The following is a 72,089-nucleotide window of genomic DNA, read 5'->3' as shown; positions in this document are numbered from 1 at the left end:
AGTACAGACCAATCAATGAATATGTCATGCGAAGAGGGGATGCTACTGTGAAAGGCATGACCCTTGAGATGCACCAATGCTGCCTAGTACTGTGATGCTTCTTCCTTTTGAGGTCTTCACACGTGAAATCAGCAAGGAGGACAGTACTATGGGCCAAGCTATCCCATTGTTGCAAATGCTAGAGCAACAGCTGAAGGAGGTGTCTGAAGCATACAAACATGTACAGGAAAAAAGAAGCATATGAGTTGGTGGAGAGCTTAGCCTGTCGCTTAGCTGACAATATAAGGGTGCAAAATAATATTTTGTCACAAGAACATTACATTTGTGCCACAATTCTGGATCCACGGGCAAAATGGGCACTGAAAAGTAAGACATTAATTTCTTTTTCAGAAATAGATGTTGCCCCGTACAAAACATGGATAGCTGAGTCAGCCAGTAAGTTGGAAAATGAACGGCTGCTAATTGAAAGCCCGCTAGATAAACCCACAACAAGTACTGCAGCAGGGCATCCGGTGTTAAGTTCAACTTCGGAGCCTGAGGGCAGTGCCTTTGGCTCAGGACACTCACCAACACTATTGACAAGAGCAAGAACTGGATCATTAGGCCCAGTAAAATTCTTAAGCAATTGATATTTACAACAAGGCATTGGTAGGTCCAGTAGTGATGCAAAGACAAAGGAGCCCAAAAAAATTGTCGTGGATGGACCAGGTCTATCTGGACAATCCAACAGAGGTGTACATTGATCAAAACCCATTGCGTTATTGGTATGGGAAAAGGGGCCAATGGCCACTGCTCAGCAGGCTGGCGATAAACTATCTGGCTTGCCCTGTCACAAGTGTCTCTTCTGAACGTGTTTTCAGTACTGCTGATTCCATTGTAACAGTGAGAAGGACCAGTCTCTCACCCAAAAACGTGGAGAGGTTAACCATGATCAAAATGAATCAGCACTTTATACCAACAAATTACACAATACATGAATCAAGGGAGGAAGATGAGGACAGCTGCACAGGTGACGGAAGTAGTGTGTTAGATGATGATTACCTACTTCTGGTTGAACCCCTAGAGTTTGTGGACAAGCTATACTTCCTGACAATTAGGCTTACACTTCTTACTGTCTTCCTTCCGTATTTTCTTTTTTTTTGTGTCTGTCTTTATGGTTAGAAACTTCGAATCACAACAAATCCATCACCACCGTGTTCTAGTCTTTTTATTGCCATATACGAGTTTTAACTGTCTGCATTTCAAAGTCCACTCCTCCGAATCCTGCTCCTGCATCCTCCTGAATCTCCCTAAATCCATTGCCCTCAAGCCATATGATGATCGGATGATGCAAAATAGAAGAAAAAAGAAAATCTTTCCTAGTCCCTCCAAAAGAAGTGGAACATGATGATGACTACTATAGCTATCCTCCTTTCTGAGCTGAGAGAGACTGCCCATTTAACTGAAGATGAAAAGGAACAGGTAATGAATGATGCCATGCATAGGGTGCTGACCGAGTGATTTTGTTGTTGTTTGTTGTGCATGAAGTTACATCATTGTGTACTATATGTATTCTACACACTAAAAGTAATTCAAGGCCCCTGCGGCCCGACCCGCGCTGCTACTTACTGAACATATGGGAAGCTACGGACTTAACCCATCGACAGCAGGATTGGGTAATGTTGGGCCTGATGGTCGCGAAACGCAATGTGGCTAAACTGTGGGGATCACCTGTACTACCCAAACTGAGAGAATGGTGCAACGACATGGGTGGCGGCGTCTTGAAGGGACATCGAGGAAGAGCTTTGGTTTCGGTTTCGGTGTATTTCCAAGCCTGCTGCCCGTTTCTGCATCTTTAAAAGCACATTTTGAAAACGGAAAGAAGATCGCGTCTATAATGATGCTCCTGGCATGCTAGCTTCCCGGCACCCAGCCCCCGGACTCCTGGTGAGACGGAGCAGGAGCAGGAGCAGTGGCTGCGGCGGGGTGAACGGGTGAAAAGTGCAGCAAGGAGGGCTGGAGACAAGCATCACCTGTGACAGCGCTGAATAGAAACGAGGAAAGAAGCAGGCAAAAAGGATATATTGAACTTACCCAGAATGTGCCAGAAAGCAGGAAATACCGTAAGGAAAGCGGAGGGGGTCGCACGTTACACCTGTGGTCCCTGGCAGCGCTGGGTCCCTGACGCTGTGGTTTTTCCAGCCACCGAGTAGTTTCCATCACTCGGCTGCGGACTGGGGAGAACTACAGCTCCCTGCCTGCCTTGCAGCAGAACATCACCCACTTCCGGCGAAGCGCGCCCGAAGGCACAGAAAAGCAGGCGGGCGGAGCTGGGCTGAGCCCGGGCAGAGCAGGAGGTGGCAGGGCAGGGCCACGAGCCCTGGACTAATCTCTATGTGAACGGACTATCAGGACTACACCACGGTATAGTGGGACGTCATGATATAAGATCCCGCACTTTGGACAAATTTTATTTTTGGACAGTTCATGTGTAAATATCGGATGTGTATAATTCTTTTTTAATATAGATACCCTTTAAAAAGTAATACTTATCAGCATGTCTAAAAACAAGACACCCCAGGTTCCTGTTGCAGTAACTATGGACAACTACCTCATAAAAGCTGTTAGTAAAATAAATAACGAAAGGAGGTTGTCCCTGGGTCTTAACAAATCACCCCCACCTTCATCCCCATGTACAACCATTGATATTACTGACGGGGAGGTGTTTAATCATCCGATTATTTTGGATATAACTCCGGATGGTTTGGTGATGCAGCAACAAGATATCCCCCTAAATGAACATGTTGCTTTGCAAGATATCAGCATCCAGCAACCTACTACTCCAGATACCCCTGTTACTCCTGTTGTTAGAGCTGTCAGGGCTTGTAGAAAAGTACTACCTAAGCGGGGGTGTTCTCGAATATCTCGTAAAAAGGCAGTAGTCCCCTCGAGCGACCCTATTAAAACAGGTGCAGATAGGGTCAGTGAGGATAGTGTGCAATTAGACACTACCCAGTTTAACCTTTTAGCTAGTTTATTAGAAACTAAAATAGATGGGATTATTAAACCCTTGGTAGATAAACTTAATATAATGGCCCTAGAGGTCAAGAGACTGGGAGACCTTGTAACTAAGTTGTCATGCCCTGGCACAGCTCCATTGTTCGCCCAGGTAGCTGCCTCTAACCCCACGACTGGGCAAGGTAGCAGCAGCAGGCTGGTGACCTTACAAGCTACCGGTTCTAACTTGGTAGCTCGGCCAGATAGGGTTATACCACTTGGAGAGGGCCTGCCTATTGATCCAAAGCAAGTAGTAGGCCCCGTTACCCAGGGGACTGCAACTGAGGCAACCAAGGGCAAGGAGAGAGAGGAGAGTTGGACTGAGGTAAGACGCAAGCGTTTTATTAACTTACCACCAGAATGCGCGCCCTATGTGGTTGTATTAACTAATGTACCTGAGGCAGTAAATGATACCATTCAAGAATCACATGAATCCTTAAAAAATAAGACGGTGTCTTGGTTAAACAGGCAGTGTGGTTTTCCCACTGAATATTCTGACCAAATTTTAACTACGGGGAGGGTCAATTGGATTGGAAGTTCAAGGAAGAGCAGTAAAGGTGACTGTGTTATAGTTAATTTTAAGCACCCTCAACATGCAGCCACTGTTCTCCTAAGGGCGGCCTCTCTGCCTGTGTCTGACCATAATGTGGGCGTACGTTCTCTTGCATTCTTTTACTGTAACCTTAATACCTCCTCACAGGCTAGTACTAGTATTAGGAACAGTCTATTTTCACCGGCACATGGGTCTGCACTTGTGACACCAATGTACAATCGATTTCATGCACTCAGCTTACTAGATTGTAATGATTGACTCTCCGTGCCTTATTTATCGTTTGCTCAGGGAGAATATGATAATGGGGAAGAACTAGGGAAAAACGATAACCCTGTTCCTATTTGCCCGGAGTCAATAATCTGCCTAGAGCACGAGGCCGCAGATTGCATAAATGAAATCCAGGACAACAGGGGTGTCAGTAACACTGTTGAAGTTTGTGGCCTGGTTGATTGTATGAGAAGGGAGATCAACTATGGTGGTCCCAGCTTGAAGGGAATTACACTTGCTAGTTGGAATGTGGCAGGGATTAGGTCAATGGAGAGGGATCCAGCCTGGATTGATTTTGTTAACAAGTATGATATCCTGTGCATCCAGGAAACATGGAGCAGGGAAGAGATTAGCTATGAGGGCTTTGAGTCCTATAACCTACCTGCCTATGGTTCAGGCCCAGGGCGAGCTAAAGGGGGTCTTGTGGTTTTAATATCTATTTCACGCCCTATCGTGGTGAAAAAACACCTGCAAATGGGTGTCCACGGGCAGATCCTTTGGCTTGTCGAGACTGGGGCTTGAAATATTATATTGATTAATTATTATAATAATATTTTTGACAATACCAGGTCTAAAGTGGTACACGATTTAGCTGATGCCCTTGAAAATCTATGCTCAGATCCTAAGGTCGTTTTCGACTTTATATGGGTCGGTGACTTCAATATTAAGTTATGCGAACATTCGTCATTGGGGATTTGCGGGGTTTCAACTAACGACGGCTGGGATGCTCCGCATTTTAGTCATGGCAGCTACGGAGAAGAACTGCATAAATTGATGAGCCGTTATGATTTGGAAATTCTGGAACCCTGTAAAGATGAACATGGTCTAACTGTCCCTACATTTAAGAGCGGTTTAGGTGGCTCTGTCATTGATCATGTGATTATATCCTCCAATGTATTTTTCTGTTGCGCCACCCCAAAAATAGTTGTCTGTAATACTAGTGATCATAATTGTATTACAATTGAAACCACTTTCTGGGCAGATAAGTCAGTTATAGTGGGACCTACTGTTTCTAATTTGGAACCCCATAGGATTAATGGTGTCAGACTGAGATGGTCAGGGGAAAAAGCGGGGGATTTATCTAGCTGTATTATTAAGGGGAGTCTTGCAGAAATTGACTCAATTTTAGCAAATGTTAATGATCATGAGAAGGTACTGACGTGTTTTAAAAGTATTAACCTAGCTATCAGTAGGAAATTTACCGGGAAAGCCAAGTCTTTATTGAGGAAGCATCCAGGATGGTTTAGTCACCACTGTACAGTCTCTTTAACTTCCTTGAAGCTGGCATTATCGGTTAAACCTAGGGATTCTGTTTTAATTGCCAAATCAAGACTGGAATATAAATGCGCTCTTACCGAGAGGAAGAGGGAACTCCAATTGCAGGCATGGGATTCACTAAATTTAGCTACTGAAACATCGAATTCCACCCTGTTCTGGGCAACAATTAATTCCCCATTTCTTAAAGCGGATGACATCCCAGAATTAACCTCTACCGTGTCTAGTGAGGGGTGGATAACTCACTTTTCTAACATTTTTGACACAAATAGAACAGTGGTGGTGGAGCCCAAGGAGTGGGATGTGGTGCCTCTTGACATCACCCCCAAGGAAGTAGAATATTGTATTACACTTAGTAAAGAAGGCAAAGCCCAGGGCCCCGATGGGGTACCCATCGATGTTTATAAGACCGAACCTAAATTGTGGGGACCCCTGTTAGCATCTGTTTTTAACGCTGCTGTCTGTAGTGATGTACCTGTTACCTGGGGACAATCAATTATTGTCCCCATTTATAAAAAAGGTAGTAGGTCTGAGGCCAAAAATTATCGCCCTATATCCCTCCTTGACTCGTCGGTCAAAATTATGAGTCGGGTCATGCTAGTAAGATTGGAGGAATGGGCTGAGCAGGAGGGTATTCTGGCTAATAGCCAATATGGCTTCAGAAGGGGTAGGGGTACTCTCGATCAGTGCATCAATTTGGATCTGCTGATCGGGAAGTACACCGAGGCAAAACAGGGCTCCCTATACCTCTGCTTTGCAGATCTGAGCAGCGCTTTCGATCTGGTGGACCATCCCACCCTATGGACCACCCTGCTCAATCTAGGTGCCCCTGAGGGTATAGTATTCTTTTTGGCTAGATTATACGACAACCTACAGACCTGTGTTCGTTTTGGTAAAGGGGGGGAATGTACCCCGAACTTTGAGGTTAAGCGGGGAATTAGACAGGGCTGTGTCTTGGCCCCACTTCTTTTCATTTTATTTATTAATGGGATTGATAATGTTTTAAAGAAGGTTGTGGCTGATGCCCCTCAGATCCATGGCGACCCTACCCCAGTGTTATTATATGCTGATGACGCTGTTTTACTATCAAGAACGCCTATAGGATTACAGCGCCTAATGGATAGTTTTTCAGCCTTTATTAAAGAAAGGAAACTGGTGATTAATAAAGGGAAAACTGTAATAATGACCTGTGGGAAAAAAAAGAAGTGTCCAAATGCCTTTTTTATTGACAAGGAAAAAGTCCAACATGTGGACAAATTTTGCTATTTGGGAATCACCTTTGCAAATGACAGGAAATGGTCCAGTGAATTCACCAATATCCGGAATAAAATGGCCAGGAATGCCAACGGTGTTTTTAGATTTGCCTCGAAAGTGGGGGAGAGGCGCACCTTAGACATGCTTAAAATTTATCAGGCTAGGTGTGTGTCTATCGCATTATATGGTGCAGGCATATGGGGCTATACCCGGCATGATAGCTTGCAAATCGAAGAAAATTATTTTTTTAAAAAGCTTCTATGCCTACCTGTTTCAACCTCTAATGAATTGACCCACCAAGAGCTTAATATCCACTTTTTAGGTGATTTGTTATCTTTGAGGCCTTTGATGGTTTGGCGCTCCATCTGGCTCAAGGAAGAGAAGGCCTTTAACAGATCTGTCATCGAGGATTGCCTTTTAATGGACAAATTTCTGGCGATCCCATGGATCAAATATGTTGTTGTCTGTTTTTCGGAAATTTATGGTGTTAATATTGTTAATGACCCATCTGCAGCATCCAACATTACTAAGTCTGATATGAAAAATACCTTTCTTGGATTTGCAGATAGAAAGCGTAAATTGGCCTCTGGATCATTATCTACTGTACTGTTTTACAATTCATTTGTTACAGGCGAAGCGTTTCCATTATATCTTCTGATGGTAACTAGACAGTCACACAAGTTTGTACTTACAAGGTTACGGTTCGGGATGGCACATTATTTAGTGGCCCATCCCCAGATTAAGAAACATCCGATAGGGCCATGTATGTGTTACTCTATATCTACACAAAGCACTCAGCACTTTCTCTTGTTCTGTGAACTGTACAGGGAACAGCGTACCATGTTTTTGAAACCCATGTTTAATAAATATGGTGTACGTACAGTTAAGGAAGCCATGGGCCTAATTTTAAATTTACAATCAGCAGATATTTGTTTTTATACTGCAACGCTTTTAAACAAATGCATTTATACCAGGAAAAATATGATTTTTTAATGTACCATAATCATGGATTTTGTCTTTTTATACTTCTTGTATTTTTATCCTTTTTAATCATGATGTATTTACTGTTTTATTTGTGCTTTCATGGTCATTCATTTGTACCGAATAAAAGCCTCATGAACTGAACTGAACTGGATGACGCAATGGTGGCTGAGAGGGCAGTGTTTGTCCAGAGGGGTTGCCCAAAGAAATGGGGTCTGATCTGGGGGGCATGGAACAGGTATAGGGGAAACATTTGTGAACCACCGAGAGAGGACTCAGATGAGTGTTTGTCGGATTGAGAATTAAAACTATCCTGTGGCGGTGGGTGGTGACAAGCTCTGCAGCTTTGGAGAACTCCCGACCAATACAAGAGAGGGAGGAACTGGGAACGGTTCCGGAATGCGTCACTAATATTAACGATAATATGATTGTGGCTATATGTCTATTTACCCTCTGGGATCGCTTTGTGTTGTTCTACTGCTGTGCCCTTGTTTTAAAGGAATGTTTGGTTCTACAGTTAAAAAGCAGACCTTCGTAATTTCAGACAATGATAACAGCTCAGTTAAGCACACTAGGAATATTTGCCGCCGGGCCCCAGGGATGCCGGCGAAATGGCTGTGTAACTCTTTACATTGTAAATTTAACACTGAAATGTTCGCGGCCGGCCCCAGAGGTTGTAGGCCTTAAGCTGTGTCCTGACGTTAATGTGCAATAAAGGTCTTATAAAAAAAAAAAAAAAAAGTAATTCAAGGCAATTTTTCCCTTCTTGTATTTTAATAACAAATTTGTACTTCTACTGCAGGCCGATACATTGCATTTTGAATATAGAAAGGGGACTCAATCCGTACACTGCACACTGAGTAGGACAACACCATGATGATGATGGCGAGAGAGACAGCCCCTTCACTTAAGATGAGAAGGAACAGGTAATGAATGGCATGCATTGGACACCAACTCTGAGTGGTTGGTGTTTGTGTTGTTGTTGTTTGTTGTGCATGAAGTGAAGTCAAAGTGTACTAGTTTTTACTCTACACACTAACGGTGACTCAAGTCAATATTTACACTCTTGTTGTTTAACAAGAACATTGTACTTATTACTGTAGGCCGATCCATTGCATTTTTTTCATATGGAATCTGGACTCACTCAGTACACTGCAGACTGAGTTAAACAACACCATCATGATGACCACGGTTACATAGTATCGTCGCAGACACTCAGTACAAGGATCGAAGATGATTGATGAATAAGTCAGGGCGTTTCATGAGTGACATCAAAGGTAAACAAGTCAACAACAACAACAGCAGACCTAAATGTCTGTGTAGCACTGGAGTTGAGTGTAGCGGTGGTATGTCTGGGGTGCATTGATTTAGTCCCTTAAATTGTAATATGCTATATTGCTGGACATGTGCTTTGCCCAACTCTTTCAAAAAATGTACGCTAAATGGACGATGTGCAAAGGGTGCTGTCACCGTGGGCCTGGAATGTCCTGTTGTTGTTGTAGGTTAATGCTGGAAACAGACTAGAGTAGACATGATGCATCCATGCCACCTCTGAAAGTGTTCTTGTTGCACGACACCATAACTTGTGCAATTTTTTTGACTTGGTTTCTCAATTTCCCTTTTGTTTTTCCATCTTTAATTACAGGCCGTGCCTTACCCTGTGCTATACTTGGGAAAACAATGCACACTTACCTTACCAATGAATATACATCTGCCAGGCAGGCAGTGGCCATCTAAGACTGATGGACGGAGAGGCATCCATGGAAGGGAGGACCAAAGGAATGCCGAGATGAAACTCCCCATGTTGACCAGGATAACATAGTAACATATAATTATGTTTGCTCTCTGTTTATAATGCATCCCTACAGATATTTAAACATTTTCTTTGCTATCTTTAAAATTAAGCCCGGTACATCTGAACGCAAACTGTATGTAATCTGGTCCGCCTTATCATCATCGTGCATGCATTTCCTTTTTCTCCCTTACAGATTGATATGGATATGGTAGTCTACAACGATTGTGTTGTTTGTTGTTTGTCCATGCGTACTGTTTTTCTTTGTCAATCCTTTCCCCAAACCCCCCTTCCCAACCATTCAACAAACCTTAACCCTCTTCCCCCGGGCTGTGTGACTTATTGAGGTGTGATTAAATTAAATGCACACCGATAATTTATTATACGCTTGCTGGGGTGGATGTGGCAAAAGCAACAGTAATTAAATTGCAAGGCAGGGCGAGGATCTTCTTCTGCTTGCCCACCCATGAGCAGTATATTTGTGAGGTAATTTTTTTACCAAAGGAACCTAATACATCAGCATTAATTGCAGGCATCAATTGGATTTGTTGTCATCCTCCTACACAGCACTAGCGGTTACGCTTGTGTCCAGTGTACTGTAGGCCTAGCCGAGTGACTCGACACAACTAGAGTTTGTAACTCTGTGTACTGGGCCATCCCCCCACCATTATGTTTTGTTGTATTTTTGCATATTATTGTTTGGCAGTAAGTTCTGTACTGCACTTCATTCTACTACTCCTCAAAGAGTCTCTCTCAGGCGACTGACTCTCTCATTTTCTTTTTTTGCAAATGCTACTGCCAGTGTCTTCTACTACTACTACTACTACTACTACCACCACAACCATGGCATGTTAGTAAAGAAAACCATCATCACACATCAAGCAAAGGTAAGAGAAGTTTGGGTGAGGCATAATTAATAATGGACATGTTTTCATTAATTCCATTTCACACACCCCTTTGAGTCCAGTTGCAGAATGCATAGACTAGGATAGACTGATAGTACTAGTAGGACAAGTAACTCAGTGAGGGGTGCGGCATCTATCTGTTTGTGTCTTACAAAGTCAGCCAATTATTTAAGTCAAACACTGACTGTGGCCCTGCACCAGCAAGGAAACAGTATGATATAAAACAGTAACCTCACCCACAAAACATTAACAGCAACGTATGTAAAGTATAAATATATAATGTAATCCCCTAACAAAAATAAACTATGTAAAAAAATCCCACAACACCTTACCCACCCCTCTCCCTAACCCCAATCAATGTCCGTAACTAAAAAGTCCAAACTAATGTCCAATTGTCCAAAGAAACCCCAACGCCCGATTCTCACCCACCAAAAGAATAAATAAAAAAAGAACAATGAACAGGGTCCTATGCACGGCGGGCTCAACTCTCCTGGAGGACACGTACTTGCTCCTCTAGTCGGGCAACACAGCGCTTCAAAGTTTGGCAGTGGCATCCACGGGGGCAGCAGTGATGTTAAAGGAGGGGCGGCGGCGGGTGGCTGCCAGACGGTGGGGGCTGGGGCCCAGGGCATTGGAGGAGGCTGCAACTGCTCCTGCCTCCTCCTCCTCCTCTGTCAGAACCACCGGCCAACGGTATTCCCGCTGTATGGCCTCCAGCTTCTGGCTACCAATTCCTTCCTGTCCGGTTTCCCCTTGGAAGGAGTAGCTATATATCAAGAAGAAAAATAAGACTATTGTAAAATATACTCTAAGCAAAGCAGTAAGCCAAGTTAATTCTACACATAGTGGCATGGTAGCACTAGCCAGCACAGTACATAACATTTGTGGTATGTATCTATCTTCCCACTTCCTTGGCCTTTAACATTTGTGGGAGTTTCAGGCATTCAACCAACCATGCATCTGATTCCTATCAGCCACCTATGCATGTATGTATCCTTCTCTGCCAGTCATAAATATTAAATCTTCCATCCACCCTTCTTTCCCTTTTTGTTCAACCCATCCATCAAGGTCATCTGATCTGACTTTTAGTCTTCTCCATAAAACATTCACAGCTGAGTTGAAATCAGATAGAAGAGGCCATTGGTTACTCAACACTTCTGCCGCTAATACTTTTACTAATGCTCAACAGTACAGTATACAGTACACCCTTACAGTGAGTGTAATGTCAATAAGTAAGAATTAGGAATCTAACTTACCACCGCTCGCCACTGCTGCTGGCTCACCCCCTGCAGCTCCTCCTACAACTGCCGCATCCTCTCCTCCATTAGCAGCCGCGTCGCCTGGCCCGGCACTGGTGGTCGGTAGTGCACCTGTAAAAATATTACCCATTTTTTAGATGTCATATACACCTCCCCCTATTTGTCACTAGCAAGATTGAAAAATGAGTTAATAGTAATACATACATATACAACATACATCACTAGTACAGATCATGTAGTAGAGTAGACACTAGTAGTTATATAGTCCCTAGGGTAATTCTAGTCTTTGCTCAGTTAGCCCAAGCCATGCAACCATTTTACCTTTGTGCCTTTCATTTTTGCACATGTTACGTCACAGCTTGTTGTATAAGACGCCTTTGAGCCCACATGAGTTCATACTGCTACTGTCTAAGTGCTGCGTACAAGGTCAAACAAAACAAGTCACCTTGTTATGGGGTTCTGGTGTTAGTCCATATTGCTTATCCATAAAAATGCTACACTTTTTGGCACGACTGAGAAATGCTTGCAATATACTAACGCGCACCATTTTTCTCATCAGAGCTTATGATGTAACCAGTACTAGGTTTTTCTTGGTGAGGGGTCTCCAGAATTCGCTCAGAGATCTTCATTTATAATTTTATATAAAATATATTCCTACCAAGGGGATGGTGGCGCTTCCATCGCTGTTCAGTTATCATGATTTCGCATTTTTTGTCTTCGTTCTATGGACTTGTAGTTATTGTCAGTGTAACTAAGTGTAACTATGTTTTGCTGTTGGTGCTGCATTATAGAACAACCTACAGATCTTGTCAGTTGAAATTAAACCTTTTGAACATACATAGACTCGGTGGTATTTGGTGTGGACTTACACGAGTGAGTGAGCAAAAGGAAGGGTGTGCATGTGCATTGCTTCCACGACTGAGAGGTCGGGAGTGTTATGTTCTGGGTTGTCTGCTCATTGGGTATCTTGAGGGGGGGTTCGGAGAGCTAATAGGTATGAAACACTACTATAACTAGTCGGGCAGGGGATTGTGGTGGGTTCTGATTGAAGTGTGAGGAAGGTCCAACCGTCCATCACCAACGTCCTATTTTCTTGTGCAAAGTTCTGTATGTGCAAAATCCCTACAACGGTAGTAGTATGTCCTATCCTGTCAAAATAGTAAAATCTGGTTGGGCTTTTTGTTGGTGGGAATTGTTGAAAAGCCTCAAGATTAAGAAAGCCTCAAGATTAAGAAGACTAGAAGTAGTAGAAGAGGACAACCCATAGGACTGGACTCAATGACTAGAGCTACTGGTGAATCTGAGTTTTATTTAAAACCTTTTAAATAAAGAGCAGCCAACTGGGCATGCTTAGCTACAGACAGACTAATAGTAGTAGTACAGAGAGTCAGAGCAGAGGCAATTAGAGGCAGGGATAACAAGAAGTTAGAAACAGATACTCTAGGTCAAAGGATAAATGTTGTTAAAAAATAGCATTAGGAAAAGGAAACAATAGTCCGGAAAAATACGGTGCAGTAAAAGTTAGGGAATAAGATTTATTAATATTAAAAACAGGAAGACTTACTGGAGCCAGCAGAAGAGCCCTCGTCCTGGTCCTCCTGTCCCTGGTGTTCAACTGCTCCCACCTACTCCGACTCCGTCTTCTTGCCCCTGGGTGCTGATCATGAAAGATATAGGAAAGAAAACAAACATTGATGATTAGTGTGAAACAAATAAAATATGTTTAAAAGATGGTCAAAAAACATTTATGTAAACAACAATTGCAATAAAATTGACCTATCTAATCTGGTTGACAAGTAGTATTGGGGATTCGCGGACCGACTAGTTATTATTTATCAACACTGATCCAGTGTTCCATTCTGATTCCAGAATACTAACTAGACCTAAGTACCACCTGACCTAGCCCACCTATTCCAGGCGTGCCAATTGTTCATTAACTATGCATTTCCACTTCCGCTTTTAGTCCTCAAAAATGCATAGATGGAGGACTCATGCCTACATTTTTGCATACACCAAATTGTTGGTTGGTTGCTGCTGATGTTCTGCTAGTGCTAAGCCTATTACCATTCACTGAACAATCTACAAAAGGTTATACTAAGGACTGGGGTAAACACTAGCAGCACTCAGCAGCACGTGACGTAACAGAGCATCATGCAGACCACTAAAAAATTACAAACTCATACTAATAAGTAACTAAACCTAAGTATCAATCCACCACGATCTCATAGTGACAGGACAAAGGAAGGACTAGAGTCACTCTAGCATTACCTAACTTAAGTTCTCTAAAATAAACTCTTACATAATCACGCTAAGCGAGCGCAGACGCAAAGTTGCAAACAAGTAAGATTAGTTGCGCAGAGCACCTGTGTCATAACAATCACAGAAGACTTTTAAACGTAATTTACCTGCAATGTAGAGACATTGGCACTTTCTTACCAGAAGCCAGCTTTTGGGAAAATTGATCCTCTGGAATTTAGACGGGCTTTGGAATCTTGTAGGTCCATCCTGTCAGGGGAACTTGAGGAGTGTCTGTCGGGGTTTTCTGGCTGGGTGTCTCACGCTGCTGATTACGTGGCCTCCCTTTGTCCGCCAATCCGGCTAGAGATTCGCCCTCTAAACCATGGTTTAACTCGGCCTTTAAAGATGAAAAGCATGATTGTAAGATTCTTGAGTGGGCCTGATGCAGGAGCGGTTATTGCCTTACAGCTAAGCGGAAGTTCAGAGCCATGCAAAAAGCATATTACAAAGCCATTGCATTGGTTAAAGGGCAATTCTTTGCAACCCGCATCGAATCTGCCAGTACCAATTCCAAAGACATTTTTGCCATAGTGCAGAGCTTCACGTCTCCACTGGGCCAATCGAGTGTGACTCCATCTTCACCTGCCTGGTGTAACACGCTCTCCTGCTTCTTTAGGGATAAGATTCAGGCTATCCAGGCGACATTTCCTTCTGGTGATGGTAGCAGTGAGGGTTCTTTGGCGGTGCAACCTGTTGCTTCTGCCCGCTCTCTGTCAGCATTCAGATCAGTTGACCCCTTGGAATCTCTTAAATTTCTCATGGGGCTTAAGTCTGGCTTGCCTTTGGACTCATGTTCGGCCAGGCTTCTGGCAACAGTGGCAGAGAGTGTGAACACAGAAGTGAGCTCTATTATCAATATGTCTCTCCAGACAGCTGTTGCTCCTCAGGTTTGGAAGCAGGCGAAGATCCTGCCACTCCTTAAAAAACCTTCTTTGGATCCCCTCAATCCAGGGAACTATTGGCCTATCTCCCTACTCCCGGCTATACCCAAGGTATGTGAGAAGGTGGTCAATAAAAAGCTCAGATAGTATGTGGAGAGAGACTGTCTTAGTAGAGGTATCGGAGGCCATTCGGGAGTGCCTTGTCGCCAGCGGGAGAGCGGCATTAATTTTGCTGGTTCTCTCGGGGGAGTTCGATACGGTCCCACATGCACTTCTTTTGGCCCGACAAGCAGGGATTGGTGTGTCGGGAGCCATCAGGGGCTGCCTTAGGTCTTTTCTGGAGGAGCGTGTTGAGCAGATTTGGCTCCCTCCGTTCTCCTCCTCCCCTCAGTTTGTAACTACCGGAGCCCCGCAGGGTACCTCCCTTAGCCCTCTCCTCTTTAATATCGATGTCACTCCTTTGATATATCTGGCAGAGGAGCTTGGGGATAAGGTGATGTCCTATGCGGACGATTCCCAGCTGCTCTTTACCTGGGATAAAATAACAGACTCTGTTTCAGTGGCGCAACAGTGCTTAGCCTTCATTTTTAAATGGTTGGCAGACGCACAGCTAAAGTGTAATGAACAGAAGTCCGAGATCTTGTTATTTGGTAAATTCCTCTCTAATTTCCGAGAGCAGCTGTGGCCGCCTGACTCTCCATTCCCCTCAACCACAGGAAAGCCTGTAAAAAACTGGGTGTATGGTTCGATGCGAGTCTCTCTTTCTCGACACATATTAAGAAGTTGTCCGGCTGCTGTTTTGGCCTTCTTCAGACTCTCAGGAACTTTTTCCCGCTTCTTCGGCAGGCGGCGAGAGAAACAGTTACGTGTGCTCTGATCTTGTCACGACTAGATTACAGCAATGCCCTCTATGCTGGCATTCCTGGCTACCTGCTGAAAAGGCTATAGGTGGTTCAGAATACGGTGGTCAGACTGCTATTGGGCATTTCGGCGAGGAACAGCATGCAGCATCAATTGTGTTCTCTCCACTGGCTCCCCAAGGTGGACAGAGTTACATTTAAATCTTTGGTTTTGGCCCATAGTGCTCTCCACGGGTGTGGCCCCCTCTATCTTCAGAGACTCTTTTCAGTCTGTATCCCTTCGCGAGCTCTTCGATCCATGTCCCTTCGGTTTTGCCCAGGTCTCTCATTTCAAGTATCAGAGGCTAGGGGGCAGCTCTTTTGCTGTGAAGGCCAGCGTGGTCTGGAATGCCCTCTCCCTTGCGGTCTATCCAGGACCCAGTTGTGTTCATAAGGTAATTGAAGACTCACTTCTTTGCTTGATAGTCTCCCTCATTACCCCTCTAGCATCGCGCGGGGACACTCATGAGTATCCGAGCGCGTTACATATGGATGTAACATAACATAACATAACATAACATAACAATGTAAGCAGCAGCATTCTAGCTGGTTGGAAATATATTTGCAATATATAACACAGAGCAGAAGAACAGACACAAAGTATTAATAATTAAATAGATATTCACCAATCCCTGGGACCTCCACTCCTAGCAGGACCAGCAGGTTCTGCTCCTGGTCCAGGATATCAGACCGCCGGTGCGCCAACTGGTTATGGGTGCGCCGGACACCACTGCATCAAAACACTGCTCGGCGCACCTTTCCCCACCGCTGCCGACGCTCCCAGACCCTGTACTTGGACCCAGATCTGTGACTGGGGGTGAATGTTTTGCCATTGTGCAACATTCCGTCCATCATCTTGTGTGTTTTGCTGTTCACCCTATGTGGGAAGGGTATGCCCATACATGGGTCCAGTGCTCACTACACCACTGAAGTCAAGCTATCCTGGCTGATGAAGGCTTATAGCTCAACACTAAATTGCACAACTGTGGTCTCAAACATATGTGTGTAACAGATGTGCTCAGTTGCCTCTCTCATAACCGATGTGATGCTACAAATATGACTGGGGGAGACATCCCTTAAGGATAAGAACCCTCACTCACCCACGGGTGACATGCTTCATCATATGGGTCCTCCTTACCAGTGTAGAAATCCTAGTCAACACTGGGAGCTGCTACTCCGGTGTTTAAGGGAGGAGCTCAGAGATGTTTTTTTGACAAAATGTGAGAGAGAATAGGTGTAGTGAGGTATGCAGCGCTGTATGAAGGATAGGTAAGTGAATATTAAAACTATCTAAGTTGATACACTATAGTCCTTTATTAGTGTGTTCCACTTGACAGGGTTAAAAGTAACAGCACAGTGGTATAAAAAATAGAACCACTGTCACTTGATGGTCAACATGTTTCAGCCTATCGATCCAAGTGGTATCATCGGCTTTCTTCAGGACCAGATGGAAAATAGTGTGAAACTGCTGCTGCGAAAATATGTGACAACAAAATACAGAATAAAGTGAATTTATATACTCCACCGGTATTCCTGTCTTATATTTGTTGATCAGGTCATACCCAGGTATCTAAAGAAACAAGTAGCAAGACAGGGGGAAACAAGGGAAAAAACATATACACATTGTTTAGTTTACATATGTATCGAAACAGCAAAATAAGGTGATGTGTCATTGATTTGCTGGTGTATTGATTATTAACACTCAATAAGACTTACCCTCACTAGTAGGAAAATCCTGCATCACCTCTACCTGGCTGGCTGCTCTGGGAGGAGGCCCCGCGCTATGGGGAAGAAATTATAAAAATATATATGTGTGTGTATATATATAGATCTGCAGATGTCAAGGAAAGTACATCTTACAAAAACTTCCAAAATTAAGCACTACAGTGAAGAGAAAAGTCACAAAGTTACTCCTATGTGCACTTGGTACTGTCTCATAATGTATATTAGATTGCAAGGGATTCAGTTTAGAGTTTAAAAGCTGAAAGGAATGTTATTAGCTATATCAGAATTTTTACCCGAGTAAAGAGCCCTTACTGCAATTACAATACTTTCCAAAGCCTACAACATGGTGGATGTAGCAGACATAAGGGATTAGCGTTACAGCAGTCTTACCTGTCCGTCGGTACCTTGTTGCTCAGTAGAGCTAGCCCCGGGAGGTACCGATCGGCAGGAAGACTCGATGTATAAATAGCGCATTCGTAATAGCTGGCAGCTGTGTAAACGGGGTCCTGCCAGCTAAAAGACGTCTTCTGCATTGCCTAAACCGGACCTGCGCAAGCGCGGAGGACGAGTGATCCGGACCCGCGCATGCGCATTGAAAGAAGGCGGACTCTGGTCTCTAGTACCATTTGCGTGGACGTCGAGGAGCGCTATTGATAAACTCGCGCATGCGCTGTATGTCAAAACACAGAAGCGCCGTGAATAGGTAATTTTAACGCTTTAACCTAGTCTAGAGTTATGCTAGGCTTGGCATATATCAAAGGGAAGAACTTGACAGGGAGACCTGGAGAAGTCCCCAATTCAGAAAAGAACTTATACTGTTTGGTTTATACTGTGTACTTTTACGTACTGCCTAAAATACATAAAGCCACTAGACCACCACCAGGACGACCGATTGTTTCTGGTATCGGATCGGTTCTTGAACCGCTCTCTACGTTTGTGGACTCATTTCTTCGACCATTGGTTTCATTAATGCCTACTTTCATTCAAGACACCAAACATTTCCTCACTGACATTCAAGAGCTACCATTTGATGAGGAAAAAGATTGGATGGTGTCTTTTGATGTGGAATCTCTGTATACATGCATCCCACAAGAACAGACTTTAACCACCATCAAATCGATGTTGCAAAACCAGGTTTGGGATAGCATAACACCGATAGACTTTGTGATGTTCTGTGCCAGGAAGGTGCTCAAAGAAAACTTTTTTAAGTTTGAAGACCAGCTGTACCTACAGATATCAGGTACTTGTATGGGGAGTGTTTGTGCCCCTAGTCTGGCCAATCTATATGTCCACAAAGTTGAACAAGAGATCGTACTAACACCAAACAATCCGTTTGTCAATCATCTATGTACCTGGAAAAGGTACATAGATGACATTTTTGTCATCTGGCGAGGTAATGAAGACACTCTCAAATTATTTCATGAATGTATAAATCAGCAGGATGACTTTCTAAGATTCACATTGGAATGCTCAAGATCTAGTCTTCCATTTCTAGATTTGCTAATTAAACCGAGTAACGGTGTCCTGGTTACAGAGTTATATAGAAAACCCACCTCATGCAACTCTCTCTTACCCTTCCAAAGCTACCATCCATGAGCTCTTTGTGAAAATTTGCCATTCGGGCAGTTTTTACGTATAAGACGCAACTGTACCGAACTGGCTGAATATGAGAAGCATGCCAGGGCACTGACACTCGATCTAAAAGAAAAGAAATATCCCACATATCTGATTCGAAACTCAAACAAAAGAGCAGCTAACAATAACAGAGATGCGTTGTTAGAGAGGAGCGCTCCCAAGGAAACAAACGAGCATATCACGTTTGTTAATACCTTTTCTAGCTTTTCCAACTCAGTAAAGAAGAGCATTAATAAACATTGGGGTATCTTAAATCTGGCTAACAACACCCTTCCACGTCCTCTGTTTGCTTACAAACGCAGCCCTAATCTTCGTGATAAATTGGTTCATACTCGTCCGCATAGTACTAAGCCCAATCAGCCACAGACTACACTGTGGAATCTACCGCCGGTAGTGGGTCATTTTCCATGTGGTACTTGCTCAGTGTGTCCACAACCAGAAAGAACTCTTGAAATTGACATAGGTACATCAAGACCCTGGAAAATATTAAAGCACATGAACTGCAATAGTGATCGTTTAATTTACTTGGTTTGGTGCCCCTGCTCACTCCGTTATGTGGGTATGACCACTAGGAGGATTAAGATTCGCATCCAAGAGCATAAAAGCACTATTAGATGTGGTAAACGGTCAACTAAACTGACCAACCATTATATAAATAAAGGACATCAGGACACTGACTTACATTGGGTGGTTTTGGATAAGCCTTGGATACCCCCACATTTGACAGACCCTACAAAATTCCTACTTCGTAGAGAGCAACAGTGGGTGTATTGACTAAAAACAGACACCCTAGGTCTGAATGATGATATACCATGGGTGTCTATATAAGGATATGACTGGTTGGATGCTTTGAGCTACCCTTTAACTACATCAATGGGGTGGATCCATTTAAGAGAGAGAGATCTGTAGACTACCTTCTCTTTGATAACATCTATACAATATCACATAGACATACATTAAAACTCACTCTTTAACGGTAGAGACCACCTTTCATAGTCTAGCATGCTCTGTAGTTTATATCCCCCAGACACCTCATACATCAAATAGGTTAATGATTCACCCATTAGGTATGACGTGAGACAAACAAACATTTTTTGATCGACACTTGATTGACCTTTACAAATAAGTTTTGTTATAACACGATCGTTATTACACACATTAGAGTATTATACACAAAGCTGAATGTGTATTTGTCTATACAAGAGGCATGAGGGTGTTTCTTCACACAGTATAAACCAAACAGTATACGTTCTTTTCTGAATTGGGGACTTCTCCAGGTCTCCCTGTCAAGTTCTTCCCTTTGATATATGCCAAGCCTAGCATAACTCTAGACTAGGTTAAAGCGTTAAAATACCTATTCACGGCGCTTCTGTGTTTTGACATACAGCGCATGCGCGAGTTTATCAATAGCGCTCCTCGACTCCCGCGCAAATGGTACTAGAGACCAGAGTCCGCCTTCTTTCAATGCGCATGCGCGGGTCCGGATCACTCGTCCTCTGCGCTTGCGCAGGTCCGATTTAGGCAATGCAGAAGACGTCTTTTAGCAGGCAGGACCCCGTTTACACAGCTGCCAGCTATTACGAATGCGCTATTTATACATCGAGTATTCCTGCCGATCGGTACCTCCCGGGGCTAGCTCTACCGAGCAACGAGGTACCGACGGACAGGTAAGACTGCTGTAACGCTAATCCCTTATGTCTGCTACATCCACCATGTTGTAGGCTTTGGAAAGTATTGTAATTGCAGTAAGGGCTCTTTACTCGGGTAAAAATTCTGATATAGCTAATAACATTCCTTTCAGCTTTTAAACTCTAAACTGAATTCCTTGCAATCTAATATACATTATGAGACAGTACCAAGTGCACATAGGAGTAACTTTGTGACTTTTCTCTTCACTGTAGTGCTTAATTTTGGACGTTTTTGTAAGATGTACTTTCCTTGACATCTGCAGATCTATATATATACACACACATATATATTTTTATAATTTCTTCCCCATAGCGCGGGGCCTCCTCCCAGAGCAGCCAGCCAGGTAGAGGTGAGGCAGGATTTTCCTACTAGTGAGGGTAAGTCTTATTGAGTGTTAATAATCAATACACCAGCAAATCAATGACACATCACCTTATTTTGCTGTTCCAATACATATGTAAACTAAACAATGTGTATATGTTTTTCCCTTGTTTCCCCCTGCCTTGCTACTTGTTTCTTTAGATACCTGGGTATGACCTGATCAACAAATATAAGACAGGAATACCGGTGGAGTATATAAATTCACTTTATTCTGTATTTTGTTGTCACACATTTTCGCAGCAGCAGTTTCACACTATTTTCCATCTGGTCCTGAAGAAAGCCGATGATACCGCTTGGATCGATAGGCTGAAACATGTTGACCATCAAGTGACAGTGGTTCTATTTTTTATACCACTGTGCTGTTACTTTTAACCCTGTCAAGTGGAACACAATAATAAAGGACTATAGTGTATCCACTTAGATAGTTTTAATATCCACTTACCTATCCTTCATACAGCGCTGCATACCTCACTACACCTATTCTCTCACATATGGGATTACCATCTTTTTGTCAAAAAAACATCTCTGAGCTCCTCCCTTAAACACCGGAGTAGCAGCTCCCAGTGTTGACTAGGATTTCTACACTGGTAAGGAGGACCCATATGATGAAGCATGTCACCCGTGGGTGAGTGAGGGTTCTTATCCTTAAGGGATGTCTCCCCCAGTCATATTTGTAGCATCACATCGGTTATGAGAGAGGCAACTGAGCACATCTGTTACACACATATGTTTGAGTCCACAGTTGTGCAATTTAGTGTTGAGCTTATAGTTGGGAACGCACACTGAGTGGTCTATACATATCCCTACAGACCCCCAATCTACGGTAGTTTTTTCATAACTTAGTACGGCCTTCAGCCGTGGGTCTTTATCATTATTATTTGGTCACCATTTGATCGAATACTTCCTTCTTTTTGCGCTTAGTTCAGGAGAGGTTTTTCATTGTCCCTTTATGTTAAGCACTGGTACTTAGCACTGAATTCTAGACATGGCAGAGAGACTTGGTCTGTCCTTTGACGAGGAAATGACACGAGAGATACTGAGCACCCCCAGTATTTTAGACATAACTCCAACTACAGTTTCTAAAGCTAATGATGACTGGTCAAAACTGACTCTTCTAAAGAAATCTCACTCTAGGACTGAAATACATGGGCTAATTATGATTGAATATTTTAGGGCCAACTGTGCACCATCTGGTCTAATAGTCACTAATGCTCCACATCTCTTCTTAAATGATAAAACCTTCCTACGTGACTGGTCTCTCATTGCATGGAAATGCACTAGAGACTGGTTAATACTGATTATAACAACTGCAAAGACAGCAGCAGATCTAATCCTTGTTGAAATCCAAACACTTGAGGCGAGCATTAAACAAGCCATTGTGAGCCTAGTTTACAAAAAACAAGCAGACAAAAAACAAGCAGAGGAAACTTGTAAATAACAAATTGAAGACATTAACAAAGATAACGGTGAATTTAGAGAGTCTATCCTAGCCACCAAAATTGCGAAATTCAAAAAGGATCTGGACAAATTCGTGATGGACAAAGTATATCCTTACACCAGCGATGAATATGTCCCACCGCAATTTAATCGTAGAGGAGGAAGACAGGGGTCAAATTACTCAACGTCATCTAGTGAAGATGACCAGACTATGGATGATAATACGACCTACGGAGCCCAAACTGGCAGGCCATCCAATCGTTGAGGAAGAGGAAGAGGCTCTAGAAGAGGTAACAACTTTGGACAAGGATTTAACCCGTGGTGGCAACCTCCACCATTTGGCTTCCCACCTGGTAATCATCCACAAACCCAGTTCATTCCTTATCCTCCTTACACTCAAATGATGCCACCGCAGCCTTTTTTAGGGTTTGGTCCCAACAATCAATTAGGCAGAAGAAGAGGACAAAAAAACAGAGTGAATTGGAACTCACCAGTGTCCACAACGATGACAGCTCAATCGTCAGGAACAGCATCGACGAGCGGCACGAACAAATAATTGTTAATCTGAGCTCGTATGAGCCAAACGATGTAGAGTTGCAAATACTAAAGAAAGGGTTGGGTTTTGTACCAACATTCAAAGGAGACGCCTTCCAAACACGTCAAGAATTAGCGTTCTTCTTTAGGAAAATACGACTCAATGCCTTTTTTAAGGACAAAGAACAAGATGATACTAACAACTCTAACACCGGATTACGCCCAAAATCAACATTCAATCCACCTATGCACCTGATTCCAGCACGGATTGTGGCCTTTGAAGAGGCGGTATTATATGATTTCGACACCATCACGACCAGTAATCGGAACCAGTTTCAAAACCTTTCCAGGATGGAGAAAAATGCCCTCAACAATCTGGCTAACAACCAAGACCTTGTCATAAAACCCGCAGACAAGGGTGGCACGGTAGTCCTCTTGAATAAAGAAACATACAGAGAGGAATGTTTACGTCAACTCAACGATCCTAAATCGTATCAAAAGTTATCTATGGATCCAGCAAAACGATTGACCAACGAAATTACCACTAAAGTGGAAGAGGCTAAGGAGAACAAATGGATAACAGAACATGAGGCACAGTACCTATCTGTCACGGCCCCTATCACCCCGTACTTTTACGTACTGCCTAAAATACATAAAGCCACTAGACCACCACCAGGACGACCGATCGTTTCTGGTATTGGATCGGTACTTGAACCGCTCTCTACGTTTGTGGACTCATTTCTTCGACCATTGGTTTCATTAATGCCTACTTTCATTCAAGACACCAAACATTTCCTCACTGAGATTCAAGAGCTACCATTTGATGAGGAAAAGATTGGATGGTGTCTTTTGATGTGGAATCTCTGTATACATGCACCCCACAAGAACAGACTTTAACCACCATCAAATCGATGTTGCAAAACCAGGTTTGGGATAGCATAACACCGATAGACTTTGTGATGTTCTGTGCCAGGAAGGTGCTCAAAGAAAACTTTTTTAAGTTTGAAGACCAGCTGTACCTACAGATATCCGGTACTTGTATGGGGAGTGTTTGTGCCCCTAGTCTGGCCAATCTATATGTCCACAAAGTTGAACAAGAGATCTTACTAACACCAAACAATCCGTTTGTCAATCATCTATGTACCTGGAAAAGGTACATAGATGACATTTTTGTCATCTGGCGAGGTAATGAAGACACTCTCAAATTATTTCATGAATGTATAAATCAGCAGGATGACTTTCTAAGATTCACATTGGAATGCTCAAGATCTAGTCTTCCATTTCTAGATTTGTTAATTAAACCGAGTAACGGTGTCCTGGTTACAGAGTTATATAGAAAACCCACCTCATGCAACTCTCTCTTACCCTTCCAAAGCTACCATCCACGAGCTCTTCGTGAAAATTTGCCATTCGAGCAGTTTTTACGTGTAAGACGCAACTGTACCGAACTGGCTGAATATGAGAAGCATGCCAGGGACTGACACTCGATCTAAAAGAAAAGAAATATCCCACATATCTGATTCGAAACTCAAAGAAGAGAGCAGCTAACAATAACAGAGATGCGTTGTTAGAGAGGAGCGCTCCCAAGGAAACAAACGAGCGTATCACGTTTGTTAATACCTTTTCTAGCTTTTCCAACTCAGTAAAGAAGAGCATTAATAAACATTGGGGTATCTTAAATCTGGCTAACAACACCCTTCCACGTCCTCTGTTTGCTTACAAACGCAGCCCTAATCTTCGTGATAAATTGGTTCATACTCGTCCGCATAGTACTAAGCCCAATCAGCCACAGACTACACTGTGGAATCTGCCACCGGTAGTGTTTCATTTTCCATGTGGTACCTGCTCAGTGTGTCCACAGACCGAAAGAACTCTTGAAATTGACATAGGTACATCAAGACCCTGGAAAATATGAAAGCACACGAACTGCAATAGTGACCGTTTAATTTACTTGGTTTGGTGCCCCTGCTCACTCCGTTATGTGGGTATGACCACTAGGAGGATTAAGATTCGCATCCAAGAGCATAAAAGCACTATCAGATGCGGTAAACGGTCAACTAAACTGACCAACCATTTCATGGATAAAGGACATCAGGACACTGACTTACATTGGGTGGTTTTGGATAAGCCTTGGATACCCCCACATTTGACAGACCCTACAAAATTCCTACTTCGTAGAGAGCAACAGTGGGTGTATAGACTAAAAACAGACACCCTAGGTCTGAATGATGATATACCATGGGTGTCTATATAAGGATATGACTGGTTGGATGCTTTGAGCTACCCTTTAACTACATCAATGGGGTGGATCCATTTAAGTGAGAGAGATCTGTAGACTACCTTCTCTTTGATAACATCTATACAATATCACATAGACATACATTAAAACTCACTCTTTAACGGTAGAGACCACCCTTCATAGTCTAGCATGCTCTGTAGTTTATATCCCCCAGACACCTCATACATCAAATAGGTTAATGATTCACCCATTAGGTATGACGTGAGACAAACAAACATTTTTTGATCGACACTTGATTGACCTTTACAAATAAGTTTTGTTATAACACGATCGTTATTACACACATTAGAGTATTATACACAAAGCTGAATGTGTATTTGTCTATACAAGAGGCATGAGGGTGTTTTTTCACACAGTATAAACCAAACAGTATAAGTTATTTTCTGAATTGGGGACTGCTCCAGGTCTCCCTGTCAAGTTCTTCCCTTTGATATATGCCCAGCCTAGCATAACTCTAGACTAGGTTAAAGCGTTAAAATTACCTATTCACGGCGCTTCTGTGTTTTGACATTCAGCGCATGCGCGAGTTTATCAATAGCGCTCCTCGACGCCCGCGCAAATGGTACTAGAGACCAGAGTTCGCTTTCTTTCAATGCGCATGCGCGGGTCCGGATCACTCGTCCTCCGCGCTTGCGCAGGTCCGATTTAGGCAATGCAGAAGACGTCTTTTAGCTGGCAGGACCCCGTTTACACAGCTGCCAGCTATTACGAATGCGCTATTTATACATCGAGTCTTCCAGCCGATCGGTACCTCCCGGGGCTAGCTCTACCAAGCAACGAGGTACCGACGGACAGGTAAGACTGCTGTAACGCTAATCCCTTATGTCTGCTACATCCACCATGTTGTAGGCTTTGGAAAGTATTGTAATTGCAGTAAGGGTTCTTTACTCGGGTAAAAATTCTGATATAGCTAATAACATTCCTTTCAGCTTTTAAATTCTAAACTGAATCCCTTGCAATCTAATATACATTATGAGACAGTACCAAGTGCACATAGGAGAAACTTTGTGACTTTTCTCTTCACTGTAGTGCTTAATTTTGGAAGTTTTTGTTAGATGTACTTTCCTTGACATCTGCAGATCTATATATATACACACACATATATATTTTTATAATTTCTTCCCCATATCGCGGTTATTCTCTCCTAGAAAATATTTTGACAGGCAAAGTCAAACGTAGTAACACATTGACATTATACTTTTCTATATCAGATTGCCTATAAAGTCAAGTTGGCCGATTCCTAATTTCTGAACCTTACCTAAGCCCTATTGCAAATTTCCTAAACAAAATTTGGAAATACTAATGCACTCCAATAAATAATTGTTGCTTCACAAATATCACCCCCTTTGGTGGTCCGACTCAGGTAGATTCTCTATTCAATGCATAGATGCATATTTTGGAAATTACAACACTGGAAAACTGCTTAGGACTGTACAAGACACAGAGAATGCTATCTCACTGATATCATTTCACTATTATTAACAAGCACCACTATTATAGTGACAGGAGAACAGAGGAGTCAGCATAACTTTCTAATAAATCAGCCCAAGCGAGCACTTACAGCAATAAGCAGAATAACGCAGCACCGAGCACCTGACTCACCAAATTGGATCACATAATATTTGTAATGTTAGGTTACATGAACTTAACTTACCTCCCAGTGTGAACTACATGTTATCTATACTAATATAATAAAGAGAGAGCCCAAACCTTTGAGGCGGGTAATCTCAGGAACCACAGCACCAATCACAACACCCAATACAGCGTTGGAAAGGGCAGTTGCAGCAGAAGGACATAGGCTATGCAGACGCCCACTACATACATTTAAAAGGTAAAAGAACCGTGCCAGCAAAGTAGTCCCTTGTGGGCGCGTCTGCGTTGTGCTGTGGGCGTGTGCTGGGGGCATGACAAACGCTGGGGGCGTGTGGTACGTTCCGCCCTTCATGCCATGTCTCATATCGTGAGCTGTGGGCGTGTTCTGGGGGCGTGGGCGTGTGTGGGGCGCGGGATTACGGAAAGCGAGCGTTGTGCCCAATATTTCATTGTTTTTTCTTCCCAGGTTCTGTACATTCCAGCTTCGGGTGTCCACCCTGCTCCCTTTAAATACCCCTGCACCCCATAATCATAACCCACCCGTACTCCTTAAAATACCCCAACACCCTTAAACACTAACCCATCTTAACCCTATAAATGTACTCTGTACCCCAAAACCCAAACCCTATCCCTAAACCCTAAAAATACCCCTGTACCCCAAATCCCAAACCTAGCCCTGAACCCTAAAAATACCCCTGTACCCCAAAACCCAAACCTACCCCTGAACCCTAAAATACCCCTGTACCCCAAAACCCAAACCTAGCCCTGAACGCTTAAAATACCCCTGTACCCCAAAACCCAAACCTACCCCTGAACCCTAAAAATATCCCTGTACCCCAAAACCCAAACCTAGCCCTGAACCATAAAAATAACCCTGTACCCCAAAACCCAAACCTACCCCTGTACCCTAAAATACTCCTGTACCCCAAAACCCAAACCTAGCCCTGAACCCTAAAAATACCCCTGTACCCCAAAACCCAAACCTAGCCCTGAACCCTTAAAATACTCCTGTACCCCAAAACCCAAACCTACCCCTGAACCCTAAAAATACCACTATACCCCAAAACCCAAACCTAGCCCTGAACCCTAAAAATACCCCTCTACCCCAAAACCCATACCTATCCCTAAACCCTAAAACTACCCCTGTACCCCATAACCCAAAACTATATCTGAACACTTAAAATTACCAAATACCCCAAAACATATACCTCAGTACCCCAAAACATATACCCCTATACCCATACTTACCATATCCAAACATTAAAAAAAAAATGCTTTTACCATTCATGCATTTACAACGAATTTCATTGTAAATGTATGCGTGGTAAAAGCATATCAAATGTAATGCCATGCGTTATAATGGCATTGCGGAGTCATGGTACTTTCGTAATGAAAGTATGCGGAGTGATGGTATGCGGAAAGAAAGTTGCGGAATAATGGGTGTTTACCCTCCCCCGGTAAGTACATTGGTGGCACGGCGGCCCACATCCCCAGCAACATACTCATATTTTTTCACCACCGATTTGAAAAATGCACAGGTCTCTCTCATTGATGGCCAGCACCGACATATACTTTTAGACACACCTCCCGCCACAAGTTTTAGAATTGCGAATTATAGAGCTGGGGAGCTACGTTCGAATATCGGCATCAGCTCAACATCCTGTGATTCCAGGCAAATCGCTTTGTCTCCCCGTGCCTACCACAAATGAATGTGTTCTTCTGTAATGTAAATGGTGCTCATGCCATGTTGTCAAGTCTGCGCTATATAATATTGCAAGGAAAAATAAATAGGGAAACTCGAGTTCACACACTACTGAACGCGCACTCTTAAGTGCATCAGCACTGCACTGTGAGTCGGAGCGTTTCACAGGCCTGTCATAGATAATAAATGCTATCAAAACGAAATCCTACAAAACAATATACTACTGGCCGGCAGCAATTACATACCCGGACAACGTCGGGACGGGCTGCCAGTTTAAAAAATAAACTAACACTATAGGATAGGACACAGCAAAATTATAAAAATAAGTAACTAGAACTCACCAAGCCCCGCAATCTGGACAACCAGCAAGTCAAGCAGTTTCCTCTCCCAGTACAGGTTTTCGGCCCAGCAGCGCATTAGCTGCTGCTTGTTGCACTGAACCCAGTATGTGGGCTAATGCACCAGCGCACCCTCCCCACAGTAGATGCTCTCACAGGCCAAACCCACTCCTAGGCCAGCTGCCTGTGGCCAGCATGGCGGGGAGGTGGCAAGATACAAACAAGTAAGTGAGCTGACCTCCTCGCTAAAAATGGCACGCAGCTGCACCCCCAGGCAGCACTAGCAGAGTGTGTGGTTTGCTGCATCCCCTGCACATGGTGTTGTCTCTCCAACACTCCGCCATGGCACAGAGTGGAATATAAAACAAAGAGAATGCTGGGGGCATGACAAACGCTGGGGGCGTGTGGTACGTTCCGCCCTTCATGCCATGTCTCATATCGTGAGCTGTGGGCGTGTTCTGGGGGCGTGGGCGTGTGTGGGGCGCGGGATTACGGAAAGCGAGCGTTGTGCCCAATATTTCATTGTTTTTTCTTCCCAGGTTCTGTACATTCCAGCTTCGGGTGTCCACCCTGCTCCCTTTAAATACCCCTGCACCCCATAATCATAACCCACCCGTACTCCTTAAAATACCCCAACACCCTTAAACACTAACCCATCTTAACCCTATAAATGTACTCTGTACCCCAAAACCCAAACCCTATCCCTAAACCCTAAAAATACCCCTGTACCCCAAATCCCAAACCTAGCCCTGAACCCTAAAAATACCCCTGTACCCCAAAACCCAAACCTACCCCTGAACCCTAAAATACCCCTGTACCCCAAAACCCAAACCTAGCCCTGAACGCTTAAAATACCCCTGTACCCCAAAACCCAAACCTACCCCTGAACCCTAAAATATCCCTGTACCCCAAAACCCAAACCTAGCCCTGAACCATAAAAATAACCCTGTACCCCAAAACCCAAACCTACCCCTGTACCCTAAAATACTCCTGTACCCCAAAACCCAAACCTAGCCCTGAACCCTAAAAATACCCCTGTACCCCAAAACCCAAACCTAGCCCTGAACCCTTAAAATACTCCTGTACCCCAAAACCCAAACCTACCCCTGAACCCTAAAAATACCACTATACCCCAAAACCCAAACCTAGCCCTGAACCCTAAAAATACCCCTCTACCCCAAAACCCATACCTATCCCTAAACCCTAAAACTACCCCTGTACCCCATAACCCAAAACTATATCTGAACACTTAAAATTACCAAATACCCCAAAACATATACCTCAGTACCCCAAAACATATACCCCTATACCCATACTTACCATATCCAAACATTAAAAAAAAAATGCTTTTACCATTCATGCATTTACAACGAATTTCATTGTAAATGTATGCGTGGTAAAAGCATATCAAATGTAATGCCATGCGTTATAATGGCATTGCGGAGTCATGGTACTTTCGTAATGAAAGTATGCGGAGTGATGGTATGCGGAAAGAAAGTTGCGGAATAATGGGTGTTTACCCTCCCCCGGTAAGTACATTGGTGGCACGGCGGCCCACATCCCCAGCAACATACTCATATTTTTTCACCACCGATTTGAAAAATGCACAGGTCTCTCTCATTGATGGCCAGCACCGACATATACTTTTAGACACACCTCCCGCCACAAGTTTTAGAATTGCGAATTTTAGAGCTGGGGAGCTACGTTCGAATATCGGCATCAGCTCAACATCCTGTGATTCCAGGCAAATCGCTTTGTCTCCCCGTGCCTACCACAAATGAATGTGTTCTTCTGTAATGTAAATGGTGCTCATGCCATGTTGTCAAGTCTGCGCTATATAATATTGCAAGGAAAAATAAATAGGGAAACTCGAGTTCACACACTACTGAACGCGCACTCTTAAGTGCATCAGCACTGCACTGTGAGTCGGAGCGTTTCACAGGCCTGTCATAGATAATAAATGCTATCAAAACGAAATCCTACAAAACAATATACTACTGGCCGGCAGCAATTACATACCCGGACAACGTCGGGACGGGCTGCCAGTTTAAAAAATAAACTAACACTATAGGATAGGACACAGCAAAATTATAAAAATAAGTAACTAGAACTCACCAAGCCCCGCAATCTGGACAACCAGCAAGTCAAGCAGTTTCCTCTCCCAGTACAGGTTTTCGGCCCAGCAGCGCATTAGCTGCTGCTTGTTGCACTGAACCCAGTATGTGGGCTAATGCACCAGCGCACCCTCCCCACAGTAGATGCTCTCACAGGCCAAACCCACTCCTAGGCCAGCTGCCTGTGGCCAGCATGGCGGGGAGGTGGCAAGATACAAACAAGTAAGTGAGCTGACCTCCTCGCTAAAAATGGCACGCAGCTGCACCCCCAGGCAGCACTAGCAGAGTGTGTGGTTTGCTGCATCCCCTGCACATGGTGTTGTCTCTCCAACACTCCGCCATGGCACAGAGTGGAATATAAAACAAAGAGAATGCTGGGATGAAGAGAAGGAAAAGAAATTAGGAAGTTAGGGGAAAATAGGCAAAAACTTATAAAAAGGGAGAAAAAAGTCACAGAAAGTCAAAAAACAGGCAAAAAAGTAAAATACACCAACACAAATACACACACCTTGGAAATAAATGTAAAACAGAGGAGGTTTACTTGGATAAAGTAAGGATAGCAAAGATATAGATTAAAAAGTAAGCCTAGAACCATGCACAGAATAGGAAAAACAAAATGGCTGAAAAGCGGGCGTCCCTTGGTGCCCTTTCATGCGCGCATTGAAACGCAGAGCGTGCCACTCACACCAACCAGCACAAATGGATGGCCAAGCACAACTCGGCCTGCTAGCGGAGAGTTAGGGTGGAGTTTGTGGAGTGTTTTTTTCACCTCACTCCAAGAACTCCACTCACGGCTAATGTGGAGTAGAGGAGTCTTCCAGTGAGAAGGAGGACCAAATTGCCATTAGGGAAAATAGGCCACATAGTCCACAGATGGGTGGCTGAGATCAACAGGTGGCAAAGCAAAAGGAGGACTGTACCAGTTGGGAAGTACACTGGCATGGTCAAAAGCACAGGTAAATTAGGAAACTGGCCACGTGGCACAGAGAAATGGTACAGGACAGTTTTGTTTTGAAAAGAAGGGACATCCACATCTTCATCCTCTGATGTCTGTGGTGCCTCCTGTGAGTGGGGTGTTGTAGATGCCGGTGGCGACTAAGGCACACACATCAGGGGCTGAAGATGGGGATCCCCTGTCATCAGCTGCATTTCTCAGACCCAACAAGTAAGGCAGCACAGCAATAAGACGGGCCTGTTGGTTTGCACGCACAGCAATGATGTCAAATTGTAAGGCACCCAGTATAGCTATGCACGAGTTCTGCTTCTACTCCATGGACTCCAGGATGTTGTGGGTCACCCCCAGATGGTTGACAACCTCACTGGTGCCAATTTGGCAGGGCAGATGTTCGTACCTCTGCCTCATGACAACAGCGATGTCAGTCAGGGACTGTTACAAGACATGGAGCAGGGGGTAGGTGTCTCTTATGGCCTCCAAGTTGTCTTTATTAGAACGGAAGCACTTACGGACCCCCTCGAAGGTACCTGCCGTGGTCTCTATCCCCGTCCGCATCGCATCTATCAGCTAACACTGGAATCCTACTGCACAACATTGGAATTCAACTAGGAAGTCCTCGGAGTCCAGGGCTGAGGGTGGGCTGGCTGGTGGTATCTGTTAGGCGATAGGTAGATCCTCTGGAGACTCAACAATGCTGTTGGCCCTTCTTGCAACCTGAGATGTTGTCGGAATAGAGTACAGGTTTTGCTAGATGGTGCATTGGTCGAGGAATGACAGCCTTTCATCCTTAGTAGGATCCTCATCCAGGAAATACAGCTGGTCAGGAGTAGTTAGTACATTCTCTGCAATGAAATAGATATTTGTTGTTGCTGGTATATGTTAGATGGTGACATGAGTAATCTGGTTTATATTCTGACTTCCTACTCAATCCCTGTCAGGTTAACATTGATGCTTAGGACATCTGTTCCTCTTAAGTTTAGAAGACATTTTGCAGTGTAGTTGCCTTTCAGATGGCAATATCTCTGCATGTTCACGGAGCCACTGTGTGACAGGGCTAACCTCTCATGTCAGGAGACATGTTGCAATACAGTTACACATATCACTGTCCCTGCCATTCCTGCATGTGTGATGTGAGGTACAGTCCACTTTTGCCTTGGTGAATGTCCTTCTTTTTCATGATGTCTAGACTGATAGGGGCCAATTCACAGAACTAACCTGACACAAAAGCCAAACTTACTACTTTTGGTATTCACAAAAGGCACTTACAATTTTTGGTGTTCACAAAATGCACTTATGACTCCCAATGTTACATCCGCACTCGGGCCCGTATTGCCACACCCAGATCGTTCTCTCCGGCTAGGGCCGTACTCTCCAGCTAGAGCTGTAATTTTTGGCTGGGGCCTGATAAAGTGTAATCAATGGCCCGGATTGCAAATTTTACAAAAAGGAACATTAGGAATGTGTGATAAATGTTAGAGGAGGTCATGAAAAACAGTTTGGGCATGGAAAAGGGTACGGCCAGGCTCTACATCATAACCCAGAAAAGTTTGCTCATGTTCTTTTTTGTAAAAATTGCTATTCGGTTCATTGATTACACTTTATCCGGCCCCAGCCAGACATTACGTCTCGAGCCGGAGAGTACAGTCCTAGCCGAAGAGTATGGTCCGGGTGTGGAGAGTACGGTCCGGGTGCAGAGAGTACGGTCTGTGTGCGGAAATTCGAGCCCGAGTGCGGACGTGAAGTTTGGAGTCATAAGTGCATTGTGTGAATTCCAACATTTGTAAGTGCCTTCTGTGAATACCAAAAGTGGTAAGTTTAGGATTTTGTCTCAGATTAGTTCTGTGAATCGGCCCCACTGTGTTTTGCCGTATTGACATCACTGATGTTCACATTGTGACTAGTTCCCAGGGTGCCTGCATTCCATGTAACTACTACTCAGCCCACATTTCATGTGAAGGTGAAGTGGGTTTGGTCATGTATTTGGTTGATCCTGACTAGATGTGCTGTCTTGCAACACTGCAGGAATGTGTTAGGGCATGTGGTGTCTATGGCTTTCCTATTTGGGTATACTTATGTGACTTCTTAAGAAACACAGTTGGCTCCATATTTGTGGACAGTGGGCACTGTGTAGCACCTCTGAGGTGATGGGCCCAGTCACACTAGGTAGATTGCCAACACTGACAGTTCATCCTATACTGCGACAGATCCTCTGACTTTGACATATGTGGCATGGAGAGACATTTAGCCTTCTGACTCCCTCTTGCCACATGCTAAATCTTTATCCAGGCCCACATCACAAGTAGGATGTGCTTGCACAATGGACTCTTCTCTGTCATCCCTTCGTAGCTGCAACACAAGTGTGAAACTATCAGACACAGCAGTGCATGTGTCTTGGTCAGGCTACCTTGCAGTAAAATATCCATTCTCACGTCCTTGCTATGCAATGTCTCGTCATTCAGACACAGTGACAGCTTGACATGCTCAGCCAGCGCTTACAATAGACTGCACTAAAAGGGCCACACCAGGGCCACACACTATCTTTTGTTTCAACGCCCATGGTCCACTAGTGTGCATTCACCTCCACACCCAGTCTGATTTTGGTTATGACAGAAGTTTGGCAGCTCCCTACACTAGAAGTTGACACCTCCATGCTCTCACCCTCTGCCTTGGGACTGCTGCATGCTATGTAGTTTCAAACATTTTACTGTACATTTGTCTCTCAGCATGTATTAATCTTTCACATGCCTCACACCTGTCCCCCACTCAGGTGTGCACTTTCTCCTCTGACAACCCATTGCATTCCATTGGTTTATAACCCAGATTAGCGTGCATTGGCCCAAGTTAGCCACAGTAGCAACATGGTGCAAGGTGGCCTGCACTGTACCGGTCAGGTTGGGCAGGTTTTGTGTGTCCATGTCTGATGTGCAGTTCCATTCCAGGCTTCATTTATTTGTTTTAGACGCAGAGCAGCTCCGCAAGCAACTTAATTGTGCTACCCTAAGTCTAGAGAAGAGGGCATGAATGTGCAGTATTGATGATATACTGCACATTCCTGTCCTTTCTGTTTGCTGCAGCACACAAAATGGTGCCTAATGCTAACACGGGCACAATTGTACCATTGTGCAAGAGTTTTTGCCTTGTTGGCAGGATTGTTTTTGTGCAGGGAGGGACATCTTCCTGCACAAAAGCACTTCATGGAGGCATTTCCCTCTTTCTATTTTTGCTGCAGAAAGCAGCACAAACGTAAAGAGGAAAATCGAGGAGAAATAAAGATATTTCTCCTCATTACGCCTCACTTTAGGTCTAAAGTAATGATAAATCTGGAAATGTACCAAAATCCATGGGTAGCTGCATGGGAAGACCCATGCTCCACTCATGGAACACCTCACTAGGGCAGAGTAACTGAACGCAGCAGTTTAGAGTTATTTTTCCTCCTCCTTATGTCTAGGTTTAAAGATCCTTGTAAATCTGGAAATGTGTTAAAACCCATGGATGTTTCATGAGTAAACCCACCACAACACCCATGGAACGCCTCCTTGATATAATTATAAGGCAAGACAGTGCTTTGTGGTGGCTCGCCTTACTCCATATCTATGTGGCCATGCAAAGCCACACAGTTTGGCTTTGTGTCACCTCATAGATAGGATTGGGAAGCCTGTGTCACCGGATCATTATGAAAACTGATGTTGTGGTGGCGCAGCCCTCTTGCACATCAGGCACCATGTGTTTTGCTTTGTATTGTGGGACTTGTACTTTTATTGATTCATGTTATACATTGCACTGCAAATGCCAAAATACAAAGGTGAACCGGGACTATTGCTACACTTCACACATGGAAGGGATAAACGTGAGTGGGCAGTGTGACTTACACTTTTGTGGTGTTTAACAGTGCATGGCCCAGATTTCTGCCCTTTGCCCTGCACACGGCGCAGTGGAGCGCTGGGACCTAGCAAACTGCACATCACAACATAACCTTTTTTCCCCCTAATTTCCCCTTGTTGTGGTTTACCCTGTAGATCTCGTTGTTCCTAATGGACTGTACTGTCTTGTCCAAGAACTCCTGTCACCAACTCCTCTGGGATGACAGCTGCCATCTGCTTCTCCAAGGCATTCAGCTCCTCCTGTGGTGCTGGGCTTCCACCTCCGGTCTGCATTTTTTTCTTCAGGCTGTTAGCCAGTTTCTCCTTCCTCCTGTACCTATAGTCAACCCAGTATTTCTTGCAGTTGGTGATAGTCCTTTTGGATTGACCCACACTGTTTTTCTTACCCACTGTGGACTGGCAAATTGACTCTTTCTTTTCTAATGGCAATTTTAAGGTTACAAAGAGCTGATGTTGGTGCTCTGTCACTTCAGTGATCAAGATTACATTTCCCTCCTCACTGAAGTTGCACCTCCTCTTCCTCTTCCCCTGGGAGCATTCTGTGAAGTGTGCCAATGTTTTTTTTTTCTCAAAGTGTCATATTTTCACGTTTTTAAAGTCTTGAGCCAATGAATAGTGATGCTAGGCTGGTAAGCATCTCTTTGTTTGTCGCTACCCAGCTTTAAATCAGTTTTCCCGGATGCGTCAGTTTTCGCTGTGACAACACACTCACAGCATCATCATTTTTTTAACGCTTCCTGACCTTATGCCATGGTGTGCCATACATTTGTTACATCCATGGCATTTAAATATGAGGTAGCGATTTGTTACTTATTTTGACGCATTGCTTTCGCAACACCATGTAATAAAGGACCATGGTACTTTAAAGAGAAGTCTATGTAGTACAAATATGCCTAATGAAATCTTGGAAGAAGTAGTACGGGTAGCATGTTGCTTCTCCATGCTATCAGTAAGAATTAAGAGTGAAAGCATTTAGGCACGTGCATCAAGCATTTAAGAACTTTCAAAATGTGCGAATCGCAAAAAAAATGGCATTTGCGATCGCAAAATACAGTGTAGCAATGCAAAACGGTAATTTTTCGCAAAAATAAATTGCAAAATAATTCTGAGAAAACATTTGCGATTCTTTATTTGCGCCTCCCAAATAGCGAATCGCAAATAAAGAATCGCAAATGAAATGCATAAAAAATCGCAAATAGCGATTTCCTTGAAAATCGCAAAATTGCAATCGCAAAATAAGAAGGAACACAACCAGGTGGTAATCATGAGTGCAAATCTCATACAGCTGCAAATCAACTCAAACTGATTTAAACACACCCAGAATGAGCTACCACAAGTCACAATGGCAGGGCTGTACCTGATGGCGAGGAGGATGAGGCTGCAGGCTGCTGGACAGAGACGGAGGCGAATCAATGAGCGCATCTTCAGAGTCCACATAACTTTGCTAGGACAGCATGAGGACTAGATATACGATAAGTATAGGCTGAATGCAGCAATGATCCATGATCTCATCAATGAATTGGACCCCATCCTGCAACGACAGACACGTAGGACCAATGCCATTCCAACGCATGTACAGGTCTTATGTTGCCTACATCTACTGGCGTCAGGCAGTTTTCAGGGAGTAATCGCAGTAGCTGGAGGTGTGTCGCAAAGCGCAATTTCAAGAATATTCAAAGCATTCCTCGATGACATGATGGTCCGGATAGGCTCACATATCAATTTCCCTATCACAGCCTATGACATTGCCAAGACTAAGCAGGAGTTTTACCAGATTGCAGGTTTTCCACATGTTTTGGGTTGTATTGATTGCACACATGTGGCAATATGTCCCACTGCAGCACAGGAATATTTATATAGGAATAGGAAATGTTATCATTCCCTCAATATTCAGTTTGTCAGTAATGCCAAAAACATGATAACTGACATTGTGGAGCAATTTCCCGGCAGTGCACATGATTCATATATATTCAGGCAAAGTGGCATTCACACCCGTCTTGAAAGGGGAGAATTTGGAGAAGGACATCTTCTAGGTAAATATGTGCAATACATTGTCACATTCATTGTACATATGTCAATGTGAAACAACTACTGACCCCCTTTGCTTCCTCACATGTAGGTGACAGCGCATATGCCTTGCGGAATTACCTCGTGACACCTTACCACAATCCTACAACTGCCAAGCAACAGAGGTACAATGCAGCACATATATCAACCAAGAATGTCGTAGAGCGCACCTTTGGGCTGCTGAAGAGCCAATTCAGATGCCTCCATAAGACCGGTGGAGCACTGAAATACAACCCTGAACAATGCTGCAAGATAGTTGCAGCAGGTGCCATGCTGCACAACATTGCGACAAAGGGAGGAATGGAAATGGAGCTGTCTGACCGCGACTTGGAGGATGGTAACCAGCAAGTGCAACACCACCGTGCCCTACAAGGGTCAGCCACAGCAGATGGGCGCCTGGAGAAGATTGGAGATCACACAAAATTACTTCTAAGGGGAGTAATGATGACACAAAGACAGTATTTTGCAAGCAAAGTAAGCTTTATGTAAGGAAATAATGACCAGGGTGTTGAAGCACACCTTCAATGTGACCAGTGGCACATGAGTCTTTGTTATAAACATGTATGGATGAAAAGTAACGAATACTTGAAATTCAGCCATATGGTCACATTGCAACAATGGGTACGTCACCATCTTTGTAAATCATTGTACATGGGAGCCTAGCGCTTTCTCCCACGAACACCCAGACACCTGTCAGTGCCAGCATCTGCATCCCTCACATTGGGAGTGGAGGGGGTACTGCTGCATGTGTTGCATCTCACTGCAGTGGCAACTGGCATTATTGTACTGCCCATGCTTGAGGCACACTCACCTCCCTCTTCCTGCGCAGACATGTTGCCTGCACTAGTGGATGCATTCATCATCTCCACAGCATTGGTCACCTGGTCCAGTGCTTTGGCTACATCTCCGCTCCAATGGCACATTTGTGTTTGTATGGTCACGGACCTACGTGTCAGCAGTGCAGTTGTATTGGCCAGCCTATTGTTCGATTTAACATACATTTTGAGGTGCTGCATAAGTTGCCGATGTTGTCTATTATGAGATGCATGTCCCTCCTACATGACCCTGGTCAGTTGCTGCACACTACTGGACAGTACTGCTATGTTGTCTGCCATCTTTGCAATTTCCATCTTCACTAATCGTGTGTTCTTGCTCTGCAGGTGATGTATACGAAGCATCTGTCCCTCCAGGCCACCCCTGACCTCATTTGTCTGCTCCGCCTGGTGTGTTCTGCGTGCTCTACGTCTTCTACGCCGGACTCTGAGATTGCCTCTGCTGACCTGTGCTGGTGGAGTTGTGATGGTAGTAAGTGCCTTCAGTGAATACCAAAATAGTAGTAAGTTTAGGATTTTGTCTTCAGTTAGTTCTGTGAATCGGGTCTCCAGTGATCAAAAAAACAAAAACTCTGAGCATACTAAATGGGCAGAACCCATATTTCAACAATGTGTTATCAGCATGCATTATATTTTATAGATATGATTATTGCAACTTATTTTTTATGGCTACCAGAAAGTCTGCCTTCCATACCTTGCAAGTAGTCCAACATATTGTCATAAGGCTAGTAGTTGATCTTCATGTGTGAACCAAATTCAAATATCTACTTTACCTCCGTTGTTAGGGGCACTAAGGCATGCTCAGAAGCATTCTTAAATCTTCTGAAGGATCCTCACCTGGACCAAAGATTCCTGTATTGTTGTTTTAGGCAAACCAGCATTTTGCTTGTGTTTCTATTTATTCCTTTGATATTGAAAGCTGGAATTTGTTTTGCTAAAAGCATAACAGTATCCCGGGTCTGGTGGGGCAGTGGACCAATGTATCCAATGTAAGGGCCTGTGTTCGACCTCAAGGTCACAGGTTCTAATTCCGACAGGTCCACTCAGCCTTTCATCCATTTGAGTTCAATAAATTGAGTACCATTGAGTTGGGTAACAATATACATCTGTTATTCAGCGCCAAGATACCCGTAGTGGTGAAGGTGCGCTTTACAAATACACATGTTATGTTATCTAGGACCCTATCCCCTTAATTCTTTCTGACTTTGATGTCGCTTTCGCCTCATTGTAGCGGGGTCAATCAGAGGTGGTATACTCTCAGTGTTCCATAGGGGTCAGTGGAAGTGGAGAGTCGGGGAACTCCGAGGACTGAACTGCTAAAGTGTAACAACCCCATCAAGCATTTTATGAAAGGGGAGTTGATCATTATTTCTGCAACTTTTCAGTGTTTCTAAATGCAGCAGCTGTCACAGTGCCCTTAATCTGCTCTGCACCTGCTAATTCATATGTTCATGTTAATAGCAAACATTTTTCTAACAGGAAAATGTGAAATCTAACTGGTATTTGAAGAAATTGAATAGAACACATTTGAAGCAAGATTGTATCATCAGAGGTGAAAAGATACATGATTGGCGTTTGTGTGTAAAAAGAGTGGCTGATTTTAAAATTTGCAACACTTCTGAAAACCTGCTTCACCATATTCTAAATACCTACTTTATGATATGCAATTTCCACCTACGACTTCGTCTGAAAGTGTGTTATTCACAAATTTAACAATGCTTCTCAGCTGGCTCACTGAGATTTATTGAAACCTTTATTCTCGCAGCGGCGTTGTTTGCAGGAGGGGAGGATTAGGATTTTGCTGTGGAACATAAAGCTTCCAATATTGAAGGTTTCTGTTGGTTTCAATTTTCATCCTTTTGAATGCAGACATCAATGGGAGGAAGGACTTCAAATAAATCAAAATGAATTGTACAGAAAATCAGGCATTAGCGCTGAGCTATTGTCATCTGATCTAGATAATTGTTTGAATGTGCTTCAATCTCAACATTATATCAAGATGCAGCCGGCTCCACGTCAAGCAACGATCTATTTTACCTCCCAGCAAACATTGTAAAACACCCCACAAATTTCCCATTCTGGCACACGAGTAAACATACCCGAACCAAACACATACACTCAAGAATGCACAATCAGAAACTAACAAATAATATGGGCCTCATTTAGAAGGCCATTGCGCCACCGGTGGATCACTATTTTTGACGCACCAGCAACGCAGTGTGCCTGACAATTTTAAAAAGCCAAGCAAAGTCACCCTGAGTGACTTTTCATGATCTTGTAAATATGGGACCCTTTCGTGCATTACCCAATGTGAAAGGGGCATTCCATGGGTGTTGCTGTGGGTGTTCCCATGCAACATCAATGGAACCTGACACATACCCAGCATTACAAAGTTTTGTAAAGCTGTAAATGCTTCTGAATTATAGGAGTGAAGCAACAAGGAGAAATACTTTTATTTCTTGATGGTTTTTTCTTCTTTCTGTGCCGATAAAGAGGAAAATGCCATCAAATATTGTTTTTGTGCAGGAAGGTGTCCCTCACCAAAGCAATTATCCCCGCAACGCAGGCACCCTTGCAACAGGACTCAAGGGTGCCTGCACTGGCGCATGCCAGCCAATTGCGTTACAGTGTAGGGAAAAGCACACAGATGCGTCATATTGTTGTTAATATGATGGATCCCTGTGTTTTAACAATGACGCAGCTCGACGCAGCAAAATGGCTTGCGGCACTGCTCTTAGCTATTTGTTTTTAGGTTTTTATGGTACTGTTAACTGTAAACAAATTGCTTTATGCTGCAATGTTCTGAGCACATAGGCACTACAAATCAACTATGGAGAAGCACTTTAACAAACATACGTGCATGTGGTGCTTCAGTTATATTTGACGCTCAGGGCAGTTCAACCAGATTGTACTTTACCTTCCCGGATTTTTTTCTGTCTTCAGGGTTCTGAGGGGCAGATTTATCAACCTTTCGCACAGTGCAGCAAGCCACCTTGCTGTGCTGTGTGAACTCAAAAGGGCATAAATGCACCATATATAACATTACACAGCGCATTCCTTTCTTTCCCTTGCACAGGTGCACAAACTGCCGTCTAGCACCAACACAAGCACCCTTGCGCCCAGGTGCAAGGGTGCCTATGCTGCAGACATTTGTATGAAGGGACACTTTCCTGCAAAACAAAAAATCCACTGTAGCATTCTCTTCTTTCTATGTGTGCTGCAGAATGCAGCACAAATGCAAAGAGAAAAAACTAGGAGAAATAAAGATAATTCTACTCGTTATGCGTCACTTTGGTAGGTGTAGCATTCTGACTCATTCCGCAGGTTTTCCAGTAATGGTAAATCTGGGAACACACCGACATCCATGTGTGACGGAATGGGAACACCCAGGCTCCACCCATTGAAAGCTTTACTAGGGCAGAGTAACACAAGGCAGCAGTTCGCGCTGCATTTTGTTACTCTAGATTTATCAAGCCACAAAGAGCCACGCAAGGTGGCCTTGCATGGCTTGATGAATCTGACTTAGGCTCTAAATATGAGTTTTGGTGGTGCGGGAGCAGGCGGCAGGCACATGCCAGGCTCTCACATCGCCAAAACCCAGTGCCACCTGCCCACTATAATACAAGTGAAAGTGTTCTGTAGAGGCGGCAGCTTGGTGGTCCTATGTTGGTGCCTTTCAAAAAGGCACTACAATGGGACCACAAACAAATTTCCTGAATGGCATGGACTCTAAAATCAATGTTGTGCAGGAACTGGGGTGCATGCACACAGGGGGGCACATTATGTGCCCCCTGATAATGTGCCCCCCTGCACTTAGGATGAGGATTCAGGAGATCCATTTAGAGAAGAGGTAGCATTCTCCTGAGTTGGTTAGTGGTTGTACCATCGTCCTGAGACCAACACAAATGGAGATACAGGTGAAACATGCAGGCACAACAAGAAGGCCCGCAATGCATTATGGTGCAAATTAAGCAGGGTCATAAATATCAGGGCAGCGGCTCTCCCACTGTACCGGGGAGAACTGCATCAGGTTTCTTTTTTTACATGGTTGTTGCGGCCTTGTGCCGCATGCTTGTTTGCCACGGGCTGTCTGGTTCCACTTGGGCACACCAGGCATGAATCCCTTATTGGAGGGCAACTGAGGGGCCTCACACCCCTGCTGCCCTCACCAGTTCCCTGTGCCAGCAGCATTCCAGCATGCTGCAGCAGGAGCTAGCAGCACTCTGCTGGCCTGCCCGCTGCTGTGGGCAAGAGCTGTGGCTGGCTTCCCGCTCCCCAGTCATGGGCAAGGGGGGAGGGGTGGAACAGCTATGTAGGAGTGTGCAGCAGCACTCCATGTCCTCCCTTCCAGTCATAGGGGCGAGGGATGGGTCCTGGGCCCTCCTGTCTTCTCATGGGGGAGCTTGATGGTGCTCTCCACAATCATTAGCTTCTCCCCACATCCAGTAGCTCTTGGGGGTCTAGGCTAGGGTCATGGTCCCCATAGCCAGGAATCCAATTAGGGGATGGGGTCCTCAGGTGAAGTGAAAGAGCAGGGAGGGGTCCCCTTGTATGCCCTCTCCCCTCAATAAAGCAAGCAGCTTCTTTTTGACATTCCCCGGGCCCTGGCCCACCCCAGGGTAAACTTACTTGACCTACTTCAGAGCCCCATCAATTTGAGGCAGATAAGTAGGTCAAAGGTCGCAAAACCTTCAGATGTGATATCTTTGGCCCCGTTGGTCCAATTCAGACAATCCTGGGCTCATTTTACTCTTAGTGGCAAGCACCATCCACCAAGGTAAGCTGCAGTAACCCTCCTCTACACTAAAGCTGTGCCATCTTCAAATTCTCAAAGAGCTGGTCCCCCTTGCTCCCTGAGCCAGCTCTCCTCTTGATCTTTGTCCCTGGGGGCAAAAATGTCCAGGGATTTCCTCCAACTGGTCTTCAGGGAGTGGAAGGGCTCCAGTCTCACTGGGACTTGAGGGGACCCACTGGTCTTGGGGTCAGCTGTGCAGAGTCCTTGGTACTGTGTGAATTTAATTTTCAGAGGGTTCCTCCTTCCAGTTTTCCATGGCACTCCCAGTATCCAGTAGCGAAGTATAGAAAAATCCAAAGGCAAGAGAGTGTCTACCCCTTGAATAAGATTTTTTCAATTGGGAGAGGAAGGTTTCAGAAGTCAGGTTCTCCTGGCCAATCCTAGGGTGTCACATCACTACTCCAACCCTACTGCACAACATGCTGGGACAATCCAGAATTCCAGAATGGCATCATCCAGGAGTCACTGGGAACATCAACTCCTAAGGTCTCCGCTCCACCTCTTGCTGACATCACTTCCAGGGATTTGAATGCTGGAATTTCAAAGGGAGCCCCCTGTAGGTTGGCTCCAGTTTTCTGGACACTCTTCTTTGTTCATTGGACTTGGGAAGGTGCATCCCTGGTACAGGGTGACGGCTGGAAAATTGATGCAGATCATTCTGCCCCACCTCTTTCCTCCTCAGGAGCTGGGCAAATAACTGCTAATTGCTTCTTTAATGTATGGCAGCCTTTGATCTGTCTGCTGGAAAACATGTAATTAACTTGGCACAGCAAGGTGACATAGGCCAGGGCTCTCATTCTGAGCTGAGCCAGTGAAATATGAAAACTCAGGATGACAACGTATGCCCAGTTATCATGTTGGGAGTTACATATTTGGCTTTTCATGTTGATTACGCTCCAATTCAAGATGCTAATGGTCTCTGTGGGCCAAGGCGAAGTGAAACTATACTCTAAGGCAGTTCCCTCCCTATGTGTATAATGGAGTGTCACTGTAGACAAAACAATAAATCACAATGACTTTCCCTATTAGTTTACACTACACTCATAACACCTATTGCTGGTGAATGTGCAATCCTGCAGTGTCCCCAGTGCACCAGGCTACCTGAGCGCTGTTACCAGGCTGTGCACAATAGTAGTCTGCCAGACCTAGCCCTCCCATGTCTAGCCACGTGTGTGCACATATGTTTACGTGTAACCTGGAAGGTGTCACTTACCCTTTTTTCAATCACAGCAGCCTTATCATAAAAGGTGGACACTGGCACTAAACATATGCAGACTGTTTGCCCTGTGGTTATCATGGGAGAGACTCTGGTAGTGAGATTCACCCACTGTAAAAAGTCCAAAACCAGGTGATCAAAAAAAGCTAAAAATACATGTGTACTGAATGGGCAGAACCCAATTTCAACAGTGGCTAACCAACCTCAGTGGATAAAAGTTTCAGAAGGGGTTTATGATTACACCTGACCAACACTTTAAATCCCCACACACAGTTTCTGAAGTGTTCAAGTTCCCATACCACAGCCAAAATGGTCTTTTCTACAACTGAATACCTTCAGTCAGGAGGAGTTAACTCTGAATGCAAAAACCACTGACAATTTTTTACCAGCGCCATGTCTTTTAGAAAGTACCATTCCAGTCCTTTTACATCTTGCACCCATTATTAGTATGCACCTGTTACTAGAATCAAAACTATGTAAAGCATTATCTATAGGATTTCTTCTTTGATTGATTCAATACTTTCACGTACATTCACAGTCCATTCAAACTCCAGTATGTTTTTCAACAGTTGTCTCATTTCATATTTCTTCTCTGAAAAATATCTCATGAACTTGGAGTTGAACTCTACTAATCCCTAAAAAAGACTTGGACTTTTCTTTGCACAATGGTACAGGTGTCTCGTGGATCTCAGTAATGAATTCTCTTTTTTTTTAACAAATATGTATTGCCTTTTATACATCATGTAACATACCCCTTGGGGGTGTCAATATACAGTAGAAAGAACAAAAAATAAGCAAAACTGAAGCACTGCATTCATCGTTACCCGCTTGGCCCCTTTCGTACACAGTAATTATGATGATCACATTACTGTCTCTTAGCAGTACACCATATATAAAATATATACCCCTCTCCCCTTCCCCATGGGTTTCAAGCCCCCCTTGCTCACTTCATGAACCAAGTAATTCAATGTTTGCACCCAAAACTTGCATTTAGAAAACTCTGCAGACAATCCATGTTGCTGTAACTTTACTTAAACGAATATCATGCTGTTTCCTTTTCTTTCCCATCAATAAATATCATCTTGGATGAATATTGTGCCTTCAAATCCCTTAAAAAGATTGTACACCACTTTTTGAAATAAATAGCCCTAGATGCCAAGCCAAAAGGCACCCGCACAGACCTAAAACAGCCCATGGGTGTTTGGGTGCAAAGAAACCTGATAGTATGCCAGTGTTAAATCAATAGACCAAAAACATTCCATGCCCTTTGTTAATGCTAACACCCCACTGAGTTGGAGCAGAGAAAACCTCTAAAAAAATGCTCTCATTCAAATACCTCAAGTCAACACATACTAAAATGTTACTGTTAGATTTTCTTGCCACAACTAATGGTGTAATCCACTCTCAGGCCTCCACAGGATCAATAGCCCCTGCATCCAACATGTTTCTACTTCCACATTCACCTTCTGCCTCACAATCCACAGTAGATGCCTCATTGTGTGCACTTAGCATTTATTTTATGAACTTTTTTCGTGTGAAACCTTTAAATAAAACTACCTCACCAGAAAATGCCCAATAATTTCCTTCCTAGTTCCAAATTACTATCCATAATCAGTACATGCTCAGGGCTATTGGGATTTAAAACTATGCCCATGAATCTATCAACCCCAGCACTGATGGACCTTCCTCTGGTGCATAATGTTTTGCCATAGCCATTTCTATTTTCCCATTAAAAAAATTAACAGTATATTGTATGCAACCATAGCTATAGGATCATCTTTGAAACATTCTAGACAAATATCCAATTTAAGCATTTGGGTACCCACAACACATCTTCGAATTTCGCCTTCCATACCTTCGTATCTACAATTGTGTAGGGTGAACCTGAGTCTGCTACAATTAACCCCATTACACCACCAATATAATTTCACACACTGTTTCTTTTCTACACCCATCAGTAAGATTGCTTACAACCTCTAGACCCCTTATACACATCAAACAATCTTTCCTTTTTACCTCATTACTGTCCTCAATTGTAGACGAGTCAGAATCAGAATTGATATTAGCAGATATCACATTAACCTTTTGCTCCTTCCCTTCCCTTTTCACGCCCTAGCACAGTTTCCAATAATACTACATATAGAGGACCTCTGATACACAGCAGGGCAATTTTGGCACTTCCACACCTGTAAAATGTTTCCGTGTAACTTTTAATTTCTTCTGATTCATACTCCAAAGTTGTTTTTCATCTTCTCATCTATGCACTCCTTTTTGTACTCTATATTTTGGTGTTTACTCTTCCTTCCAGGTTTTAATTTAGCTACAACTTCATCCAACCCTATATCTCTGCAGAATTCCTCAATGCAGCTTTGCCACATTCATTAGTAACTTCTGCTTTTTTGACCACTGCATAGGTATTTGATCCCCAGTAAGTTTATCATACAGTGGACAAAATATATAATTAAGTGCCAGTTTCTTCAACGCATGACATATTTCTTTATGGATTCTGTTTTCCTCTGTTTCCTGTGATAGAAGTAAAATCTGTCTATCGTAATACACAGAGAGGGTGAATAATAGTTGTCCAAATCAGTCACTGCATTTGAGAAAACATCCCCCTTATTCGGTATTCTTGTTTTTTTTGCATTCTATTAACGGCTTTGAAACCTTGATGTAAAAAAAATAAAGTAAAAATATTTTCTTTTTCCTTTCATGGCTAAATTCGGCATCTTCAATAGTATTAATGTAATTAGCAACATGTCTTCTTTCCATTCTTACAATTTTTAGGGTGATTCACCTAGTACCTATAAGAATGGTTGCACTGGAATTAGTTAAAATATTTGTGAGCCACACATAATCACCAATGGAAGAGTACCAGGAAGATGAACTCACTAAAGAGGATCACAATGCAACCAAGGTGATTGCAAAGTTGTTCAGTTAATGAAGGCTGCCATACTAAAATTGAACTAAGTGAAGACCATTGACAGTAAATACCATATTCACTACTCCTGCCTCCATTTTATGCCACAGGGGTTTACATGCAGAAGTTATGATTAAAGCCAAAGCAATGGCAATTTATATGTCAATAGGTTAGCATGGACTACCTCCTGTAGCTGTGCTGCATCTAAGTTACCTTTGTTGCTTGGCAACCATAGAAAGAATAGTATGTACCAGATTCCCTTAAAATGAATGCCACTGGTGCACTCAGTGTGACCCCCATAGTCATGATGCATGCACGTAAATGTGCAGCATCAGTAATGTTCTTGTTGCCAGCTGACACAATAAGTTTCACCACACACATGAGAACTTTCACTAACGTAAGCTGTACTCTGTGATTGAGGAGACATCACATAGAACACCCAACTTCCTCAGGCAGGAGATCACTCCAAGTGTTGAGGCCCGCTTCTTCGTATGAGCCCTCATTCCACAAAACTTACAATCACCAGCTCTGATGTCTTCCACTGTCTTCAACCACCTGCAACTGCTTCTGCTACTGATATCATGATAATGATAGCAGCTGACTTTACACTGTGTTCAGCCATGCAAGTAGCGCAGTTCAGGTTTAGTACACTGGGGCTGACAAACTTGTAGCCATCTGTGGTGTACCGAAATTTCCAACTTGCAGATGAGGTAAGTGCACCTTTATTCAGCCCTGGCAAACCACCAAAACAACAACCTCCTTGCACTTTGCTACTAGGTCTTCAACTGCCACCCGAATCCCCTTCAGGGTGTGCCTATTTTGAATAAGGACCTTTCCTTGAGGTTACTTTTTATTCCCCAGGACATTGTCGCCAACTTCAAAGCTTATTAATATTGCTCATGTCACTATTTTTATCAGCTTGCACTTTCGGCAGAGTATTCCTTGAACTAAAGCAATTGATCAATGAGCTGTGAATGAGAAATTCTAGATGTACTAGTCTTACAATAAAAGAGGAGGTTGGGCAGCAGTGTTATATGTTTGTTACAAATTAAGTAGGACTGTGTATCCGGACAGTACAATAGTCAGAATATTGCGACTAAGTTCACAGATAACATCAGAGTAAGTACGCACAATTTTTTCTAACTAGCTCACAGTGTCCCATCTGAACCCGTAACCCTACAGGGTACCAGATAGTATCTGCAACCTGGCCACTACAATTCCATAAGGAAATCTTGGAAACAGATCTACCCTTTTGTTGTAACTAAGGCATGCCCAAGGGAGACACACAAAAGATACAAATTGGCTTTTCAAGCAGGTAATTAAACAATTGCATTTTTGTGTAAAAAGCGTGAGCTTCAATTATTAATAGGGTCAAACAAACCATTGTAAGCAGCATTACAAGAATGATGAAAAAGATAAACAGTTCAACCATTATAACATTGTGTGAACATATTATTATATAATTAAACATATACTCCTATCTAGAAATGCCTACGCTACTGACAGCATAGTGGTAGTAACCTTTGCCAGATCTTTAGGGACAACCCGACACCCTATACCTGTGTATAATGCATCAGAAAGTCAATCTGGTGTAGCGCAGGCTGTCTACCTTTGCAGGCTGAAGACTGGAGTCAGCATGGCCATATCTCATTCACAGTACACAGCGTTCTAGGATAATGCAAGCTGAAGTGCTCCTTCGCAGGATTTAGCTCAGAGGTTGTTTATGCAAAAACAGCACTGTTCCAATCACACTGTGTCAAAGGTGTAGTGCAGATGTGATTGTTTGTCTTCAGACTTAAAGCTGTCTCCAACCGGACAATCAAATGCAAGGACATTGTGTTAAAAAGTTCCTAGCCTTGGACAGAATTTACGAGCAACATGATAAAATGTTTACTAAGAAACGTTCTGCATGCAGAGTAATTTTTAAGTATATTATTGTGTAAGTGCAGTGCATGTAAAAAGTTTAAATGTATATGTGAAATGGAGACTTGTGCGCAGACCCTGCTGAACCTTACATCAGCAGTTGCTACAAGAGTAGGTAATTGTTCAATTGTTTCATAATAACTGATAACTAGCCATGTGTCTCTTTTGTCCATTTTGCAGACCTGTTCACAGCACTTTGTTTGAGCTCCTCTTGAACCTTTTCATTTGGCCATAAGATGAGGCTAAAACGGGGTAATTCTTTTATGAATGACCACTCATGGAATCAGATTTTCTTTGAACTTCTTTCCTTGAAACATGGTTTAATTTTCAGGCTTGTAATCTTCAGGTTCGTTTGAGGACATCATCACAGTTGAAATACATTATTACATTGTCCATGAAACTCCTGCTCGTGATGGCACCTAAGGAAACTGACAATGACACCAGCCCTAACCATTTAATATGGAGCATATTAATACATGCCCATTGGTAGGGTTTTGATTCACTGATTAGGCTGTATACGGGAGTCAGCCTATTTATGGTGTACTCTTCCTGGTAGAACAGGCAAGAAGCAACCATAGTGAAGAACAAATTGTACATTTCTGGAAACCATACCTTCTCCCTTAGGATTGCATTGACCATTTCTATTTCATGGTGTCATGTTTGGGTCAGTTCTACCATCTACTGAAACAGAGGCCAGCTTATTAACTAGCTAAGTGCCCTTCAATAGCAGTTATTTTCATCTGACTTGAGCAACACATACATTATGTTAACAAGGATTACTGCTGACGTTTATATCGCAGACATCCTTCTTTCATTAATTAATTTTCTGAACCTGTAAAAAATTTCACAAATAGTCTGCCTTTCACATTTTTGTTTTGTTTCTTTCTTTTTCTCCTTGGTGATTTGTATTGTTTCAAATTCCCTGAACATTCCTTCCCACCCCCTATTTCCACCACCAAGCATCCGTCAAGAGGCCAATCCTTCTTTTGTAATCTCCTGCTCAGTCTAAGTGGTACTTCTACACATTAATTAATACCTATTTTTATTTTACATTATATTATTTGTTAAATGTTTTAAATATACTATGAGAATATATGTATGTATACTGTTGCAGGGATTCTGCACATGCACAGAACTATGTGCAGCAAAACAGGACCTCGGTTATAGGGGCTGAACCTTCCTACCACCTTAGTACCCAAAATCCCAAAACCGACTGGCTATAGTCGTTCTCCTACATAATCATGAAGCTACAAATGATTAGACAACCCAGAACACAATCCTCCTGACTCTCTCAGGAATCGCGGTAGCAAGACACACCCTTTTGCTCACTCATCCGTACTCGTCCACAGTAAGAATTGACAGAATCACTGTTGTAGTTCAAAATGTTTATTTTACCTATAGTGCTCTATAATGCAGTATACGAGCCACTACCAGCAGTATAGCCCATAAACCTAAAACAGTTAGCATTGTTGCAATACCATAGATTATAAAGGGGGGTGTCATCTCATACAGACAGTGGATAAAGGACTATAAGGCCTAACCGCCCTCCCCTTGGCTAGAAGAAGTCTTATTATATAAAGGAAGATCTCTGGCCTTTGTCAGCACACCCCATACCTTAGTGCCTAGATGGTAGTTTTACATCATAGGAACAGCATAGCTCTTCTCCCTAGAAAGACCCCTCCCCAAGTGTGTATTTAGAACAACATGCATCCCTGTAATAATAAAGCACAATTTTTCAGCAGCACAGCTGTGTTAGCATGTTTTTTCTAGGTGCTAGGGACTGACCAGAACAGAATAACAAGTGGCATTGTTTATCGACCTTGCACATCGTGTTCAGACTAAACTTCAGGAGCAGGCAAGGAATGCAGAAAACAGATAGTTCTCATGTGAAAGGCACAAATAGAGTCTTGCAAAATAAAGTCATGTAGTAACGTGCGCAAAAGGAGCATCATGGCAGCAGAGCTCATGCTAACTTAGCAATATCGACAATGACCCTAACAGCCATATCATAATACATATAACTGAATACTAATAATATAAAATATTGAAAAAAACAAATAATGATATAAAATCTATTTTACTAATATTATGAAATTTTTGGGAATCTAAGAATAATAAATATACTATTCCCACTCTAATTTATGCAACAATAGGGAGAGTGTTGGACGTCAGAGGGGATACATTTGCTATTACTACTCCAGTGACTGTAATAGTAGAAAAGGTGATGGACTTCAAAGGAGTTAGAGTTGCTGTTCCTACTCCAGTTAGTGCAACAGTAGTGAAAGCAGAGGAGTTGCATCTATTATTCCTACTCTAGTCTAAGGAACAGTAGGAAAAGCACCAGAATCAAGATGGGTGGCATTTACTAATCCCACTCCAGTATAAACAACAGTAGGAAAAGTGTTGAACTTTGGAGGGGTTAAATTTACTATCCACTCTCCAGTCTGTGTAATAGCAGGGAAAGGGTTGGATTTCGGATATTCTCACTCCAGACAGGATAACAGTAGGGAAAACATTTGATTTTGAAGCGTTAAAATGTGGGGGAAGGAAGATGCCGCCGCTGTGAGCTAGCAACCCTGGCTGCTCCCAACCCTGCATTGGCTCCGTCTATCACAAACCTCTTTTGTCGGCTTTCTGGATTCCCGAAAGTCTTTCTGATGTGAGGCGCTGATGCTGAGTTCTTCTTGCCGGTACAGCGATCCTACTAAGCTGTTTGACCCTCGGACGCCTGTGGATATTCTTGCGACGGGGGGCTGAATTCTCGTAGCGGTTCTGCTCCGCTTCTTCTGGAACACCGCCTCTGCTTTGGCTGCTGACCTGTTCTGTAGTGGCTTTTTTGGAGACTGCTGATGCTGAGGGCTGCCTGCCGGCCACTGTCACTTTGCCGCGTAGCAGTTTGGCTCACGGCTGCTCCGTGGCGGGACCTGAACTTACACCATGGCTTCTGGAGCACCTATTCTCCTAGGTCTCGTGGCTTGCAGCACCTGGAGAGGATTATGGCTCCACTGCGTGGCCGGAACCAACGCCCCCTGCCACAGCCACAACGCCTAATGATGCATCACCTGCGCGAGATGGCAGGGGCACAAAAAATAATGAACCCACTACCACCGCCCCACGAAGTAAAGGGTGATGATATTCACATTGGGCGGCCCGTTCTCAAACTACTTCAGTCAGGTAAGGCGACAGCTGCTATACAGTCCTGCGTGACCCCTTCTGATCAGTCTGTGGCAGCAGCTCTATTGGAGGCAGTGGAGATAGAGCCGGTCAGAGGACGGGAAGGAGACCAAGTAACTTCTGTATCCTGCTCTTCTATTACTGATTTGGACGCCAGTCTGATGACTTCAACAGCAATGCGAGGTAATCTCTTGATGTTTAAAACTGCCTCTGCTTCTGCCTCTGATTGTTTATTAGCAGCAAGTGCGGAAAAATCTTTAATGCATGAGACTGTAGTAACAACAATAGCTGAAGCCGCTGAAGCAGCAGCTGTGACCCGGTGAAGTGTATCAATTACGCTAAGCGCCGGTGATGATATTTGCAATATATTTACTGGGAATTTTGAAGCAACTGCTGCCACATGTTCTTGTGTAGAGAGGTCAGAGGCTGATAATATAACAACTCCCCCTTCCCCAGATAAAAAAATAAATGGAGGAGATGAAGTTGGGGAAGGTCAGGGTGCATGTAACGATCCTGGGGAATAGATTCTAATGAAAATGCAATTGATGAAACCCGGATCTTGTCACATATCTGCGCCAGCCTCAGGACAGGGTACTGACCAAGCAGAAAATAATCTATTGAACGCTGTCCCGGATTCTACTTATCTTCCTAACTATTCTTCTATTTCTACCACTACATCCGATTCAGAACCTAAAGGTAGTAATCCTACATCTAAAACGAAGGGGTCTGCTGATATAAACTGGTAACTTGAAACCGATAGCAGCTACAATAAGGGTGCAAGACTGAAGAAGAAGCAGAAGGTCAAGGAGTCGGCTATACTACATTCTGCAGCATTAAAATGAATCGAAAAATTACCCCCCCTCAGAAAATGGGTCACTACCAAAGGGGACATTAAAGCTATGATCTCAAGGCTATCTGGATCTTCTCCAAATAATGAAATGCAAGTACAAATTTGGGAATCATCTGATTTAGAGCCTGGCCCATGCCTGGGCTCTGGACTAGACCTTGCAAATGGTGCCAGTGGTGCTAGCGGTAGTGCTAGAAGAGGTGAAACAGCTTCAGCTCATCTTGCAGGCAGCGTGGACGGTATTGAAAGGGATCTCTTTCTACCAACTACCAACGCTTTCACTCCCACTGCTTCTATAAATTCAAACGATCAAAGGCAAGACAGTAGCGATGAACCTACTTTATCCGCTATCTTTCAACTACTCCATGATCAGAGAACGGAGATGTTAAGTAGCTTCAGCCAAGCTTGTGCTGATAGTAGTCTGATACAACGGGGCTTATGAGAGGTAGTAACTAATGTTACTGGAATTACTCAAGAAATAACAGAATTACAACAGCGCCTGGTGACCACGGAAGATACTGTCGCAGCGTCATCTTCTACGATAGAGATACATGAACCTCAGAATATGTCTCTTAAAAATAAGGTTGAGAACTTGGAAAACAGACAACGAAGAAGTAATTTACAGCTGTTTGGAATTCCTGTAGAAAATGAGGGTGTGGACCCTAGAGCCTATGCAGTCCAGTTCTTTCAGAAATCCTTCCCAGAAATCTCTGACTGGGACTGGGATTCTCAGATTCAGCGTGCCCATAGGCTCCCTTTGTTCTGAAATCAAGAAGCGCGAGCCAGCCGACAACATCCTAGACCTCTGAATATTTATTTTGGGAATTTTTTGCTTAGGCAGGCAGTTTTCTTTCGAGCTCGACCTGGATCACCAAACTCATTTTCGTTCTCTGTGAGGTCAGATCTTTGTAAGGAAACGATGGAGCACTGATGGAATCTACACCAGCTGATTGATCCCATGAAAGCTATGGGCACGCAAGTATTTCTCCAGGAACCTGCTAGACTTAAAGCCATTCATGGGGGCCACATTTGGCTCATTCAGTCAAAGAGGTGCAACTTGTCCTGGACCAATGGAAGTCTTCCAAACAACCATCTTCTTAAGACTTCTTAGGACTTTATATTTACTGAATGTATATTTTTGATAATGTTTATGATAGTGTTTAAGATAGTATGAACTAGCTAATAGTATCCTTATCATAGGTACCTTAAAGAGTCATATGGTGGGCTAGGGGTGGAGCGGGTAGCACTCGGGGTGATGCTAGTTTACATTGGCTGTCTAGTCCATCGACAGCCTGGATGGGGGTGATTCTTTCCCCAAGGAACAGGGAGGGGAGGGAGGTTGGCCCCCCATGTCTGACTAGCGTCGGTCTGGTTGGATCTTGGGGAGCTGGGGGTGGGTGGGTCAAGCAGGGAAAATTGGAAGGAGTAAGTGGAAAGAATACATCTGATTTAATACTTTATGTTTGTAATGACATATACAGCAGGGAATGTTAAGAATGTTTGATATATTCTATTATATTTAAAAAGGATGTTAAAGGGACCACAGCTCTTTGGCCAGGTGGCTTTGCTATGATTCAAGTATTATAATAATGGGTATCGTATCATGAAATGTTTATGTTGGAACGTAGCTGGTTTGAACTCAGCAAGTAAGCGACAGCTTGTAGGAGCGGGAGTTCTTAATTACAAGCCTCATATTGTTGCATTAGTTGAAATGCATCTGGCGCATAAAGATAGGCATTTGCTCAAGCAACTGGATTATAAGATAGTTGCCTGTACATCTCAGACAGTTTCAATCAGAGGGGTCGCTATCTTAGCTGATAAGTGGCTAGATTATACTTTGCTCAAAGCCTCCTATGATAATCGTGGCAGGTGGATAATAGTGCAATTACTTATTAATGGTTATAAATATATACTATGTACTGTTTATGGACCTAATATTGATGATCCATATATCTTTGAGGCTCTTACCTTGGAGCTTCTTGACTGGCAGGGAGATTTAATAATCATGGCGATTTAAATTGTGCTATGAATTCTAGAATTGATTCAACAAATCAAGGAGCTTTGGTCAGAATGAGGAAAGTTAGGGCGGCTATTGGGGAAATGGCTAGTTTACACAGTTTGAAAGATGTTTGGCGGACATTGTATCCCTCAATGCCCGGTTATACATATTACAGTGCGCCACATCAATCATATTCAAGAATTGATATGTTTTTTTATTTGTGATTCTCTTCTTACAAGTGCTAGATTTGAAGTTTGCCCTAAAATAGTTTCAGATCACAATCCTTTACTTCTGATTTTAACACTTAGCTCATCTATTAGGCCAGCCCGTCAATTTTCTTTTCCACGCTATCTACTGAAAGATAGTGAGTATAAAATGTTTATGCTGGAATGTATTAGTAATTTTATACAGGACAATGCAGGCTCCGCCTCTCTTTGTTTTGTTTGGGATTCACTTAAGGCCTATTTAAGGGGTGCTACCCAGCAATATGTACTAAGACAGAATAGAATTACAAATCAGGTAAATAAAGACACTAGAGATGCTATTCGACAATTAGAGGTTGCACACGCAGATGAAATTATGGAATTTGCTTCCCAACACTTGGTAGCTCCTATACATTCTTCAATATACTTTCTTTTAATTGAAAAATGTGCAGAGTTAAATCGACATCTAAAAGAAAGAACGGCTGCAAAATATATTAAGCATAAAACTTTACAATATGAATATGGTGAGCAAGTCGGAAAAGTGCTGGCACATCAACTTTCTGATAAGCGTGCAGAACGGGTGATAAAAAGTATGAGAGGCAATGATGGGCTACTTTATACACAACCTGAGGAGATTATTGAACAATTTTCTCGTTCTACCAGACCTTATATAGCAATTCTAATTTGTTTGATGAGGGAAAATTTCTTAGCTATTTAGAAAAGTGTGATTTTAATTAAACAATTAATAAATTGGACGTAGGCCAGGCAGATGTATTGAACTCATCAGTCTCAGACGGAAGAGATATCGGCGGCTATCGATGCTCTACCGCCTGGGAAAGCAGCCGGAGAAGATACTTTACCGGTCGAATTTTATAAGATCTTTAAGGCCGGTCTACGACAAATATTGTTGTTTTTTTTAAAAAGAAAAATAAACCGAGTGAAGAGTGTGGGTCATACCGCCAGATATTGTTAATAAATACCGACGCTAAAATCTTTGCAAAAATCTTGCCGAAACGTCTTGCACCCTTTATGTCACAACTTGCTTCTGCCCAAAAACACGGGTTCATATCCGGAAAGGATACAACTCCACATGTTTTTTTTTTTTTTTTTTTTTTTTTTTGATAAAGACCTTTATTATAAGATGGTAGTTATACACAGGCATGTGCCTACAACCCTGGGGCCGGCTGCTAAGACATCATATTCACGTTATTGAAGTATTAAACATACATTTCCAGTCTTGTGTATACAAACCACTGATTCAGTTTTGCAAGTATTGAGGTCTTAAGTTTTCGGTTCAAACAGTAACATAACAGTTGTGGACTCAGAACTTACCACAGTATTAACAAATCAAATTTGAGACTTCTACATTCCCTCTAAGTCAATAATAATGTGCATTCAAGTGTTGATGGACTGGTCCCCACGGGACCCAATGCAGTATCAATACCCACAATTAAAACCATCTCTTGGTTAACCTTCTTCGTCTGTGTTCCGTGACATCAGATAGTCCGTGAGATAGCACCAGAAATCTTTGGGCCTAGATCTGGCAGGTAACTCTTCCTCATAAGTCTGTAGCTTATCTCTGCAACTGGTCATATCCAGTAGCCACCTACTCGTTTTGGGTGTTTGTCTGCTGTGCCAGCATTGTGCAATCTGTCTCTTGGCCAGTAACAGCGCTATCGCACAAAATTTACGTCTTGTAGCCCTCAGTTGTGGAATCACTCCCAGTAAGCAAACGCGAATTGTACATTCTATCTCAACTTGCAACATGGTAGACAGTGCAGTAGTTACCTCCTTCCAGTAGGATTGTACCTCTGTGCAACACCAAGCCAGATGTGTGAACCCTGCCCCCCCCCCACATTACATCATTTACACCTGTCGTTATCCTGCAGGCCAAACTTATACATACGCGCCGGTGTGTAATATGCTTGATGTATAAACTTGTAGTGAATAATACGTAGATTACCGTTTGGTGTGAGGATTTGTGTTAGTGCACATGATTGTTGCCATTCTTCTTCCGTTAGTGAGGTCTCTAGTACCTCATCCCATCTTTCCTTAGCCCTGGCACCAGCCCCTGGCATCTCAGCTTGTGCCGTGGTGTACAGTCTAGACACTAGGTGTGAGGTATCTTGCGAGGTGATGATCATTTGTAGTGAGTGCAGGCTTTCTGGTTCCTCTGGAAATGTTGGGAAAAAGGCTTGCATAGCGTGTTGCAACCGGTAGTGTGTAAATAGGAACAGCAGTGTTTTATTCTGAATATACCTCAAGTCTACTGCGTTCACAAATTTGCCCTCATGGAACATGTCTCCCATTTTCCCGATGCCTACCTGTTGCAATAGTGACATTCCTACTTTCTCCCCCGTGACAGAGAGCGCCTGATGATAAGGTAGAGGCATCGCTGGTGCGTATAATGGCTCTTTGTGTGCTAATCTTGCCAATTTTCCCCAAGCCTTAACGGTGGTGTTAATTGTATTGATATCTTGATTATGCAGAGGCTGGCGAGTGTGTGAAAGCATTGACGATAGTGGTATGGGTGCAGCATCCCCTTCTTCAATGGCAGTGTGCGTTAAATATGGTATTTCGTGGAACCAGTATGCCGCGTATTGTGCTTGAGCGCATAAATAATACAGCAGAAAATCTGGCACCCCGAATCCCCCTCTGTTATATGGTAGTGTGAGTGTTTGTAAGGGCACTCGTGCTTGTTTTCCCGCCCAGATCAGTTTTAAAACCAGGGACTTAATGCTGCAAAATACTGCAGCTGGTGGTTCAATAGGGATATTATTAAAGAGGTACAGCAGTTTAGGTAGGACATTCATCTTTACGATCGCTATTCGATCCGCTAATGACAATGGCAGTTGTATCCAGCGCGTTACTTTATCTTCCAATCTGGATACAGCCGTACCATAGTTCGATCTAATCACTACTTCAGGATCTCTGTGGTACAACACCCCCAGATACCGCACCGGGTCTGACTGCCACTCCAACGGGTAGTCTGTATCTTGCGAGGTCGTCGTATCCGTTAAAGGTATAATGGAGGACTTGGACCAGTTTATAGTCAAACCGGAGTGTCCTCCGAATTTTATATACTCTCGCATTATTGGGTTTAAATGGGTGTTAGGGTCGCGTATAAATAGAAGCATGTCGTCCGCATATAATAATATATGCAATGGTCTGGATGGGAATTGCAAGGCCGAGGCCTTGTAATTTTGCCGTATTACACAAGCTAGAGGTTCTAGTGCTAGCGCAAATAGCAGCGGTGAGAGTGGGCATCCCTGCCTAGTTCCACGCTGAATATTAAATGCTTCCGATACATACCCATTAATGCGTACCCTTGCACATGGATTAGTGTATATGAGTGTGACCCATTGCACAAATCGCTTGGGGAACCCCATTCTAAGCAAAATAGTGAATAAATAGTCCCATTCGATGGAATCGAAGGCCTTAGCAGCATCCAACATGACCGCCACAGCTTTGGTTGATGGCTGGAGATAGTGGGATAATGCAAACAATGATCTAGTATTGTGGGCAGTAGAGCGTGTAGGTATGAATCCCGCCTGGTCCGGCAAAACCAAACGTGTCATAAGTGGTTTCAGACGTATGACCAATAACTTCACCAGTATTTTTGAGTCAGTATTGATAAGTGAAAGTGGTCTATAAGACTCACAGATCTCCGAGTCCTTACCAGGTTTGAGGAGCGCTATTATAGCCGCCTCACGCAATGTTGGAGGGAGTTCTGAGTGTTCGAACGCTGCACCAAACATGCCTACCATGTGTGGAGCAATGATGTCAACATATTGTTTGTAGAATTCATTAGTGAACCCGTCAGGGCCCGGCGCCTTTCCGTTTGGAAGTGATTTTATTATGTCTGTTACTTCCTCAACCGTTATGGGTGATGCCAACATTTCCCTCTGGCCATCCGAGAGCCATCCTATTGCCACATTTTCTAAATAGGTAAATGTGTCCTCTCTTGATGCTATCGGCCTCGATTTGTACAGTTCCTCGTATTCTGCAGCGAAGCAGTTTAAGATGTCTGTAGCCTGCGTGTGCATCGTGCCATCCTTCGCCTTAACACGTAGAACAGGTTTGTGTCCCTTACCTTCACAAATTTTGGCCGCCAACCTATTGCCAGGTCTGCCACCCTCCCCATACGATCTGGCTGATATTCTCCTATCTAGGTACTTGATCTCATCCTCGACAAACAACTGATGTTCGGAGTGCAGGGTTCTCAACTCGCCCAGATGTGTAACGTCGCGGGTGGTGTCATAAGCCTGCTCTAGTTCCCTCATTCGTGTTTCACAGCGTGTAATTTGCCGTCGGATATCTTTTAAGATGCCGATCGTGGTGCTCATGCATACACCACGTATTGTGGCCTTGAATGCCTCCCACAAAAGACCCGGGTCTTCCACCGTAGGTTCATTTATTAGGAAGTACTCCTTGATCGCCTTGTGAATAGTGTCTGCATAGATCGTGTCTGTGAGTGCGTGTGAGTTGAATCTCCAATGAAAGGGTGGAGTAGTGTAGTTCGGTAGCACCAGTGTCAGCATCACAGGGTTATGATCCGATAGTGTCCTTGGCAAGACCTTAACATCTCGTGTCCACAGTGCAATGGCATCCGAGCCCAGCCAGTAGTCCAAACGTGACCAGCTGTTATGAGCTGCAGAAATGTGTGTTGCGCCCGGAACATCCGGGAATTTGTGCCTCCAGATGTCTGTCAGCGACAGGTCTGAAATCATGTGTAAAAGTTTGGCCCTGGCCTGTTTATGTGGTTCCAGTGAATTCGAGGAGCGGTCTACCCCCTCCACCATTGTCACATTCCAGTCCCCTCCGCAGATTATGTGAGTATTCGGTAGTGTTTGAAGATGTGTCCACAATTCCTGGTAAAAGACCGGGGTGTCCGTGTTGGGGCCATATACATTGAGTAATGTTATTTTTTGACCACGGAGTGTGCCTGATAGAATAACATACCTGCCACATGAGTCACAAATCACCTTATTAACCTCGAAGTTCACTCCTTTTCGTATCAGCGTGATCACTCCCCTTGAGTAGGAGGAGTAGTGAGCCATGTATGAGGATTCCGCCCACCTACCACCAATCTGAGTACGTGTGTGAGGTGCAATATGAGTTTCCTGTATTACCGCTATATCTACCTCCCATCTCTTCAAGTAAGCGAACACCTGTCTAATTTTTTTCGGTTGAGTTAGCCCCCGTACGTTCCATGTTAAGAGGTTAATGTGAACCCTACTGGGGCCTCCTGTTACCCGTGCCATGTATCAATGCGAACTTTCAATCCTGTTAACGGGAGTTTATCTCGCACAATATAGCATCTCAATACCCACGTGTAAGCCAATTGAGTCACCTCAGACCCCCTCCCACCAACTCTCCATAGATGCACTTGTAGAATCCGTCTCAGTCTCAAAACCTCAACAACACCCCCCTGCCCTCCTCCCCCACCCACTCCAGCAACCCAATTCTGCCGAAGCCATTGACCCATTTTTAACTTATACAATTAACCGTACTATATGAACAACTTTGGTGGGGTTTACCCTTTTGGAGGTCCGCCTGGGGCACAACTCTACACCCATAGGCGTGGGTGCAGACGACTCACAGTGTTATTATACTTCCATGCGAATTATTTGTGTCCCTCACACTTCCCCCCGCTGACCCCGGACAACATCCCACAAGACATGTCAGCAGACGACCTTATTCTCGTTACCCTCCCTCGATGCATGTCCCCAGTTGAGTGGCCGGGTCTGCAATCTCCATTCAGCAAAGTCACGCTGTGATTGTCCGTGTGCCATCCTTGCATCTCTATGCAATGAGGCTCCTCAAGGAGAGCCGCAATGTCCCTTGCCAAACCTTGCATGTATCTCGCATACATATATCTGTAAATCTTAACTACTAGGGCCTGGAGAGGGTAGAACGCCCACGTGCATGCAATGGCTGTCGTGCCGTTCCCAAGTTCTGACTAGATCACCTGTACGCGCACCATTAGTTCACAAGTCTGCATCTTGCATGTGCTATGCAGGTGGCACCCCTGGGATACCAAGAGAAAGAAAGGAACGTCTTACCACAAGTCTGGTCCATTCCCCTTCCAACCTTACTCCGCTACATCAGAGTCCGTGTGTTGCTCATCTCGTGCGCGTTGTTTGTTTTGCTGTATCATTTTTTTGACGAAATCCTGAGCTGCTTTTGGGGACTGTAATATCACTACCTTGTCCTTCCATGTCACCCGTAGTCTCGCCGGATACAGCATGGAGTATCCCACGTTCAATTCCCTGAGTTTGGTTTTTACAGACGCAAATTCTTTCCTTGCCTGTTGGGCCGCAATGGTGTGATCTGGGTAGAACTCCAGGGTGTTTACTTGGTGTGTGATCTTGCCCTTCTCGCGCGCCAGACGCAGTATTGTGTCCCTATCGCGGTAGTTGAGTATTCTCGCCACAATTGGTCTTGGCGTCGCTCCAGATTTGGGTTTGGGCGCCAATGATCTGTGGGCCCTTTCAACTATAAAAATGTGGGATAGGGCCTCTGTTCCAAAAATGTCTCTGCACAGCTGCTCTACATAGATCTCCATTTTGCCCGTGTTGGTGGACTCCGGCAGGCCAGCTATGCGTACATTATTACGTCTGGAGCGGGCTTCCAAATCCTCCTCCCGTGCCTTGATCACCTCCAGGACACGTTCCATACCGGTACATTTGCTAGTCGTGGCATGTGATTCGTCCTCCACTGCTGATATTCTTGATTCGGCGTTATCTAGTCTTTCGTCGTGTTTCTCGAGTTTGCCCGACATCCCGTCCATCCTACAAGTAAGATTGTCCAATTTCCCGTTAATATCTTGTACATTAGCTTGTATGGACAGTAATATCTTTTCCATGGTGGACATAGAGTCCGCAATCACCGACCCCTCCCCTTCTGACGCCTGGTCCGTACCTTTCGGTGTTTTCTTGTTCTCAAAAGAGATTTTCGGTTGTTGTTTATCCGTTTTCCCCATTTCGAGCGTTTCAGGAGGACTCGTAAGCTTCAGCTGCGTTGTCCGCCTGACGTTCCTGTTTGACGCCGCTGTGGTGGCACTCCTAGTAGTTATCCCTGTTAAGAGTCTCGTGGGTCCGTGGGCTTCCAGCTTCCTTCTATCTCTCACCTCTGATCCCAGTCCTGTAGCCTAGTGTGTGTTGTTTTCCCGCTCGAGGGCTGTTGCTCAGTCCCGTGCGGTAACTACAAACATTACCATCACAGTCCGACGCGGGGTAATGATACACACTCGCCCCTGTCTATTAATTCGTGTGGCAAGATCGCGCCTTCGTTCAGTGCTGAAAGCGTTGTTCTATTTGTTACCGTTCACCCCTCATGGCAAAGAGATTGCGCCTTGTTTTGAACAGTAGCTATATGGTGCGAGGACTCGGTTCACCACGTGGTTCTGTCTCAAGACTGCGTTCAAGCCCCTCTATGTTGTTTTCGACGGATGCAGCGTGTCAATCGTCCTTTAGGTCACACCATCATCCCTCCTCTGTCTCGGTGGTGGACCCTGGAGGTATGTTTGATTCTCGCACTGACCTGACTTTCTTGCTTTCCATCTCCTCCCGCTATGGCTGCAGACCTGTTTAGGCCTCGAAACGTAGACGATCCGCAGCGCATCTAAATCAGGACTACAGGAACCCTCATTGCGCAAGTAGGGGGATGGTGTGCAGAGGTCATGCTTCAGGGTCTTTCGTTCGTGTTTTAGCCTGGTTGGCGTATTTCGCGTCTCCCCAGTCTCCTACCGCAGTTGCCTGCAGTCCTTATAAATACGCGGCAGTTTTCCTCACCCGCAGATAGTCACGAGCTCGCTCCTCTCCTGTTTACTCCGGCGCTCTCCTCGTCTTGTACATGGGCGCGCCATTTTGATTGCCACCGTCCGGTACTAATTAAAGGGGCCCTGTTGGAATGCGCTGCAGTGGGGTTCAGTTATTTCTTCCATGCACATCTGGGTCGCACCCCCCTGTCCATACCTCACTGGACGATTATTGCAGTTGTAGTTGTCGGGTCGCAGGGGTCTCATCTGTGCGTTGGGCACTCAACGCTCTCGGTGCTTGTCGCCATTTTGCGAGCGCTCGCCTGGGGTTTCCGCGATCTTCTCCTCCCCAAGGTCGATTTAGCGCCGTTCCTCTGCCGGTGATCGCGTCATTCGGAGCTTGATGTCTGCACATCCCGGATGATGTTTTTGCTGGTGTTAGCGATCGTCAAAACGGACACATAATGCTCATTTTCGTGAGCCGTCTGGCGGAGCTGTGTAGCTACCCAGCCATTCCGCTTTGCGCCCCCTAGCGCCTCCTACAACTCCACATGTTAACACTGCTATTGTGGCCTTTGATGCTGCCTCTGAAACTAATCCGGATGTAGGAATGATTATGCTCGATGCAGAAAAGGCATTCAACCGTGTAACCTGGGACTGACTATGGGCTACACTCAATGCTTATAATATCAAGGGCCATTTTTATGATTGGGTTTGTGCCCTGTATGGGTCCCCGAATGCTAAGTTAATCTATTTAACTTACCAGTCTACACCATTCAAGGTTCTTAGGGGTACACAACAGGGGTGCCCTTTATCATCCCTACTTTTTGCCTTATATGTAGAACCATTTATTAAATCTTTGCTCACCAATCCGTCTATTCCACCTGTTGTTTTCGGGTCTGAAGAACTGAAGGTCACGGCCTATGCCGATGACATTGCAGTATTTTCTACAGTCCCAGCAAAAGCAATAGAAGCAATTCAAACAGAAGCAAGCTTATTTGGCCATTTTTCAGGTTATAAGCTTAACCTTAGTAAGACTCAGACTGTCCTTAATTTTCAATCAAGATTGCCTATACCTGGTGTTTGTACATCAGCTATTTTTTTAGGTGTTCAGATCGCTTCAGACATACGTAAGATCATACAAATGAATTATGATACTCTACCTAAATCAATAATATCTAAAATGAGGGTCTGGCATAAATTGCCAATTAGTATTATAGGGTGATGTAACATTATAAAAATTATTGTATTGCCTAAATTTCTTTATTTATTTAGAGCAATACCGCTGAGAGTCCCAAACTACTTTTTTAGTAAACTTGAGGGTGCCATTAGTAGCTTTATCTGGAGCTATACACACCCGAGACGAGCTATAAAATATAAAAAATGTCCTTACTGTCAAGGTGGATTCAAATTACCAGACTTTAAATTATATTTGTGAGCCTCTTTTATGGGGCGTCTCCGAGATCTCCTAGATGGTAGGAGTAAACAAAGCTGCTATAATCTCGCTATTGGCAAAGAGAGTAATATGTTCATGTACAGAATAAAAGACCCACATTATTTTAATAGAGTTCGATTTAAGCCTATTTAAGATATAGCTTACATATGGCGGGAAATTACAGCTAATCATTCTCCTCCTTTGATACATCTTAATATGCCATTATGGGGGAATCCCCTATTCCCCGATATTTTTCATGATGTGGTAGCTAAATCTTGGGATAGATTCGGTATTAGATAGCTTAGTCACTTGTATAATGCTGCTGGGTTTTGCACGTTCTTAGATTTGCAAACTTCATTTGGTCTTCCGAAAAACATGTTTTATAAACATCTGCAGCAAAAAGATTATTTACTGGGATCTAAGGGGATAAAACAACCTATTTGTTCAGATCTACTGCAATATATGCATTCAGATTTGAAATTGACTATCAGTAAAGCTTATCAGATACTTTCCCAAACTTGAGAGGATGACTACCCTAAGATTGCACTTAAAACGACTGGGCTATTGGGTCAAGTTGTTAATTTGTCTGATAAAGAAGAGTCAATGGAGAACCTAAATAGCTCGGTCCACTCTATTAATCATAAATTGCAACAATTTAGAACAATGTTTATGCTTTACTATACACCAGAACGTATAGCTAAGTGTATAGATTATGCTAATATAAATACGAATGATAAATGTAAATGTGCCAATTGTGGAATGATAGCTGCAGATATCTTACATATGTTTGTAACCTGCCCAGATTTGGCTGCTTTCTGGAATGAGATACGAGATATTATAGCTGACCATTTAAGAATTGATTTTTACCTAGCATTGAAAGAGATTAAGCTTGGCTATAAAGCACATATACTTCTTAGAGTAAGATCTCTAATATCAATTATGCTTGTAACTGCACGCCTTTGTTTTGCCCGTGCTTGGATATCTAAAACTCCTCCTAGAGTTTTTGAATGGTGGGCAGCATTAACCCCTTGGACGCTCATGATGAGCTGAGCTCGTCATGAGCCACGGTGCTCGTATGCTCATGACGAGCTCAGCTCGTCATGACCGTTGGAATGCTCGCACGCTGGGCTAATTCACCTGCTGTACGAGCGTTCTAAAGGAACAGGTGTGGTCATGACGAGCTGAGCTCGTCATGACCACACCCGTTACTTTAGAACGCTCATACAGCAGGTGAATTAGCCCAGCGTGCGAGCATTCCAACGGTCATGAGCACACGAGCACCGTGGCTCATGACGAGCTGAGCTCGTCATGAGCACCGGGGCGCTGTGCCCACCCCCTTCCCCCAGCAAAGCAGGGAAATCCACCCCGCATGCAAGGGGTTAAGGGAGATTTTAGAAAGAGAGATAGCCATAGCTAAGGGTAGAGGCATACGGTCATGGAGAAAGTTCTATCGAAATTGGGGACCTCTGATAGATTAAGTAAGGAAGAATATATACTTTCGTAACCTTTTTTTACATCTTATTTGTTTACTCATTGGTTTAATATATAATGGAATTTTCTTTTGTCCTTGCTGTTTATGTGTCATGTACTATATGATGATATGATTGCTTTGTCACTACAATGCTTACTTTCCAAAAATAAAAAAAAGTAAAAAATAAATTTAAAAAAGTGGTAAAATGTACAATTCTCACTCCAAACAGCACAACAGTAGGGAGAGTATATGACTTTGGAGGGGTAAAATGTACTATTCTCAATCCAGTCTGTGAAATAGTAGGGAAATCATTGGAGTAAAGAGGGGGAATATTTACTATTTACACTCCACACAGCGCAACAGAGGGAAAAGTGTTGAACTGCAGTCAAAATAAATAGTAGGGAAAGTAAGTCACTTCAAATACATCACATATACAAGTAACACCATGAATAATAAAGTATTCATATAAAAATTATTAATTAACATGAAATATGTATATATATATGTAATCAGAAAAGCAAAAACAAATCATTAATTTAAAAAACGTTCAACCCTACAAACCTATCTGACTGTACCTAAAATATAAGTACAAAAATTAATATTCCCTAATTCACATATTTATAATTAATTAGATAAATAATTATCAATTAATAATTAATTGTTAATTAAATATCACATCATTATCTTCCCACCCTATACCCCTACAAACCTAGCGGCCCACAATTAAAATATAGGCAAAGTAAATAAGCATTCCAAAAATTACATAACTAAAATTGATTGAATAATGAGTTAAAAGTTAATAATTAATGTTAAATTCATTAATATTTTATTAACTTCCCAACCTATCCTCCTACAAACCTAACAGCTGGTAAATAACATCTATCAGAAATAAATTAGTATTACTTCATTAAGAAAGTAAAAATCAATCATACAGTTTGAAATAAAATGTAAATAAATGTTTCATAATGAATTATTGCCTTATTAACTTCCCACTCCGTCCCCGTATAAACCCAACAACCCATTAGAACACCATCAATTAATCTTAAAATTAGATGAACAATTCGAAATCACATACAATTACCAGCTATTTTAAAAAAAAGCTTAATACTACATATTAACAACAGTAGCCCCTAAACTTGATATATCAATGAAAACACATTCAAATAATTAAAAGACTAATGGCCACATGCATCATTGTTGCCGTTTGCGATTTCTTAATTGCGAAAATTAAGGAATCGCAATTAAGAAATCGCACAAGGCTATGCATCACGAAATCGCAATTTTTTTGCGATTTCTTAAAATTCCTTAGTTGCGATTCACAATTTGCGAATCGCAATTAAGGAATCCCTTCCCATTGATTCCTATGGGCCTAGAGGCCCATAGGAATGAAGGGGAAGTCATTCTCAATTTGCGATTAGCAATTTGCGAATCGCAAATTGAGAATGCAGTTTCAAGGGTGCAGGGGGTGGTCCAAAGGACCCCCCACTGCACCCCTGAAATATAACTTTAAGTGCATTTTTCACACACACATGCCCCAAGGGCATGTGTGTGTGTAAAATCACACTTTCAAAAATGCACTTTTGTGCATTTTTGAAAGTTTTCGCAAATTACCATGAAGGTCAACTTCATGGTAATTTACCTCTCCCTATTTGCGAATTCGCAAATGTAAAATGTTCATGCATTGCATTTAAGAAATCTCAAATTGCGATTTCTTAAATGCAATCGCAATTTTAGAAATCGCAACATGATTGCGATTTCTAAAATTGCGAAAAACATAATGCATCCCAATTTTGTCAATTGCATTCGCAAACGGCCGAAAATTGTGATTCACACCGTTTGCGAATGCAATTGGCAATGATGCATGTGCCCGTATATTTTTTGCCACTATAGTATTGAAAACAATATTAAAAGCATCAATATTTTTTTTAAACAATTCTTGTCAGCTATATTTGTGCATAACGATATTTGTGAGTCACAATATTTGTCTGATATATTTATAACTCAATATTTTGTCCACACTCCCTTAAGGAAGCATTGTGGCCAGGAACATTAAGCGCTGCATGAAACAATGGCAAAGAAACGGGAAACACTAAGGATTAGCTATTTACTTATTTCTTTTTAAGTTAGCTCATTAGTGTGACCCAGTACATGATTGTGAATACCTCAGGATGGGTCTGCCAGTTTGTAAAGGAGGTGACCATTCAAGGAGAATCATCACATCTAATTTGAATGTTCCTTTCATGTGAACAGAGCGGTTTCTCCTAAAACCCTGCATTCAAAGTGGCAACTTAAAAGCTTTACTCTTTTCAAATGCAAACCCACCCAACTTTGACAGAATCTGTGTGAAAATGGAGCATAGATATGTTTCTTTTGAATGTGCTAAGAAATGGGCCATGTCTCCCTGCAAAACATAAATTAATTTCAAAGAAAATTATTTAAGAAATGTTTCAGTCATATGTGGAAAATAATATTATTCATTTATATCTGCTATCGTTCAATTAGTCAGTTTTGCTAAGAGTCACCTCTTAAGATGTACATTTCAATCTTTGACGTTGCTGCAATTACAGTCTCATATGTTTTCTTCGACATTCTTGGACTTTTGAGATTTTTAACTGAGAAACATGGGATTCTTTATTCCCTGACCCATGAATGGAAAATACATGACCTATTACTATTTCTTGAGAATGCGGAGGCAGCCTTGACTGGGGCAGAAAGACTACTCCAACGTTTTGGAGAGCTCTCAGGCCTAAAAGTCAATTGGTCCAAGACGTGTATTTTTCCCGTGCGGCAAGGAGAGGTTATACTCGATGGACACCCGTTGAAAAAATGGGAACCTACCTGTTTGAAATACCTCGGGGTGTACATATACCACACACCGGCGGACATGTTGGAAGGCAATGTGGGTCGTTGTATACGGGCACTGAAGGGCAATATGGCCTTCTGGGCGACCCTGCCACTATCACTGATGGGCCGGATCTCCCTCTTAAAAATGGTAGCCTTGCCGAGACTTCTGTACTATTTTCGTACATTGCCTTTGTGGATACCCTGTTCCCTTTTAAAGGCGTTAAAATTGCAGATATCCTCATTTCTTTGGGGCGCTGGGAGATGCAGGGGTACCCAGAACACGTTCCTACGACCGAAGGATGAGGGGGACTTGCAGTCCCGGATTTCGAACTTTTCTATTTAGCGGCTCAGTTGCAGCTCTTTACACAGGAAGTGGCGAGAGTGTTCAGAGGGCCAGAGCAGGAAAGGGAGGGAGGCATACCGCGCCATGTTTTAGCTTACATAACACTACAGCAGAAGCTAGACCTGCGAGACCTAACCATGGAGGAACAAACGTTCCGCCTTTGCTGGAACAGATCCCAACGATTGGCGGGAGTGCGTCACCCGTACGCACCGGAAGTACCTATCGGAATGGTGACGGCGCTGCCGCATGGTGGGGACTGGTCGCAGCTGCAGGACTGGGAAGAGGCTGGACTACACGTGGTGGGGAATTTGTATGAGGACGGGACGCTGCTGCCTTACCAAACTCTCCAGGAAAGGTTTGACCTACCAAGGGGGGGTTTCTTATTGCATGCCGCGATCACTAGAGCCATGCAGGTGCACTGGCAGGAGGGATTACTGGAACCCACGACATCTATGGCCTGCCAGTATACCATGATGGCGGCGGGTACTTACAAAGCAGTCACATGCCTCTATGCTAGAATGCTCCGAGAAAACTTGCCACCTTTGACCGGGTTGAAAAACAAATGGGAAGCAGATATAGGAAAAGAGATCCCAGAGACAGCTTGGGCGCAGATAATGCGACGAGCTCGCAAGAGTACTAGGAACGCACGCTTCCAGCTAGTAAATTTATTTTTTTCATACTACATAGAGCATATTAAACACCGGGGAAAATTCGTAAATATTTCGGAGTGAATGAGGCTGCGTGCCCTAGATGCACTAGAGAGGCAGTAGAACTGGACCACATGCTGTGGACTTGTCCAATGCTGGGAGACTATTGGAAGGCGATAGGTGACGCGCTGAATGAGGTGACGGGGAGACAGCTGCAGTTTGACATGGCTATCGGTGTCCTCCATTGGTTCCCTCACACCCCCAAACACAAGAATACCAGCACATTTATTGACATGGGCCTTATATTAGCCAAACGCGAAATTACTCGACATTGGAAGGCAAGAGCTGGGCCTTTGTACAGACGTTGGATGAATGAATTCCTGAAAGGGCTGCCTGCAAAAGCTCCCTTAGGTATCAGATGGTGCATAGGCGACAGGACGACAAAGCATTAGCCGCAGCGACGGCGTGGGAGGTGTTAGTACAAGCCCTGAGAGACCTAGAGGCACATGACGAGGAGGAGGAGCAGGATACTGAAAGGGAGCCCCTACAACATACCCAGGATGCATCGCACTCCGAAATACCTAACGCTCCTGACACATAGCTCTAGAAGACTGACTGAGATGACATGCGGAAGTGGTGGGACATTGGGGAGGGGAGGGGGGAGGGGAGACCACTTCAGGAGCATTAAGGGACAGTAGACTGCGCAGCAGCACTCCCTAGTGACCACTGCGAATGGTACCATTAAGATGCAGCACACAATATTGTAAGGTTAGCGAGGGACGCTCCGAAGGAGTAGTACGGAGGTTGTGCCCCTATACACTGGGCTAGGGGCTTTCCTGTCAGGCATAGCTACCTGCTGGAGGATTCACAAGATTGAGGGGAAAAGTGGCATGGCAGGCTGTATTAAGGAGCATCCGGTTGCTTATGATCGTTTCCTAAAGTTGATAGCGAGATGAGGGTTGTTTGGGGGGGGGGATTTCTTTTGAGTGGGGTTGTTCACAAATGGAAAAGCGGACACGAGATCTTCCTACTAGATGGCTGCGATTGACTTTTGTTTTACGTTCTTTGATTTCTCATGGTTACCGCCGCCCGGCCTCCGGGATGTGGGCACATGGGCTGTGTAACGAGACGCTAGGAGATTGATGCGTAGCAGTCATTGGGTTTGGAACTGTAAAATGTGATTGTATGTAACTTTTATATTGTCTGCAATAAAAATATATTTAAAAAACAAAAAATTAATGGAAAATACAAGACAATTACAAATGTCAGGTAGATTTGTTTCTCTCAGGTGCACACATCCATCTGACAGTTATAGTTTAGATTCTGAAGAAATGTCCCAGAAATATTCTGCAATTCTTTTTTTTAAATTTTTATTTTTATTTTTTTTGTGTCCTCATTTGCCAAGACCTCAGTTTGGGAAAATACCAACCACCTAGCGAGTCCTTGCCTTAGGGTCCATTCAAAAGTCCCCTCCATCCATTGCCAGGACTCGAGTAATTTAATGGGTGGGAGATAAAACCCAGAGACAAGAGGCATTCAGACTGACTCCATCTTGGTGCGTTACCACCTGTAGGACCATAATCGGAACGAGGCTATATCCAGTCCAAGGAGTATTATCGGCATAATCATAGGACCCGGGGAAAAAAAAACACCAAAAAAAACCCCGGATTCTATCTCCACGCGATAAGCAGCTCCCAAAATGTCAAGTTACGCTTACTGCCTGATCTGTTAAGGTCTAATCTAGATGTTTCATATAATGATGTACGCCATGCAGAATGTGAAGGGGCTGCTTTCTCTGTCCATTGTATACAGATTTGTCTTCTAGCCAGCAAGATAGCATAGAAGAGGAATGACCTTGCTTTCCCTGTGATGTTAAGATCCAAACCAAAGATTATAAGTGGTAGTGTAATAGAAAGTGATGTGTTCATGA

This window comes from Lissotriton helveticus, chromosome 4_1 (assembly GCF_964261635.1).
Source record: "Lissotriton helveticus chromosome 4_1, aLisHel1.1, whole genome shotgun sequence".
Classification (NCBI taxonomy): Eukaryota; Metazoa; Chordata; class Amphibia; order Caudata; family Salamandridae; genus Lissotriton; species Lissotriton helveticus.
This window is presented reverse-complemented; position numbering follows the sequence as displayed.